Consider the following 57,117-nt stretch of genomic DNA (forward strand, 5'->3'; position numbering starts at 1 on the left):
AATGAGGTACATAACCAACTTTTTCCATATGAATTTCATTCATACATGCTACCATTGGGACTTGGTTCAACATTAAAGTTGATTTTAATATTGTATTGGTGTGATCTTTCAGATTATTGAAACAAATAGAAGTGAGGAATCTCCAAGTCATGTGCATAGGTTATATTTCCAGGGCCCAAATACATTCAGTGAACCTTGGCATCTCCCTCATTGTCCTCCAGAGCAAGTAAAAGACATTGTGTATGTCTTTGTAAAATATATTGAATCCTCGTTTAGTGTCAACAAATACAATATTTAGTTGTGTAATGTGCAGGATGTTTTAGTTCATGTTATGCATTAAAATTGATCTTTTAACTATTATGTTTATCACTTCATGTTGCAGATATGAAGATGCCTTCAATAGATTTGTGGATGAGATTAATAGTTTAGCTACTTATCAATGGTGGGAAGGGTCTATATATAGTATCCTTTGTGTCACTGCATACCCCCTTGCTTGGTCGTGGCTGCAAAGGTGTCGGAGAAAGAAATTACAGAAACTTCGAGAATTTGTTCGGTCAGAGTATGATCATGCTTGCTTGCGCTCTTGCCGTTCACGGGCCCTTTATGAAGGGTTGAAGGTACTTCAGATTTAATTTAAGGAATTTGTTCCCTTACCCTAACCAACTGCTGCTAGTAATTGGGGCATCAGACTCCTGGTTTCTCGAATAGACTTTTATAAATGTCTGGTTTAATGTTGAACTCTCTCTCTATCTCTCTCTCTCTCTCTCTCTCTCTCTCTCTCTCACACATAGTTTGATGGTATTCACTGTTATAATGACTTTATCTATCATGTCACAGGTAGCTGCAACATCTGATCTGATGCTGGCATATATGGACTTCTTTCTTGGTGGAGATGAGAAAAGATCCGATCTGCCTCCTCGTCTTCATCAAAGATTTCCCATGTCAATAATTTTTGGGGGAGATGGAAGTTACACAAGTCCTTTCTCTCTTCATAGTGATAATATTCTTACCAGCATCATGAGTCAGGTTTGCTCTGACTCAAAATTTTGCTTTTATGTTAAATGTTGACAAAGACTCCTGGATGTTTATTTTACTCACTGATTATTTTTGTTTGTTTCTTAGTCCGTTCCACCAACTATATGGTATCGATTAGTGGCTGGTCTTAATGCTCAATTACGCTTAGTTCGCCGTGGACATCTAAAAATAACTTTCGGACCTGTTATTAGCTGGCTTGATGTATATGCAAATCCTAAATTGGCTACATATGGGGTACGTGTTGATCTTGCATGGTGTCAGCCCACAGCTTCTGGATATTGCCAATTTGGACTTGTGGTACATGCTACTGAGAATGAAAACATGTCATCCTCAGGAGAAAGTTATGATGATTCAAGAGTAAACGAAAAGCAGTCGGGGTAATGCTAGTAATGCTAACTTACAGCTGTTCTGAAATTGTTGGGTTTTAGATAGAATATGGAAAAGAAAATGAATACTTGCTTATTGAGATATAATTATGGTGTGGTATGATTCAGAATAATTGGATACAAAAGACTAAGCACTAATCATTACTTATACTTATACAAGACTTGGATGCTAAATAAATAAGGAAATTGGGAAACAAAATCATGATACTGACTAAGAAATATGAAAACTACAAGATACTCATAATATCAAAGATATTGATAAATACTATATGATATTTTCATATATTCTATTTCTAGCAATTTGTTTTGTTAAATATTTTACGAATTCAAGGTTAATAATTTTTTTATACTCTTGTGTGCAGTTTTCTTAGAAGTCCCAGAAATCCAGTGCATCACTTGACAAACAATGAACAGCTACCGATGCCTAGAAGGATGTCTGGTGGATTATTGAACGGCAAGATCCTAAGAACACTTAAAGAGAAGAAAACTATATATTACCCTCTCGCTTTAATTATGTACAATACAAAACCTGTTGGTCATCAGGTATGACAATGTTTTCTTCCCTAGTTAACTTCACTACGTCTAGTACTTAGAAAATCTGGTGTGCTTCATTGATCGTTTTTCACACACTCTTTCGTATCGTTGCAGGATCTAGTTGGTCTGGTTATCTCTATATTACTCCTGGGAGATTTTATTCTAGTGTTGCTTACTTTGCTTCAAATGTACTCACTGTCGCTGGTGAACTTCTTCTTAGTTTTATTCATCCTCCCTCTTGGTGTGTTATTTCCATTTCCATCCGGAATCAGTGCTTTGTTTAGTCAAGGACCTAGGAGATCAGCTGGCCTTGCTCGTCTATATGCTTTGTGGAATATGACGTCCCTAGTCAATGTTGTAAGTTGTTAACTTGAGCTTGCTTCCAACTAATTTTTAATACTAACCAATGTTACCAATTACTGATCTATGTATTCACCTGCGTACTTCTTCTAAATCTCTCTTCATGACATATTAACTGTCCACTTTGAAATATTTGTTTGTCTCAGATTATGTTACTTCAGAATATCAAGTATTAATTACTTTTTATCAATAATACCCATATTTCAAATTTCTGGCTCAAGTGATGTCAATAAGCTCCAAGCATTTGTTTTGATATTAACAGTGAAACGGGTCTCTTTTGAAACAGGTAGTTGCGTTCGTTTGTGGATTTATTCATTACACAGTTCATTCACATGACAAGCATTCCAACGTTCAATCCTGGAGTTTTAGTATGTAAGTAGCAAATTATTGACTGTATCAGATAATGAAAATTGATACCTATTTGATGTGACTATTTAACAACTTTCTCTAAATCTTTGTGTTATGCTTTTTATCCAACCCAGGGATGAAAGTGAATGGTGGATGCTTCCTTCTGGTCTATTCCTTTGCAAAATTATTCAAGCGCGTCTTATTGATTTTCATGTGGCTAACCAGGAAATACAAGATCCTTCATTGTATAGCAGTGACACTAATGTCTTTTGGAATTCTTGAAACTTTTGAAAACTTTTCCTTTCCCTTCTGTAAAGTGGGTAGAGCTTAACTAGGTAGGAGCAGTAACATTGAGTTATATATAGGGTTGTATAAATTGTACAATTTTAGGAAAGAAAGGTTGGTTAAATTGTATGTGATGTGTGAAATGGGTTTGGTTACATGATTTTTTATTGATACATGTTACTATAGTTTACTTTTGAAATAAGATTTTTCAGGGTTTTGACCCCTTTGTAATGGTGGCCGGATATCTCAAGCATATACTGTTAAATTTCTTGGTCTTTATTGACTTCTATGCACATTTAAAAAGCCAATATTTAAAATTGTAATTATATATGCATATTATATATTTAACTCACTTTTCTTCTTTTAAGTGAACGAAGATAATTTGTTCATTTGAAACCCACGATTATATTCCAATCTAGTAGTATGTTTCATGTTAAATCCCAAGTATGACTACATTTTCAGGTGGCATTTAGGGTGGGAAGGAGGAAGATTTTCCCACCATGGGAAAGGAGATTTTGGCCATTAGATTAGATGAAGAACATAGTTATATCATAGACACTCAACACTATATATTTTTTACACTATCTCCCACCACTTATCTATTCTTCCACCACCCTTCTCTCTCCTCCGTTCCCATTCACCCACCTCCAGCAACAGCATTCCCTCCGTCCCAAATCTTCTTCCTTTGTCTATTCATTGCCATTGATTATCTTTAATTAATATGCTTGTTATTAAAATTTATCTCTGTAAAATCTTTGGAAGTTGAAGACTCAAATCTAACTTATCCTTGTGGCTTGGGCATGCTACAGTGTATTGATTCATATGCTGTTCAACAACAAGGGTCTCCACAATCAACAATTACTAAGTCAAAATACTAGATCTCCTTCCACAAACTTACTGATTCAAACCAACCACCACGGAAACTTTGTCTAACAATAGAAAAAATTAACTAAAACAAAAGTGATAAAATAAGCATCAAGTAGCCAGTGTTACGTTAATTGATAAAATTTTAATAATAAGAATTAAAATTGAAATATATTATAACATTGTTGAATCGATCATTATTTTGGTTTTTGCAATGATTCAAGCTTCTATTACAGTTTCTGGAAAAGTGCAGGGAGGTGGAAGAATAGGGTGGGTGAGGGAGGTTGTGAATCGTGATTTGGAGTATGATAACGACTGGTGGAGGCGGAGAAGTGCAGCGGTGCCGGCGATGGGAGAAGCAGCGAGGCCGGTGATGATTGGAGGAAGATGATGGATCAGCCTTGTATCAGAGAGAGAGAAAGAGAAGACAGATTTGGACATGTGGTGTTATCTTATGCACACGATTGATCAGACATACCAGACTGATTGAATTATATGATGGTCTAGTGTAGAGAGACTATGATAAGATCAATGTTCCTCATTGATCTAAGGGTCAAAATCTACTTTCCCATAGTGGGAAAATCTTCCTCCTTCCCACCCTAAATGCCACCGGCATTTAGTATACACACTACACAAATTTGTGTATCATGCACAAGTTTGAGAAAGTTAATTTTCTACCATTGGATCAAAAAAGGGTGGCATTTAGGGTGGGTGAGGGAAAGAATTCCCCACCATAGGAAAGTATTTTTTTGACCATTAGATCAAAATAAGAGCACCCTATTATCATACACTCTCAACACTAAATCACTCTTCCACCTTCCTTTCTCTCTCCTCCATCCTCCCACACTCATCCACCACCACTAGCAACAACAACTTCAGGTTACTCATTTTTCTATATCTGCGTTTTGGTGAGTTCTTTCTCCCTTCCATACTTTCCCAAACAATAAATTTGCTCCTCCTTTACATGGTTTTCCAAGATAATTCTAAATCATCAGCGAGCATTCAAGGACATTTTGAAACCATCCACTATTGAAGTCCAATTTAGCTTCCACAAAGTTATGATTTCCGTTTTGTCTAATTTCATTCCACCAACATTTTCACATCAAATCAAATGTTCAGATTGTTACCTTCATTGCACAAATCATAATTGCATAGTGAAAAAAGATGGAGAAATCAACTTGTCCTTTAAAGTTTTGATTTTTGTTTATCTTGATCTTGAAAATTATCTAAATCCAACGAGTATTAGAAAGAAAAAAAAAAGTCAGATATTTTCATGTTTTTGTTTGGTTGTGATTTTACAGATCGGTGGTGGTGGGTCTCATGAATTGATGTGATAATATTAAGGTTGAGGATGAAGTGAAGAAAAAAAAATATAGTGTAGATGGACCATAATAAAATTTATGTTCCTCTTTAATCTAATGGCCATAATCTACTTTCCTATGGTGGGAAATTCTTTCCCTCACCCACCCTAAATGCCACCACATTTTCAATCAAGAGCAAAGTTCGCTATCTTAAGTGGAAGAGTGTTTTGACAGAAGAAGAGTGTTTGTTTTAATATTATTTTATTTAAGAAATCTATTTAAAGTCTTTACCTAATTCATTATTTTTGTACTTCAAATTTGGGGATTTTAGTGGTCTTTATAAACTTTCATTTTCATACAAAGTGGGGTTTTATATTCCCGCAAGATGGTCATTACAAAATTATATATAGACATTTATAAGACTAGTTTAATCTTTTCTCCTTATAATCTTACAAATGTCTATCAACTAGGATACCATTACCCGTGCGTTGCACGGCTTTTGTCCCTATTGATTCGATTACACGAACCAACACCAATATCAAAAAAAAATTATTTAATATTTTAGTTTATTAATACAAGAATAAGAAAAAGATTATGATGCATCAAGGTTTCGGAAATAAAATAGAGGTATATATGGAAATCAATATTTAAAAAATGTTAAACTTCGAGTGATTGGACAAAAGATGAAAAAGATGCAAAGTAACTATTGAATTTAAAAAAGACGACCTCTAAAGTCTTGATTACAGAAAATTCATAAGAATAACATGGAACAGAGCGTTGATCCATCTAATGAGCAGAAGCGGATCACATAATCTAAAATGACAGATCCAAAATCAAAAATACTGAATAGATGACTAACTTATAACATTACAAGGTCAGAAACGACACCAAGGTACAGTACAAAATATTTATTTGATTGAATTATACAAAATATTGCTATGATCAAATATATTTATGTAATATTTATTTTTGTTAAACAGTCCCACATCGGATAAGAGATGGCATGACAATGTGTTTATAAGTGGGACAATCCTCACCTCAAAAGCCGATTTTGTAGATTGTGTTAGGCTCAACCACGATTTCTAAGATGATATCAAATAGAGCTTTCAAAACGGGATGGACCTACCGGGCCGGCCCGCAAAAGTCCGAAAAAATGTAGCACTTGAACGTAAAAATCTGGGGCCTTTTAAAACTGGGCCTTTTTTAGCCCCAGTTCATTGAGGCCCGGTCCCGTCGCGAGCTAGCTTGACTGGGCCGCGGGTAGCCCGTTAATTTATAATTATTTTTTGACATTATTATTTATAATTTTTTGAACAAATTTAAAGTATAATGACATTAACTGAAGAATGCTTTGCAAGAACGAAAATTGTTACCACGTGATTGACCCGAATAAAACGTAGAGCTTGGGCCTAAAAATTGTAACCCAAATTTTTGCAGGGCTTTTTAGCTCAACCTGTAAAAGCCTACAACCTGTTTGGGCTAACCCATACGGGCTACGGGCAACCCCGGCAACCCAAGTAAAGAAAATTACAGCTCTCTAGAGTGGGGTGTGTGTAGCCCAATTTCTGATTTCTCATAAGAACATCAGCTTAATCCAACAAAGCCTAAATTATTTGTGTTGTTTGTGTTGTTTGTATAAGCCTTATTATACCAACTCTTTTCTATCTTTCTATTTGGTTCTGTCGTTTTGCATTTCATTTTAAGAAGGCTTCATCTTAAAACAACATAGGAAAGGTATCATTAGATAACATAGACTAAGATGTTTTATCTGATGTCAAGCTTCAATTTCAAACATGTATCTATGTTCTTCTTTTTGTTCATGGCTTTCATTTGATTTTAAATGTTTGGATCTAACACTCAATTATTACCACAAGATGAAGGTACCCTTCATTTCTTTTTCAAATGCCTCTAAAGGTCAATAGATGCAAAGTAGCAACATTGAGGAAAAATGCACGGAAAAAAATTCGACTTCACTACTTGGTTTAAGCACAAAGAATGAGGTTTAACTTGTATGAAGAACAAAAGTTATCCTATATAAATAAGAAACTCACAATTTTTGCATTGAAATTACTCTATACAATTTAATGAAACGAATAAACCAACTTTTTAGTGTTTAAAAAAATAACAATAAGTTAGGCAGGCTGACTTGTTAGCCCGGGAGCCCGTATAGAGCCGGGCTCAGGCTCTATTCTTCCAGTCCATATTTAAATAGGGCTTTTTAGCCCCGCCCTAAAAAGCATGTTACCCGATTGGCTGGCTCGAAACGGGTCAAATAGCCTGTTTTGAAAACTCCAAGATAATTCTAAATATGCGGAACAGTTCTTCTAAAATTCCTGGCTAGTTGAGGTTCCTTGATTGTTATTTTACCAAATTATCCTTGTTAACTATATGTTTGTTTTCCACCAAAGTAAAATAAAACTTTGAGAATAGCATACGTAATATTTATTGGAGGGTATAATTGGACAGAAAAATTATTCCATCGGAAACTGAAAATGACATCTATTTTAAAACAATTTTTTTACTAAAATGACACTCATTTTAAAACGAAGGGAGCACATCGCAATTTTGGCTTGTTATGCTTCTTCTCTTTCTCAATTTTCAGTCACCTTTTTATTTCTATTTTCAACTTGAAAAAAAAAACTTGTATGCTTTATACCATCCGAGTTGCAAAAACCTCGGCTCAACGATTTTTTTTTCCAATTTTGTCCATTTGCGCCGGTTAAATAACAAACCTGATCCAATTACCAGACCGAACCGAACACCTTTCAAGTGTTCGGCTCGACCAGCTGATCCGTACCAATTTTTAAAACATTGGTATGAATACTCCAATTATTCATGTTAGATGTGGATTTCTAATCACTGAAGTCACAAATTTTGAAGAATTTTTTAATATAAGACTTGATTAAAAATATCAAAAAATTAGGAGCCACACATATTCCTTTTTCCTTCACTTGTCACGTGACTCTATGAGATCCCTTATTTGTTTCTCTTCTTCCTACATCAAACCAGATACGTTTTCTTCTCAGTCGTAGCCTTTGCATGCCGACCATTCGACCACTATTTACAGCGCACAACCTCTCAAACACTTCTTCAGGTATTCCACCTTTCCTTTCTCTATTCATTTTCTCTTTCGATCGTTCCATTTTTTCCTAATATAAACTGCATTCAATGTAAATGAATTGAATTGAATTGATCGAGTGTGAAATGATAATTATGTGTGTTTTCACAGTACTCGAGAATTTCTTCAATAAATTTATTTTTATAATGTAATGCTAGATGAATCTCAATTAATTGTACTTGCAGATTCTACTATTTCTGAGAAACAGGTTTATTGAAAACACATGGAAGTTTGAAGTTTTAAGCATAATTTTTTTTACCGGAGATCCGACCCTCTCCGGTCAGATTTCGACTCCCACCTTACACCTTTTGAAAAAAACTATCACCATAGAAATAGCCCCCTCTATCTATTCTACAAATCCCTCCAATATCGTTATCAGACCACTTTTTTTTTTTTCCTGTTATCACCAGTCAGGAAATTGTCACCACCGCGCTGACAAGGAAACTGACTCTATTAGTATTTTCCAACTGCGGAGGACGACAAACATGCTACACCTCCGAGAATTGAAATGAAATAAGCATCTAATTGGTTAAAATTCACTCAAAGTTATTGATGGGGAAAATGAGAAACGTGAATTTTTATTTAAATTTTTGTAGTTTACAATTTTTTTTATATGAATTTGGATGGATTTTGTTTCTTATTTAGAGTTAGGGTATTGACTAACATTTATATATGTTCGAGTTAGGGTTTGGGAAATCACGCTGCATCTTCCATATCTGTTGTGTTGTTAACAGTAACATTTTTTTTTTCTTGTTATGAACTTATGATTTCATGAAGGTTTTTATGTTAATGTTTTTCAGAGTTTGATTTCCAATTTAAATTTTTGTTATGTTTCTACAAAAGACGGAGCAAGGTCAAGGAGGATGACCATTGCACAAGAGGAACAACTCTGCAAGTGTACTCAAATTAAATTATTTTATTTTCTCACTCACATAAAACAATCTTTATTTTGTTTTCACCCACACTCCATTACACATTGTACTATGAAGAGCTAATAAGTTTAAGTAAAAAGCTCCAGTTTTTTTCTTCTACTTGTTGGTTCTTTCTTTGTTTCTTTTTGTACCTCTGTACATTTGGTAGCTGATTTAGCATTCTAATTAGTTACCTTTAAAGCTTCAAAAGATATTATTGAAGAAGGACAAGGAGCCTTGAAGGAGACATAGAGGATTTGAGCATTTTGCATCATGCGAAATTACTCTTTCAGGTGGGTTTCTTGAACTAAGCTTGAATTCGAATTGTTATGAATGGATTGATTGAATAGAGAAAGTGGGTATGTGAATAGATGAGAGATATAAGTTTTCTTTTTATAAATATTATTATTTGTCTGATTTTAGTAGAAGTTGGAATTAGAGAAACAACTTAGACATGAGAAATTGCATGTGCTGGAATTCTAGGAAATTCTACCCAAAATTGCTAAAGAATTCTAATTAAAAACTTTAGAGTATAAATTAGGGTATATTAGAATTATATCTCATAATTAATTTTATAGATTAGTTGAGATTCCCATATCAATTGAATTTGGATTGTTTCGAGACTTGAATAAATCCTAGAAAGATAAATAAAATATAACTGTTTAGAAAATGCTAAGATTTCTACATGTACAGAGGCTGTCCCCAAGGCTAGATGTCTTAGACGGAGGCGGTCAGCCTTATGGTTCATTCAACTTTATTTTACTAAAGAGCAATGCTAAAGCACACGACAGTTTATGCAGCACGAACCACACGACAGTATACGTGGCACTCTTCCGTTGTTTAAATAAATTTTAATTAAAATAAATGGAAAAAAAAAATCAGAAATTGTGTCTTGGTGGAAAGCAAGGTCGTGCGGGTAGCACGACAAATGCATGTCGTGTACTTTAGCAATTTTCTTTACTAAAAGGACAAAAGCTAAGAGCACTATGAAAGGGATTCGATGTCTCTATTGTTGTGGGGACAGGACCATGCAGATTATAATAAATTTAATACAAACGATTCAACACGTCTTTATTCATAACCAATGTTCCAAACTGGTGAATATTTTGTAAACTAAATTAAATTTATAATGATTTGTTTGAAGATTTAGTCTTGTTTAGAGTTAATCTGCACACTAATAAACATGAATATAATTCATTTGCAGGTTAACAGTTAAGATTACTTTTATGAGAAGAAGATTGATCATGTTTACAAAGCTTTCAAACTTTTGAAGCCTACATGTGTAGTTTGACCTTGTATTGCTTCTGAAGTATCTTTAGTAGGATCATTTGATGGCTGGTCCTTCCAGGTCTAATCTCTTTTTGAAAACTTTTATGTTATTTTTAGGAGGTCAAATTATTTTCAGTTTTCTTCCAATAAATGGTTTGGCATGTCTTCTATTTTTATTATGTGATTTGTTTGTTGCTATGATTTCATTTTTTTCTTCCCTTTTTCAGTTTTTAGAAATTTCTGAAACAAACTTTTTGAAATATAGTCTGAATTATTTTACCTTTGACTATGTGGTGGGACCCTGCTTATGCGGGAGCTTTAGTTCACCGGGTTGCCCTTTTTTTTAAACTATGTGTTTCCTTTCTCATACACTTTTAGGTGATAATGGGTATAACCTACAACATCAACATTGTATTTGGGATTCTAAATTCTTGTAATAATTTTGTAAAAACAATAGTTTTATTTGGATTTTATATAAAGAACGAATAAAACATGTTTTGAAGGCAGAGTCGAGTATTATAAGGTGGGATGTTGGGTCAAAGCTTCAGCTTGTATCTACATATAGCATAGTAATGGTAGGTTGTGATGTTTGTCAATGATGCAATCTGTTTGTTCCCTGCCAGTCTTGAGGGTGGTGTTTACGCTCAGAATCGGTGATCTTTGTATTTAGTTCAAGGATAGTTCTTTATAATAAGTATCATTGGAGTAATGTTTTAATGTAATTTTGCCTTTTAAAAAAGTATATGATATTTAGTTTCACCAAATTTATCAAGATTTGGGTACTTAGTGTATGCCTTGTTCCATGGCCATTTTACATGAAGGATAGTTTTTTTTTTTTTTTGTTTCAATTTGCTTCCGTTATTATCTATTCTTGTGGTGGCATTTAAAAGTTCTCTCCTTGGTTACTTGATAATTATTAGTCATATTAAATCATAATGCTTTATTAAGCCAGAATTTGATGTGATATTTCAGTGACGTTGTATCAAATGGACGGATGGCTATTGGCTACGATGGGCGTATATTATACATCTATGATTTCCTCTTTAGACAGGTCCGTTATCTATTTCAAGCCTAATAAATCATATGTTTGACCATATATATAGTAAACTTAGAGAATTTTGTTCATGACTAAATGTTTTAGTTATTAGTAGCCAAAATAGGATAAACGGCAATTTTTAAATAATTTTCTGATCATTCTCAATAAAGACAAGCATCAAGGAAGGGAAATTAAAATCACTTCATGGATTTACTAATCTTGGAGGTTAACCAAAGCCCTCCATTCTCCTTACTGCATATATACTTGTTTGGGAAATTTAAAGGACTCAGGTATTTGGCCTAAAGAATCCAAGACTCGGACTGTTAATATTTTAAAAAATTGCATACATCCCTCTCATTTATATCTATTAATGATTTTTTTTTTGAATAAGCTAAATTAGCCCACCTAAATTGGTATAACTATTAATCATTATTTTAGAACCATCTTGATGGAGCCATGGACAATTTTAAAATATTCATAATTTTAAAGACTTATTTGAGAGTGTCTTACAAAATTAGAGACACATTAAGAGGTTTACTCTAACATAAACTAAATACACTTCTACATCGATCCCACTAGATTTATATGCACTCAAGTGAGATTCATGTATATTTTAATCAATAAAATAATAAAGAGTTTGTTGAAAAGTGTGATAAATAACATTTGCTAATACTTTTATCTATTTAGAATTAAAAATTGATTCTGTTCTCATAATTTTATCAAACAAAACTCTTTGTTTAAACTAATACAATTTACTACAAATTATTTTCAAGGCTATGTTGTTATTTATGTTGCTATTTGAAAAGGAAATCAAATAAATAATTACAGCCAATACAATTATTTCTAAGTAGCTAAATAAATTTACTTCTTTGATTATATTATTAAGAAATATTTTTAAATCAACAAAAAAAAAGATATATTTGATTCAAATTTTAGATTAAGTATATCAACTTTTATTTTATTGAATCAAATATTTTTTATAAATAGGATCAGAGCGAATAATTATTATGACTCGAGTTTTACAAAATTTTCAATAAAATAAGGCCACATTTTTACTCATAATAATAAATAGGATGAGAGCGAATAGTTATTATGACTCGAGTTTTACAAAATTTTCAATAAAATAAGGTCACATTTTTACTCATAATAATTTTAGCTTACCCTTGTGTATTTTTTTAGGGGTAGCGATGAATTATTATTTCTCGGGTTAATAGTGCTTTACCCCCTGTATTAAAGGTCATTTCCGATTTTACACCCTGTTAAATATTTTTTTTTGATTTACCCTTGTAAAATATTTTTGTTTTGATTTTACCATTTTATTTATTTCATTGTAAAAAAGTAGCCATTTTTAAAATACCTTTTATTTATTATTGTTTTTTTAGAAGCTTCCAAATTCAAACATAAAATAAAAAGTCATAGATATGATGGAATAAAATGCTAATTAGCATAGTAGTAAGAATGTTGTAATTTGGATAACTTTTGTACCTTGTGAAGAACATAAAGTAAAAAGGTTGTAATTATAAATAAGATTTTTAATTAGGACATTCAAGTAATCATGTCCCGTATGGAATTCATCATAGGATTTATGTCCATACGGTAACATCACTTCAAAAATCTTATTTGTCTAATATGTTAATAAGATTTATGTTTTCTTTTTTATATCTAATATGTTTTTGTTTATTTGTCTGTTTGCTAGCAATGGACATGATTTTGAGTTTAGAGGGCTAGAAGAAGCAATTGTTATGCAAGGATTGAAATGATGAAACAAAAACATGTGGGTTTTCCTCTTCTATCTATTACCTCTTTTTATTTTTTTTCTTGTAAGATAAGTATAACTAACTCTTGCTAAAAAGATTTAAAAAGACAAAATGTAATAGTTTGAGTGAACATGTTCAAAGAAGGATGCCACTTCCGTGAAATTGACATATCTGGATTATTTCTCTTAAATCACTTAATACTTATCCATCAAGAAATTGACATATTTTAATAACTTAAGGAAACTTGTTGATCTTTTCAAAGTAGCTGAAGTAGATAATATGAGCATGTTGGTTCATTGTTGTTATTTCCCAGGTAAAGATACATTTTTTCTTCCATTTCAGCTATGGTGTATGGGTTACATCTCCGCTGCTTCAAGCCATTGTCAATTTATATTGCATCCATGGTACCTTTTCTTGTTTGTTTATAGAAACCATAACCCAAATTGTTTTTTTTTTTTTTAAGGAAATTATAGTATTTGGTTATGTTTGATTTAAAGAGTTAGTTATGCCAAATTGGTTATGTTTTAATTTTTGAAGTGATGTTACCGCATTAAATGATTTGGTTATGTTTACAAAATAATTGTCTTTTATTAACCGTATTAAAAAAAAAATTCACAATTTGGCAAACTGGTGTTTTTTATTAACAATGATATTCTGGTATACATAAATTGCAGGTCCACATTTTTAACACATGGCATTTAAATTTATTTGCTTTAATAATCAACCCTATTTTTCATAAATATAACTAAATACAATAACTAAGTTAATGACCTATCATTAGTAGCCATGAGAAGCTTCTTTGACTTTTTTTCACTTTCTTATGTTTCTTCACAAAATTGAATTTTGTAAGTCCTTGTCATGTGCTTACTTTATCCATTTCATGGTTTCATCCCAAAAACATTTGAATTTCTGAATGTATAATTATTGTTGATTGGGAGCATTGTGGTTCTAATTTGAAGTTGTTATAGTGAAGATTTAAGAACCTTTAGTAATATAAAATCATTAACCTTTTTCTGTTGTAGTTGTGAACGGTGTCTTAATTTCAATTCCGATCAAGGCTCATCCCTTTGGTGTGATGGTAGATGTTGTACCGTCCTCATCAGACAAAATTGCCTTCAACATCAGAGACTAACCGCAGCAGAAAAATTGCCTTCAACATTAGAGACTAACTACAGGTATTAAACTTTTTTCTTTGTGAAGGTATTAATTTAGCAATTTATGGATAAAAAAAATTAAACTTTAAACTTTTAATTTCCTGAGTTTGAATTTCAGTCTAAGTTGTGTATGATTTAGTGAAAAAAATCCAACTTTATATATGATTTACTGAATACCTTAGAATGATGTATAGCAGAAATTTGATGAATACCTTTGCATATATGAAAATAAAAGAATGTAGGGGTTAAATATTGCAGTTGGCAGTAGTGAACAATCTCTCCGATTCCTTCCCATTTGTTGTTTCCCTTTAATCACCTTTATCTTGCAATAGCTTTTCTAATAACCCCAAGTATATCAGTTGCTTTCATTATAAAGGATTTCATCAACAAAAATTAAGAGGATGTTAAAAAATAATGAAAACCACAAAAGGATTAGAAATATAAGGAATATCTTTGTATAACTAAAAGGCAAAAAAATGAAGATGTCAAACACAATGGTTTGCTGCAGTACACAATTTCTCCTACATTCCTTCATATTTGTTGTTTCTCATTCATCACCTTTCTCATGCAAAGTACAGTCATGTATGAGAATAGACTATACACTAAATCATGACTTTCAATCTAAAACATTAAATGCCTTAATCAATGGGTTAGTAGAAAGGAAAAAAGGTATTATTATTATTAGTAAGAAAAAGTAATGATGTCAAATTTTGGTTTGTTATTGACTTTATACATAACCCATTAAGGCTAAAGCTCTGTCTATTTAACTCTAAATGTCTATTTTAAAGGAGAACCATCGGATTACGCAGGTTTATTCTATCTTACGGTGAATCAACAACATCTAATTAATTTTTTCTTTCTTCATCTTCTTTCATGTACTTCTGCATCATCAAATTCATCAACACCATCATCATCTTCAACAACATATCCAGAAAAAAAAAATTCCAAAAAAAACCTTCCTCTAATCGCCAAAAATATCTACGTTTCTTTCTTCTATTCCCTTCCTCTCTTCATCCTCGATTCCACCTTCTTCAACATCAAAAACACACAACAACCCCAAATTCTTCACATTCAATAAAAAAAACACAAAGAACCTCAAATCCATAACCTTCAGACTCAAACATTCATCCAAATCCATCAACATGACAACCCCAAATCCATCAACTCTATATTTTTCAAAGCTTTTCTTCAGAAAACAACTCTTGCAAATCGATCTAATCCCCATCAACATGGATCTAAACAAAAAACGAGTTTTGAAAAGGAGAACGAGATCTAAAACAACAGATCTGATAAACATAGAAGTGGGTCTCATGTGGTAAAATGGGTAGTGAAAAAAAAAACTGAATGAGATAACAACATATGAGTTCTTTGTGTCCGTGTTGCATTGGATCTGCTTGGCGGAAGTTATTGTTTCGGTTTCTGTTGCTGTTATTTGGCAGGGTGTTGTTTGTGTCGTTCAGTGTTGGGGAGGGTTTGTGTATAGCTCAACAGTGGTGTTGTTTTTGTTCTTTCCCTTGTACTGTTCACGTTTGCTGCCTTTCCCTTTGCTATTCTGGTATATCAGTTAGCAGGGAATTTTTTTGTAATGGCTTGCCTAATTGCACGGCTTGGTGCTGTTGTTTTTGTGTTTGTTGCAAATGAAAATGAAATAGATGAATGTGATGGTGTTGATTAAGATGATTTTTGGATTTTTTTTCTTCCTAGATATGTTGATAGAGATGATGATAGTTTATATGAATGTGATGATGAAGAAGTATGGGAAAGAAGATGAAGAGAGAAAAAACTAATTAGATGTTGTTGACTCACCGTAAGATAGAATAAACCTGCGTAATCCAATGGTTCTCATTTAAAATAGGCATTTAGAGTTTAAGTTAATAGTTTGGGATTTATTTGGCAAACGGAGGAAAACTTGAGGGACCAAAATGAACGTTTTATTAATTATGGGACCAAAATGAAAACTTAAAATTATTTAGGGGACTAAGTGATCTATTAAGCCTTTTATAAATGACAAATTTTCACGTCAATCAAGGTTAGTTTAGTCAAAGACAAATTATCTTGGGCATTTGATTTAATTATGAGATATTAGTCAATTCAGCTTCTCCATGACTTTTAGTAATTTCTTAAATTTTATTCAATGTCCACTTATCCCGTGCATTTTAGTTGCCGAGGGTTCAATATTATGTACAATTGAAGTGAGGCGATATTCTAAATAGTAGAATCATTTTAACGGGAACAATTTATTTTTATTTTTTATTTTTTTTATAAATGACAACTTGTCCCGTGTATCAAACTTAGTTTAAGTGACAACCTTCTCTTGTGTATTTTAACCATGTTTGAAATTTTAGTGAATGTCAACCTCTCCAACGCTTTTCAGTCAAAAGGGTTCAATATTTTTGTAAAACTGAAACAATGCGATAGTCTAATAGTACAACATTTTAGTAGGAACAAATTTTCCCATGTATAATAGCTTTTTACATTGTTTTCCAAAAGTATAATAGTTTTTGGCCCTCCTCCGGCCGCCTCACACACTATTCCACTATCACCATTTTCATCCAAAGAAGCTTTTTTTACGTATATTGAGTAGAGTTTTTGAATATAGATAGATTTTTTAATATTATAATAAGTATTTTAAATATTTTATAGATAGATTGCTCTAAAAAAAATATTTGAGAGAAAAATATGAACATTTTGGTTTCCACTTTTTAAAAATTATTTTTTAAATTTGTTTTAAAAGATAATTATATTTTAAATATATTTAAACCCATTTTATTGTAAGCTTAACTGTACGCCACACACATATATCAATGACATTTTTTTGGTTGAAGTAGTATAACTTACGTGATGCTAGTTAGCAATCCATATTATGTTTCATGTATAAAAAAAATCTATATTTTTTCCTTCAAATTTTAAGTTCTTATATAAAGTTAAATTAAAATGAAATAAATTCTTAAATTCAATTTTATATGTGACTTTATAATGCATTGGTGACAATTTATTTTTTTAAACTTTTCTTTCAAAAAATATATTTTTCTAAATTTTAGTGTTAGTGAAAAATATTTAGCTATTTATTTTATTTTATATTCTTCACTAACAAATCAGTTAAAAACATCCCCTAATTTTTTTTCTCTATATATTTTTTATCAGTGAAATATATTGTCCCTAATTTTCATAGATTATTAAAAAAATTCAAGTGCACCAATCGAAAAATATATTTCATTTTTAAAAATTGAACAGAGTTTTTCTCAAAAAAAAAATTCAAGAAAGATTTTATTATTCATTTATTAATAGAGAAAAATGTTAACGGGCTCAAAACCCAGCCAGTAACCCAGAACCCAAAAATGCCCGACCCAGTAACCCAATAACCAACACATAAAAATATATCAGCAACACACTTCTTCTAACCCTAGCCGCCACCCCCTCTCTCTCACCCTCTCATGCGTTTTTCCTCCTTTCTCTAACAACCATCACCCTCTCTCTAATTTTGAACAAAAACCAACCACCACCTTCAAAAAATAAAGCCACCATTATTTTCCTCTCATTCTCCTCATGAAAACCCATAAATTTATCTTAATTTTTGAGGAGATAAAATTTTGAGTGTGCATATTTTCCGGCCACCGTGAGCCACATGTCCAAAAATGAAGTTCGTCATCTGCTTACTCCGTGCATCAACAACGAAATCCACAAACTTTGCCGGAGACAACAGCAACGACAATTGCCTCTGTCTTGCCATCATACATGCAACAACAACAATCAAAAGATGAGATTGGATGTGATTTTGTTGTATTTTCAAGAAATGTAAGATTTTTTTTGTAGACCAGTGAATCTGTTTTAAGCTTTTTTTGATTTGATACTAATGATATTCTCTGGTAATCCTTTTATATCTTATAAAAAAAAGTTCCTTTTCATTTTTTGGTCATGCAAAAATCATTTTAGAAAATGAAGATCTGGTACCATTAAAAAATTAAAACTTTTCTTCTTATGATATAAGAAGATTTTTTTTTACCTCTGATAATGATATTTTGTTGGCAAATCAATTTTATTTTTCCTTGCAATATTCACTGTTTGGTTGTTTGTGGTTGAGTAGGGATATTGTCCTGTTTTGATTGACATACATCCTGATTCTATTTCTCTGCTAATTTCATGATGCATAACAGGCCTCAAAATAGGAAAAATGGCCTAATATGTTTGAGGATTTTGGAGTGGAAAAAAATGGCTTAATGTTTTGTCTACGAAATTTTTTCATACGGTTCTTTCTTTGGGAGATTATTTTCTTTTTTTCCATTTAAAGGCTGCGGTTTTTTTGTATTGGCAAGCATGCTATCCTATTTTGTTCTTATTTTTGTATGGATCTTTTTTGCTTGGCTTGTGATTTTGGTGTTTGTAGCTTTGTATTATAACTAAGTTGCATCCAAATAAACTAAAGTGATCATCAACTTTGTATTCATTATTTGTTAGTTTTGAATGCGAAATTTAGAGGCTGAGAAAGTATTACTTATAATTGGGACCCAAGCAAATTATAAAAGAAAATAGAGAGCAAATTAATTAGTATAAAAAGTATCAAGTGCCTTAGGTAAGTACCAAGTATCCTGGTGAAGTCTAAATGTAAAAAATATGAAGATACTTCAAAATATAGAAATATACATATTAGTGTAAGTAAAAATATGATGCTACTTTCTTAATGCTACAACACAAGTCCTTGATCTTCTCAATAGGTTTCTAATGGCATGTTAATGAAATGAATTATCAGATTTTGTCACCTTAGCCAATTGAGTCACTTTGGTGCACTCTGCCACTATCCCAATCACTAAAACTGGTATCAACTCCGCAAGGAGTCTTGATATATATGCACTGATCTGTGTCTAGGCTTTCATATTTTTTAGTGTGTTTCCTTTGTCTTCACATTGATTTTTGTAATTTATTGTGCATTCACCCGACAGATTACATGTCTGCAGAAAATATTCAAAAGGAGTTGGAAATAATAATAAGATGATATTCTAATGACATGTTAATGAAGGTATGAGTTTTATCCTTTGAGTGTTAATTTTGTTTTCTACAACTTGCATTTGTTGTGTCCATATTGTCTTTGTTGATACTCATATCCCGATTCAATTGGAAATAATAATAAGATGATACTCTGATCTAAATCCAATTTCCCATGTTATGATGAGAGCCATTACACCTCGGCCAAATTTGATAAGAATTAAAACTTTAAGGATACACCTTATGCATTTGATTATTATGTGGAACATGCTTTCAAGTACCTTTCTTGGACTTTTGGTGTTGTAAATCAACGATTCTTGAATGGAATGCAAGCACTGCTCATAAAATGTGTTAGTTTTCTTTCTAAATGTATGTTTAGAAAAGTTGCATTTTTGGATATAACTTACTGGTGTGGGTGCTTCAAGCACTGTTTAGAATATAAATCAACAACTTGAATATAACAAGCAAGCACTGCTCAATAATAGATAAACTGCATTCTTTAATATAACATGAGAACCTTTTTGTTAAATTATATTAACACCTTGGCCTTATTGCATAAAAAATAATCATATGTGCTTCAAAAATTTAAAATAATTTGTGTTAGATTCGAACATACTTTATGGATTCTTGTATATGTTGAAAGAGAAATAACAATCTATGACACTGCACTCTAACATATTGTCTTATGTTCCTGCACTTTCTATTAACATTTTTATTTCGTGCACTGATAACTTTGTTTCTTCTTGGTTTTGGATTAGGGGGGAGATGAACCTGACATCATTGCAACTTTCAAAGTCATTGATGGTGCCTGAAACATCAACGGTCTATGAAGTTTTTCGTCGAATGGCTGTTTGCAGAGTAGATGCTCAATTTCTAACTGATTCAAATGGTAATTTATGAACTTCTTCACTATGGAATGGATTATTTAATTATGATTTGGTGATATAGTGATCATTTGAAGAAAAAACAACTTTGCTCGCTAATATCTTGGGTTTGAGTTAAAGTTTAACTTGTATGATTCAGTAAAAATCATCTTCGCATGATACAGTCATCTTGAATCATACATTTGAACACTATCATAATTATTTCATACATTCAAACAAAGCAAGTATATAATGTTAGCATCCTGAATTTAGCACCAATATCAAATAAACAAACAAACAAATGAAATCAAAAACAACCAAATTTCCCTTTGTTGTCTTTTAAATTAACAAATAACTAAAGCAATTAATGATGATTAATTCGATCAGTTTGGTAATATCTGTTGGGAATCTTTCAAGCAAAAGTTGTATTATTTCCTGCTTTATGTTCATGATAAGTTCTATTATATTGCAGTGTTGCATAACCCAATTATACTCATAGACTAATTTATGGTTGTTTAGCCTCTTAAAAGGAATGCTTACATGAAAAGAAACAAATTAAATTTAAACTTGTGAATTGAGTGTGTCTCTTATGCGTTCAACTGATTGCTCTTGTTTTTTGCAGTTAATATCCTTGAGGGTGATGAGACAACCACTTCCCTCGCCTAGATTCACATACTGTACGTTTTTTTCTCTCCATTTTAATTATGTTTCTTCGCTAATCAATTTACACTGTTTTGTATTTATAGCCCAAGCATTTCGAATAGATGTGATGGGACAAAAGGCTTATTAAGTTATTAGCATAGTAGAATGACAATTTTTGTATCATCTGGACAACACTAAAATAAAAAGTTCCTAATTTTAAATAAATTTTTTAATTAGGACGTTAAAGTAATCTTGTCCCTTATGCCAATTGTCATAGAATAAGCTATCATTTATCAAGCTTGATGCGTAGTTCTTCAATAATTAATTTCTCCTTTTACTGTTTTATTGTATCTTGCTTGTTTAATTTCATTTTTGTTTTGTTTTAATATTTAACATGTTTTGTTTCTTGTTTCTTTGTTAGTATCTGATGTGGTTTAGTTTGGGGAGCTGCTAGAAGCAACAGTTCTGCAAGGAGTCAATAGTTAGACATGATGAAAACAAAGGCATGTAAGTTTTCCTTTTTCTACCGAATTTCTAAATGAAAAACATGAAGTCCTAATGTGATTACTAATAATATGACAAATTTTGGTTTCTCGGTAAAAGTAATATGAAAAATATGACACTTTGAAAAAGCTGCAATTCAAAGTATTTACTTCAAAACCTGAATTTAATCTTTTAACTCTACATGAGATAATTCAACAAAGAAGCCTTTAACTCTAAATTACATGCACCTTTTTTGGACTCTTGGTGTGTTGTAAATCTTTAGTGATTCTTGAATATTATGCAAGCATCCCTTAGAAAATATGTTACTTTCTTTTTAAATGTGGTTAGACAGATGTCATTTTATAATAAAAATTGGAATTTAAACTTAAACAATAAACTTTTCCTGGTGTGGTTGCTTCAGGATGTTCAGAATTTAAATCATCAACTTAAATATAACATTTAAGCCCAGCTGAATACAAAAAAAACTTATAGATTGCTTCAGGATGTTGAGAATTTAAATCATCAACTTACAATTAGAGCCTTCAAAACTTTTTTGATGAACAAACATTATCTTCACAATTTCTGCCTGCAAAGTACACCTAAAAAGGATGTATATTAGAATTAACATACATTAAAATGGTCCTAATTAGAAGGATGTATATTAGAAATATAAGGAATACCCTTGTATATCTGAGAAGCAAGAAATGAAGAGGTCAACCACTATGGTTTGGAGTAGTACACAATTTCTCTCGTATTCCTTCATATTTGTTGTTGTCTCATTCATCAACTTTCTCATGTAATAGCTTTTTTAATAATTTTATCCATCTTCAAATTTTCTGCAGGGAATACAAAAGAAAAGGAAACAAATGAAAACTGATGAAGATTTCAATGACAAAGCTATATAGAGGTGGAAGGAAATGGAAATTGAAAAGGAGTGCATAACACTGCAGATCTGCAACGAAGGCATTGTGTATATAGAAAAATAAAATCAAAACTTTCAACTTGTGTAGTGTTTAAAATAATGTTTTTTTGGCCCTATAGGTGAAGCGGCTGTATTGTTTGTAATATTAAACCAATAAACCAATTAGATGTACATTTTATATTAAGATATAATCAAACCATCACTTCCTAACAGCAGAAAATGCACGTATTGGGGAGCGTGTTAATATGGAATGCAGATCACATGGTCTTAAAGAGCCAAAATCAGGAATTAAATATGTTAATAGGTGTATTTGCCTATTCTTAGCAATAATGATGGGTTATTAAGCGGGCCACTCCCTATTAAAAACTTAAAACAAGAAAATTAACTCTAAATTACCCAGAAATTGCCAAATCAGCAGAACAGTTCCCTTGAAATAGCTCCATTTATATAAGGGTTTTGATTTCAAACATCAAATAATATATGTGATGACATATTATCTTATGCTATTTCTAGTATGTTTTTGAGTCTATTAAGTCATTCTCGAGGAGTTTTATATATATACATATATATATTGTTGCTCATGGTTGACAATTTGTATTGTTTTCAATTGAGTCGTGTAATTCTGTTTCTTCCCTATAACAAACTATTTCATGTCGACTGGAGCAGGAAAATGGCCATGACCAGCCCTAGTAGCTTTAGGATGATACATTGGAAAAAAGTATGGTTGGAAGTATGAACTATCTTCTCTAAGTTTGTTCTACTTGCATGGAATTGGTAAGTTGCTCGAGAGTGGAACAGATGATGACCTGAGCACCTTATCCGAAAAGGTATGTTCTCTTAAAATTTATGCAAATTTTGATCTTGCTATTTTTGTTACTTAACGACAACCAAAATTTTAAGTTTGCGGTTGTGATGACAAATTATCTTACGTTATATTCATTATGTTTTTGAGTCAGTTTAGTATACAATCAAGTCATCATAAAGGAGTTTTAGAGAAGTTGTTCATGGTTTAAGGCACATTTTGTATTGTTTTCAATTGCATCATGCAGATATGTTTCTGCCATACACCATACAATTTCATAGGTGTTTTAAGTCTTTTATTGACAAACCATGTAATTCGGCAAGCAAGACAACTCATGAAAGTTTTAGAACACATGAAACGATGATTATCAATGTTCTATAAGGCATTGAAGACATTACAAGTTGAGGAAATTATGTCCCAAGTCCAAATAACATGTCGGAGAAGGAAAACACTCAAATAACGGTGAAAAAGAAAAAAAATCCACACCTAAGGCCCCCCTGAAATTGCACAACGTTAATCAATTTACCCCATCCGTCAAATTCTTATGTTAGTCAACATGATGTTTTGCAAATACCCCTTGAAATTTTGCACTTATGTGCAAAATGCCCCCTGAACTTGAAAATTTATATATTTTTTTCTTATCCTTGACTCAAAAGATATTAAAGGCAAACAATTAAGAATTAACTTAGGCAATTTTCATTGTTAAATGTCAAAAAGAAATATGGAACTAGAAACAACATATGGAACATCTTATTAGGCCATTTTCATTGCAATGAGAACACCTTTAAAATCCACACTCACCGACCAACCTCACAATTATTATCTTCTTCATAATCACCTTCATAGTAGATTTTACAATTTCCATAACATGTTTCACAAGGACACAAACTTTATATCACCACGCCTCACATCCACCATCACCTCCTTCAATGTCATCTAGGGGTGTTCAAAACCGAACCAACCCAATAGAAAAACCGCAAACCAAACTAATCCAAACCGAAACCGCAAAAAACCGCACTTAGTTCGGATGAATTCAGATGACTTTTGCACTGAACCGCGCGGTTTGGTTCGGTTTGCGGTTTGCATCTCAGCAACCGAACCAAACCAAACCGCAAGAATAATCAATATTACTTAAACCTGTACTAGCCCAATTACATAGCTCAAGAATAATATCTTTTGATTCGATTTTTCCATTGTTGCACCATCAGGTTCGATTCTAATTCATTTCCAGTGATGAATTTGTTTCTTTTTCTTCCCAATAATTTGTTTCATGCTTATGTTTCTTCTTAATTTTACCTATTTTGATATAAGTTTTGTTTGGTTTTAATCTGGTTAGTTTTAATCTGGTTAGAACTCCTATGTTTATTTTGTAACAAGTTGGAAATATTAGAGTTAAAGTAATATTTTTTTATCTCGCGATAAACCGCACCAACCGAACCAATCCAAACCGCATTGGTTTGGTTTGGATGACTTTTTAAAAATCAACCGAACCAAACCAAACCGCATGCTTTTTTATCTCGCGGTTTGGATGAATTTTATGCTCAAAACCGAACCAAACCGCACCGCGAACACCCCTAATGTCATCAATCTTTTCACAACAATCAAGCAATTTCTCAAGCCTCTTGTCATCATAAAGTTTCTGAATTTCCTCAACTCCACCAATGCATTTCTTTTCAAAAAACACTTTTGATAATCCTCCTTTACCATAGTACCATTCACCAAGTAACTCTTTAAGCTATTCCTTGAATCCTAAATGCATTTCTCAAGCTTTCTTGTTTGCCTTTAATATCTTTTGAGTCAAGTATAAGGAAAAAAAATATATAAATTTTTAAGTTCGAGGGGCATTTTGCACATAAGTGCAGAACTTCAGAGGGGTATTTGCAAAATGTCATGTTGACTAACAGAAGAATTTGACGGAGGGGGTAAATTGATTAACTTTGTGCAATTGCAGGGGGGGTAATTGAAGTTTTGTTAATTTCAGGGGGTAATTGACGAAACTTACAATTTCAGGGAGTAGTTGCCTATTTACTCAAAGAAAAACCATACAATCCGGTCATATTTATAAGTAATTTTTCTTTTTTTCAGATTCATTAAATGACTGGTATATTTGAATTATAATATAGTCTAAATACATTAGTTATTTAATGAATCTAAAAAAGCAAAAAATAAATATAAATGTAACCCGAGAAAATATCTTTTTTCAAAATAAAGTCATACAATTATCATTAAGAAAATTTTGAAGAAATTAACGGGCTAATCCAATAATTTCTATTTGGGCGAAAATTCAATCAATTCAAAGATTAAAATATAGTTCCGTTTCGATTACTTTAAAAAAAATTGCGATATGATTCGATTAAGTACAGTTCATAATTGATCCCCACCCACTTATAATTTTGGGTTAATGATTTAAACTTTAGGAAAAAACTAACCAAGTAATATTGGTAAAGTCTGAAAATAAAAAACACATAATAATTTGATATTCTTCTTATTTTCCACACGTAAGGACCTTTGTATTGAAAACACTATTTCAGTTGTGTGAGCGTTGGTTGCAGAAAGAGAAAGAGGAATAAAAATGGGGATCCGATTCGTGTTAATGGTGAACAAACAAGGACAGACCCGTCTTGCTCAGTATTATGAATACCTCACTGTTGAAGAACGACGAACCCTTGAAGGCGAAATTGTTCGTAAATGCCTCGCCCGTAATGAAAACCAGGTATGTTTCCATTCTTTTCTTTTATTTTCATCAGATCTTCATACCTCCTTACCTTCAATTTTACCTAATTCACATTGTCATCGTTTATTATTATTCAACCCTGGAGGTAGCAATTAGATTGAGAGCTTAATTCAAAATTTAAGACAATCTTAGTTTACAATTTGACTCAACTGAATATCAAACATAAACACTTCTGAGAATATGGAAACAGCTTACAACATGTTCATAAGTTACTTGCAGATTATTTCCATAACCTCTCCATGATAGATTATGAAATCAGCTTATAGTTATAGCTTATTCCAAAACAAATTGATTTTATTTTGTCTTTTGTTTTAGAAAAAGCATATGCATAAGTACTCATATGATAAATGTCATGTTGTAAGCGCTTAATTAATTTGTTTATCTAAATAAGACATAGATGTCTTGGAAAGTTATTATTTGAATATTTTTACTATAGACAGGAGATAATTGTTGGTTTCCTTTCACACCCAGAATTGGGGAAGAGAAAGTTGTTAGTGAGATATTGAATGCAATAGAATAGAATGCATTCCACTGTGTTATATTTTAGTTGGGAACCTTTTTTTTCTTTCCAATTTCATCACATGTTTAAATCTTAGCTTAGATTTTGTGTTATTATTAGATTATATAATCTGTGAGTGGAATGAAATTGAAATGGACCTCGTCATTCTTTATTATTCAACCCGAGGTTTTAGGCCATCTTTGGATTCAAGTTTGCTACCCGAGGTTTTAGGCCATCTTTTGACTTTCTCTTACTCATATTGATGCGTTGGTTTATACCAGAAACATAAGGGATTGACTTGTCTTATTGTTGTTTCTGCTCACCATGATTCATCTGGCTGATACATTTTTGTCATGGACAGTGTTCATTTGTTGAGCATCGCAACTACAAAATTATATATAGGCGCTATGCATCTTTGTTTTTCCTGGTTGGAGTTGATGACGGCGAGGTAATTCATTGTTTCTATATTTCTCATTCTAGTTGATTTATACAAAGGCGGTGAATAATTTGAAATGAGCATATTGTGTTAAATAGTCTGGCTTTGATCTTACTGACCAGTGGTCATCACTATGTGATCGGCTTAGCCTTGCTTGTCTAAAGAAACTGGAAGAATTATCTGTTGTAAACTCAGAAACCTGAAGTTCTTAGTCTTGTTAAACACTTCAGCTTCAGCAAAATTTTCCATGTACCACTTTCATTGAAGATAAATATGATATCATTTCAATTCTGCTTCTACTTGATTGTTCATTCTACCTTCTGTCGACAATTTTGCAGAATGAGCTTGCTATTTTGGAATTTATCCATCTCTTAGTCGAAACCATGGATCGACATTTTGGCAACGTGGTAAGTCCTGCTGTGACTAGAGTCTCTGTAGTTTTGTGTTTGTTGAAATTGAAAGTAATGTGTCTCCTCACATTACTTCCATAATTCTATTGTTTTCTTCCTTCCATCTTCTGAACTTAGCTTCAACCAAACACTGATTTTTTGTTTCTCAAATTTCTTCTTGTCTGCTTAAATTTGCAGTGTGAGCTAGATATCATGTTTCATTTAGAAAAGGTACATTTTATGTTGGAGGAAATGGTCATGAATGGTTGTATTGTGGAGACAAGCAAATCAAATATTCTGACTCCTATTCAGCTGATGGATAAAACATCATAAGAGATACAAAGGAAACAAAAGAAGAATCCATGTATTTCTATGTTACAATTACCTGTCACTGCTGCTTTATGTGTACAATCAAGTGAATATAAACTGCATCGGTTTATCTCCAATTTTCTTTATGAATAAAACAAAAGTTCGTATTTCATTTTTATAATTTCCTTTCTGCTTGACTGTATTGAATATGACTATTGATTATTTGCTTTAATTTTTTTTTCTCTTGGTATGGCCACAAATACAAAATTATATGCTTTTATATAAAAAAACATTTATATATGATGCATACAAGCATTATGATGTATACTATCTTTATATATTATTTTTCACCGACAGTAAGTGTATAATAGGATGGGTGTTCATCAAATATGATTTTGTTTAAGGTTGATTTTGACAAACTGTTAGTTTAAATTTGAGTTTTAATAAAGAAGTTTTTTATGTCCGAGTGTTTTACTTAAAAATAAGTTTAATAAGTGAATAAGTGAAATTTTCAATTGAATGAAAGAACTATATTTATTGCTTTCAGTCTTTGAAGATAAAATGAATTATGATACATAATAGTCAAGTATAGCATGCAGCCAGTCAGAATTTGGTATTCAGCTTAAAAATGAAGAATAGAAATAGAAAATATATTTGAAAGCAAACATATGCTAAATATATGAAGAAAAAAAGTTAGGAAACAGGCTCTAAGATTGACCGAGTTTGTACGCGTTTTCTAATTTCTAGAGGTAGTTTAATTTCCACACCTTAATCGTGAAAATTTCTAGAGCCAAGGTTCACTTAATAATGTAATACTCTATAGTCTCTATAGACGTGTCTACTTGCTTGGAGTCATTTTCAAGTTCAAACAATTCAATCTTTGTCCACATTGGTGTGTTTCATTTGTCTAACATCCACATTGAGCAAGTTATATACTTGAAGTTAAATCTACGACTAGGTCAGTCATGGATACGAAATTGAAACTAAAAGTCGTTTGTAGATGAATCGGAATTCTTTCAAATTCAAATGATTATCATACGGGACAAAACATAACAAAAGAATATATCTTTGCTCATGTAGAGCTGAGCTCTCCACGGACATCTTATGGATGTGGAAAGGCAAAATAATTAACTAATCATATATACTAATTTACAAGTTACCGTTACAACACAAGGTCGAGGCTAAAATGATGGTAATAACATGTACAGACATAACGATAAATACCCGCCAACTGTTTTGTTAACAAAATGGTTGTATGAACAATGCTGATCCTACAGATTAAATGAATCTTCTTCTTCTTCTTCCTTCTTCTTCTCTTCAACGGCGGTCTTAGCAATCAAAAAACTGGGCTGATTTGTTGAAGATAAAAGCCTAGCCCACATTCGATCGGTTATCACTACTGTGTTCTGTCCTTCATTGATTCTCTGCACCACAAAGCAACCAACACCCGAGAGAGTTGAGCAAGACTACAAGACCTTGCAGTCATAATGTAACGCTATATAATATCCTAATCCTATTTAGAATGACTTGTTATCTTGTCATAACTTAAAAAACTAATTTTATAACAAAATGTCAAGTTTTAACAAATAATTCCCTATGTATTTTGCAGAAGCAGAACTGACAAATATCACTCTAGGTTAACGAACTCACATTAAAGGGTATATAAGCTTGTCTTCCATGCACAAGCCCACTCGTAAAACCAGTGTAGCCTGCCATTGCTCCATGAACCGCACTTTGAGCAAGAAGCGTACAGTACACGTTGTCAGAGGCATTGCTTGGAACAGCTCTAATCATATAGGTAGGATCTGTCGATTTGAAAAAAGAAGGGCAATAGTTGATATTTCAGATGTTGTCTCTTTCAGTACACACATTATAATTCTTTAGTTTGCATCTTTACCAACCTATATATTTGAGAGTTATACCCATTGTCTTCTGTTTAGCAAAATAATCCTGCTACATCAAAGGTTAAAAATGCTTAATACAAGCAGTAGAAATTACATTCATAAACATTCTTCAATTACAAAAGAGTAGCGCATGAAAAACAAAGCACATCTTGTGATGACCTTATTTGTAAGAATTACTAACATTATGGGAAACCTGTCAACATCAACCGTGATCATGTTTCCACCACAAGCTACTTATAAAGTGATATGAGATTCTCATAAACCATGTTCAGATAGAAATGCTTCTTTAGTACAACTTTTTGTAAGGTTTCACATTGAAAATCAGAAACAAACAACATAAAACATTTAAAAACTCATCAAAATGGAAATTTCTTTCAAACATGCAAACTAGCATAGGCAGGGGAAGTAGGTGATGAACTAAACACATTAGCCGGTAATCATAGCCTAAATGGACATGAATGTAATGTAAGGATGCAAACATATCAATTTTCAATCTGTATTAAAGAAATGAAGTATGATAATAATACATTTTAAAGACCACATTGAGGTAACCGGCGCAAACAGAATAAAAAAAAATCAACACCTTCAACTTATGGGATATCCATAGTCCAACATCTTGAAGAAGTTTGTTTCCAGAAGCATCCTGCTGCTTGTGCATGGATTGGATGCTCTCAGTAACAAGTTCCTGTCCTGCTCCTTCAGCAATCACAATAACCATGTGGCCATTTTCTTTTAGCCTTCTCTCCGTATATTCAAAAAGACCGCCTGGACCTTCAAGGAAAAAGGGTGTCTCCGGAATTAAGCAACAGTCCACATCCCGATTCGCAAGGGTGGCATACATTGCAATAAATCCTGCACCATGCGCCCAAAACTTAGGCTCTGTTAATTTTGTGAAACCATATTCTATTTGCTTTCTTTAAATGAGGTGTTCCTTTTAATTTACTAGGGGATTGAAGCACGCGAAGCTGATAGGTGGAGGCATTACAAGCAATCAGGAAACTTACCACTGTATCGGCCCATCAACTTGACAACACCTATTCCGTTTTCAACACTTTCAGCTTCAACATGTGCTGCATTTATAGCTCTTTGAGCCTCCTCAACAGCTGTGTCAAAGCCGAAGGACTTGTCAATAACCTATTAAGCCAAAGACAACAGAAAACATGTACAAGTCAACCATGCTAACTGGTAGTAGGAAACAGGTTTGAACTGTTTGAGTTGGAATCCACAAATAGGAAGAGGGGAGGTAAAAATAATTACCGGAATGTCGTTATCTATCGTTTTTGGGATTCCTACAACTGCAACCTTGAGACCACGGTTTCTAATTTCCTATGAGGATAAATTGTTTTTTTGATAAAAATAATTTCATAGATAGCAAATGAATGTTGATGAAAAATTCATTTATATTCATAAGCCTAAAAGTTTAATACCTCAAAAATTCTATAAGCGCCCCTCTGAGTTCCATCTCCTCCTATTATATAAACCTGAAATTGACCCAATTTATATGTCTGGTGTCCTGCATAGTATACAATGTGATATTATCTGTTCTGATAAATAGAAGGAAATATAGACCTGATTGATTCCCCTATCTTGAATACTGTCAACTATCTTAGTGGTGTCATGTCCACCTCGCGATGAACCAAGGATAGTTCCGCCACGCTTATGTATATCATTTACGGTTTTCGGAGTTAGAGAGATTGTATTGTGAGCATAGAAACCCTTGTATCCTCCCTTCACATCACAACAGAACATCTTTATTAGTTTATGAGACTAATAAACTTACAAACACGCAAAATTGTCAGCATTTACATTAATAATTGAATTATTTTTTACATTCATTCCTATGTCCATGATTGTATGAAATCCAAACAAGAGGAGAAAATGAATTTGTTTAAAGATTCACTTACACTGATTCCTAATACTTTCTTGACGCCATACATATGGTATAAACCACATACTAACTCCCTAATAACGGTGTTGAGACCAGGACATAAACCTCCACATGTCACAATGGCAGCCTGAACTTCATCTGATTTAAAATACACCTGAATATACAATTTTATACTGTCGTAAAATAAGCACACGAAGGAACCTAAACAGATAAAATCACACATGGAACCACACCTTTTGACGAGGTCCGGCACGCCGAAAATGTATCCCTCTTGGACTATCTTTGTTGGCAATAATCTGTTAAACAAAGAGGGAAATAAATTACATATATTGAAATAATTGTGTCTAGAATTCCAGCAACTTTAACAGAACCTTTCTATCAGAAAATCGTGGACCGCTGTTTCAACTTGCATTGTCCTCAACAAAGTTATGTTGTAAGATCTTTTGAGGTGCGTAATTTCAATTGAACTAAAACTACATATCTCTTGTCTGTCATAATAACATTTTATTAATACATTTTATTTTTTGTTTCCGTCCGATAGCCGATAGGTTCCTTTTATGGAAGTTAGTTATGCACAAAGTACGGTCAAACATTAAATATGAGCACCTTTATCAGCCGAAGAACGTTGGTTTGCCACATTCATGAATACATTTTAAACGAACAAGTTCTATGATACGATTTTAAGATTATATAAGATCAGCGTAATTGGTATAAATTTGGTTTTTCACAGCATAGGTGTTGTTTTAATTGGATCAATACACTTTAATAATGTCATATACATCACTTAGAAGTTTCTGCATAAACATGGGATTGTGGAGATACGTCAGCTCAGTTAATGGCCCTGGCAATATCATGTTTTGTTTTTATGTTCAATAATTAATTACTATTCTTAATGATTAGGTAAAAGATATATACCATGTTATATACTAATGAAGGAGGAAATTATGTTTGAGATAACGTAGAGATTATTTCAGATAACCGAAAATTTACCCCAAAATAAAAGAAAATATAACCTTTTGAGGAACACTGTCATCGATATGCACGAAATATTGCCTGGCAAGAGGGAGGAAATTAAACGTGAATTAATGAAAATTACTATTAACAAAAATAAATTAGGCAAAGCAAGTTGTAAGAAGAAAATGAAAAAACTTACTTGACAACTGAATAAGCAGGATTGTCTTGCAATGGATTAGAATATGTCTGCGAAACAAAAAATAAGAACAAAAATCAAATATACAATATTTCATTTCTTTATTTCGAGTTTAATACATAAAATGAATGATACATAAGATTAGCTAGGTAGAGAAGAAACAGGTTTTAACCGGGCGTAAGAGAAAAGCATAGAGAGAAGAATTAGAACGACGACGTACTGGTAAATCTGGAATGTAATCGGTTAAATGAGGAACATCTTCGAGGATATAACCAGCGGAGCCTCTAACAATTTTAGGCTTTGAATTTGGAGAAGAACCCATATCACTACTCAGTAGCAGTAGCTAACAAAACGGAGATAGAAAGGAGTTTCTTAGTAAATTATTGAATAGATTAGTGATTCACGACGGAAAAAGGAAGGATTGCGTGAATGTATCACATTCAAAGGTATAATGGGTGGATTAGAAGAAGAGAATGAATGGTCGTATTTATAGTAAACGTGGTTGACCATTTGCTACTCAACCTAAATAAATCAAGGTCCCCAAAAACTCAGGGTTATGATTCTTTATTTATTTTTCGCGGTTGAAAACAAATAAATCTTTATAAAATACAAAAGCATACATCTATAAGCAATAGTACATGTGCCGTCTTCATATTCTCCATCTTATTTAATGTTTTTTCATCAACCAATCAAAATGGATCTTTAGTCATTCATTTTCTAATAGTTAATCAAAATGAATCATATGACTCATTTATTTTTCATCAACCAATCAAAGTTGATTATGACATATTCTTTCCTATATATATAGACAATTTGATTTTCATTGTTTTCATCTACCTCTTTCTTCCATAAAAAAATCATTGCTTTCAACCTCATTCTCTTTTAATTTATTTATTATTTATTTCTTATTTTTTATTGTTTCGTTGTTTAATTTATTTAACATTTCTTATTCTTACGTTACTTTATATTGTGATTTCTTATGTTGTTGTTTTCTTATTCATATTCTTTCTTTTCAATTTCTTTTTGTGTTTATAAGTTTTTTGTTTTTGACCGGATCTTTAGTTTGGACATGGAAGTCAATCAAGAGAAAAGAAGAAATGCATCACATATCAATCGAAAAATATATCGAGGATTTCTATATCCCTTTTGTTTTATTTTAATCTCTCAATACTCGCAACCTTTTCTATCTATTTATTTTTCTTTGTTTAACTTTTCTTATATTGCTTATATTTTTATTTTACTTTTGATAATCTGCTCTTTTATATTTTACTTTGGTGATTATATTTGATTTTTCTCTATTTTTCCTATTTTATACTTGAGATAGACAAGAAGAAATGCATCTCATTTTCACAAAACATGTTGAATTGATAACTTTGGAGTGACATCTTCCAAATGATCTTTTTTTGAGAGGAAAATGATACTTTTCTGTATATGTCAAAAAAGAAAATCGTTTTTATGACATCTTTAATTTATTTTTTTGGTAAAAAGTTCATTTTTCTTTAACTAAAAGGGAGCAAGGTGCTATCCTAAAGTTTTAAGTGCATTCTAAAAATAATAAACCTAGTAATCATTTATGTTTTATTTCTTTTCCAAATTAAATATATACATGAATTCATACAATTATTAAAATTAATATCCTAATTAAAGATTATTAAATTATTATGTTTTTTTTAGAGAAAAATATTAATTGTTTTATTCAAATCCATATTTTTGTATTCAATGCATTCATTCTATTATTAAAACTAATAATCACAAATGCTTTAAAACCGACTCCATATTTAACTCTTTCCATAATCTTCGCTTCATCCATCATTTCTACAAAAAAACAATTCTTTCACAACACATCTACAAACTTGAAAAATTAAATTTATTGATTTTGAAATTGTAATTACTATAATTTAATAAAATGAAAATCAGGTATTTTGGCTCAAGTCGTTTATTAACTCCATCAAATAAATAATTTTTTGAGAGAATCTGAATTTTAGTTACTTCGCGGTTGAAATTTGAATTAGTAAAGTTCATTTCTTCTCGGAACTGTAGGGTTAACACACACAATAAAAATATCAAGACACGTAAATACCAATTTTTTTAGGGAATAAATACTCATTATCCTTTTTCCTATAAATAATCAAACAATATAATTTCCACTAAACGTGCATTATTACTTTTTTAAGAATAATCAGATTAAATATTTCATCATATTTTACACCAATTTCTTTTTTCAAAAATGATATTGCAAAGGTATGTACTGCAAATTTGATTCTATTTAATGATGGTTTTTTGGTTCATGCTACTAACAGTTTGATTTTGTATTTTGTTTGTGTTGGATTGCAGCCTAATATCTCACTTCCTCAGTTAATTTTTTTTTTATCATGTAATATTTTAGTTTTTATTGAGAAGTTTTTTGACAGACCACAATAAGACATCTCTATTATATGCAAATGTCTTCCTAAAAATTAAAAGTATATCTCACATCTTCACATTCTAAAGAGCATTAAATACTAATACACCTCATAAAAAAGTTTACACATGTGATATATTTGACAAGACAATGTGTCTGTGTAAACATGCATTAATATTTTTATTATTTACCTTATTTATAAGCGGAAAGTTGTAAAAGTCTTATAATTGACAAAACTAAATGAATTTTTGATTACTTATTAATCATATTTCAATGGCAGCCATCAACTTATCATCATTTTTTGATTTCTCAACCAATCAAATGAAGTAAGTCAAATGTAAATTTTGTTGGTAGAACAAATATAACTTCCTAACAAGCAAAATGTTAAATGCTTTTCCTCTCAACTTTCAACAATAACATAGCATGTTGACGTGACTTTTTTTTCCTTGATCTTTAATTTCCATTTTTTTTCTTTTCTCAAATAAGAAATGTACAATTCATGTCATTGCAACGATCATTGAATATGAGTATATGTCTTTGCAAGGACCATTGAATTTCTTATAAAATTGAGTTAATTCAAATTATTTATGGTCAATTTATTTTCAAAAAAAATAACTGGATCCTAAAATTATGTCAGATTATTCATTATACAATTGATTTAATTATAATGTTATGAGTAGTCTCATTTTATTGTTTTACAAAAGATGCAAAATCATGTTAGCATTTAATTGTAATATTAATTGTCTAATTCAACGTATTTATTGGTTTTCTTTGATTGTGTTTTTTCCATGATGTTAGAGGTTGTTGGTACAAACTCGGACAAAGAAGAAAAAAATTAATTTTTTTTTATAAAAAAAAATTAATCTAACAACTAACCTCTCTATTAACAAAAGCCTTTCCATATTTCAAAAGTACACATGTCATCTTAAATTTCTAAAGAGTATTAATTATTTCTTCGTGTCATAAAAAACGTATAGCTAAAAAAAACGTATGTTTTAAAATAGAGATTACGGGTATTTTAAAAAAAATGTATGGCTAATATTTGAGTCTGATATTGAGAGGAAAACAATATCACGTGGTTGATTTCAAATCATGTAGCTAAAAAGCAATGTGAGGAAAATCATTTTAACTATTGTTTTAATTTACGAAAAAAAATCATACATAATTATTTATTTTTTTATAAGCACAGAGGTATGGAGGACATCAAGATGAATCCACAGTATCCCAACTAGATTGACACACTGCACAAACATCCATCGTCTGCCGCCTACTCCATATATATTATACATAGAGAAATTCTTACATGAACTCTCACCTAACACGTCATTCTTACACCCAACCAATTAAAATTCAACACCTCAGTAAAATAATTAAAAAAATAAATTAAAATCAGGTTTTTTTTCCTTATTATTTCTGACGTTTTCTCTTTATCCTCTCCCCACTTTCTTTAACTGCTCAGCACCACCACCCCCTAACTGATTTTAATTTATTTTTTTAATTATTTTAATGAGGTGTTGGGTTTTAATTGGTTGGGTGTAAGAATGACGTGTTATGTGTGAGTTCACTTAGGTTAACCAATCAAATTTTATTAAATCATCACCTTTTATTATTTAAACTAATTCCAATGTAAGATGTGTCATTTTTATATAATAAGTCAATCAAATGGCATGCTTTTGTATATTTGCATCATATTCTAAGTTATTACAAACATCATCACATAATTTCCTATTTTGTACATTATTGAACACGTAATTGTTTTTTTTTTAAGAATGAACACGTAAATTATTTTTCTCTACTCTTTATATAATAATCATTTTTCTTACTTCAAATCAAAAATATATGTGACATCTTCACATTCTCCATCTTATTTGATGTTTTTTTATTTGTTTAGTTTATGTAATTTATAAAATATGAAATGACTAAAAGAGAATACTACAAAAAAATCTCACTTTAATTTGACGTGATATACATGGAACTTTTGTTCAAAAAAATTGCATTTATAATCAATTATCATTGATTAAGTACTGTTAGGTGGAGAAAAATGTCTTGATCATTTTTTTCAACCAATCAAATCAAACCATATATCCTTTGTTTTAATTTGTAACTGGTCAGAGTTAAGCAAATCATCATAAGTTTTTATATGTTGAATTGTACATTACACAAGTGAACCAATAAAATTATAGCATAGTACCAATTTTTAATATGTAAATCAATTAGAGTATAACATGCGTCACTTTTTATGTTGTGAGCCAATTAAACATTTTAGAATTAACCAATTTCGCATCATATTTTTTATTTGTTTAAAATGTAACTTTCTTCCATTATTTTCCTATATATTGTATATGTTTCTTTCATCATTTTCACATGCATATTTCTTCCAAAGAATGTTGTCAAACTCCAAAAAAATGTCATTACACCAAGATCCGATAACTTCTCTGAGATCAATTCGGTCATAGAATCATGAAGCAAAGTTGTTCGAATCATTCATGCTTGGTTCGTTCATGATGTCATCTGTGACACACATCCGTTCTATCTAAATATGGTTCTTATGGATGCATCAATATGTATATTATGAATGTAATTTTATTTTCACTTTTTAAATTATTCAAATTTTTGAATTTTTATTTGAAATAATTTTTATATTTATTAAAAAAAATTAAGCAAATGGAATCAAAAAACTAACAAACCAGTTCATCATAAAGTTCAGAGTTATAAGAGAGTCTGCAATGGGTTGGATCATTATATTTGGTTAAAAGAAACCCTAAAAAATGATATTGACACCACATCTTCATCAAAAAAACTTAAGACATTAGGTATATTGGTCATCTTACTTACATGTTGCTCAATATCTACTCTTGCATCTAATATAAAAGTTTAACTCACACATGACAAATTAATATCTCTCCATTAAATGTGAGACTCTCTGTGTCTATGATATGGTGAAATAGCCGAATAAGATGTCAGTACAACATGGTAAAAAAGTAAGAAGACGAAAGAAATGATGAGGGAAGATAGTAAGTTACAAAAGATGTTTTGCTCTTTTCTTTCACGAGGGAAATAAATGACGAGGGAAGAGAAAGTAAATTACAAAAAAAGAAAGAAGACGAAAGAAATGATGAGGGAAGATAGTAAGTTACCGGTAATTTTATGAGTTTGTTGAAGAAGTTAAAAATTATTGAATAATTATGCTACCATAAAATTAGACTCATTAAGAAAATGTCACGTCAATTATAAATGTCTAATAAGCATATATTTTATCAACTCAACATAATACATATTTTATCAAATTTCATATTGACACCGCATTTTCATTTAAATTCTTAAGATCCATGTATGTGGATAATCTCACTTATATATTATTCAACATCTACTCTTTCATCTATTGTATAAGTTTTACTCAAATTTGACACATTAACATCTCACCCTCAAGTGTGTGACTCTCCGCGTCTTTAATTATGTGACATAGTCAAATAAGGTTAAACGAAGGCACAACATGGTCAAAAAGGTGATTTGATTGTAATCGAATTGAGGGAGGTTTATGTTCTTTTCTTTCGTGAAAAGAGAAAATGAAAACTAGAAAAAGAAAGAAGATGAAAAATATATTTGAGATTGAGAAATATGTCTAATGAAAAAGAAACTTTAGATTGAGTGAATTGTTGGTGATTTTATGGGTATCTTGAAGGAGTTTAAGATTTATGGGTTATTAATTTACCGAAAAATTAGACACAATTAAAAAAATGTTTGAACATTTAAAAATGTTTAATAAACGCGTATTTTGTCAACTCAGCATAGCACATCAACGTTTTTATTTGGTTAAATTCTAACAAAGATCATAATCGAAAGAATTTGAAATAATAGAAATTGGTTAAAAAATGTTGTATTAAAACGGATGGCACCAAAAAAAATAAATTGGATATAAGAATTAAACAAATGAAATATAAAAACTAACCAAACCGTTTCGTAATGTTCAGAGTTCCGAGGGAGCCTACAATGGATTGTATCATCACATTAGGTTAAGAGCAACCACACAAATGAGATTGACACCACATCGTCACCTAAAACCTTAAGACATTAGTTATATTGATCATATCATTCATACAATTCTCAACAACTACTATTGCATCCAAATAATGTCAAATAAAGTCAGACCGAGGCACAACTTGGTAAAAAAAGGTGAGTTGGTAGCGGTTTCATAGATAAATGTTTTTGTTAATTTTTTTTTGAGGGATTGTTCATTTATTTCATGAAAAGATAAAAAGTAAATTAAAAAAAAAGAAAGAAAAATAAAAAGAAATTAAAACATGAGAGGGAAATGATAAGGAAAAAAAATTAAGGAATGTTAGTTTCATTCGCGAGAGTATAGGAAATAGTTGTTGATGGTAATTTTACAGATTTGTTGAAGGAGTTGGAGATTATTGGTATTTATCCTACCAAAATAGTATACTTATTAAAGAAAAAATGCCACATCAATTCAAATTGTAAAATAAACATGTATTTTGTCAACTCAGTAGAACACATTTACACTTTTCCATCGTCAGATCCTGCCAAAGAACAAAAGTGAAACAATTTGAAATAACATAGATTAAATAATATTTTTTTGCATGGAAGCGAATGACATCCAGAAACTAAAATTTAAACAAATCCCAAAAACTAACAAAATAATTTATCATAATGTTAAGAGTTCCATTAGAGACTATTGGGTTGCATAATCATATCAGGCTAATAGCAACTACACAACTGAATCATATTAGGCTAAAAACAACTACACAATTGAGATTGACATCACATCTTCACCCAAAATTTTAAGACATTAGGTGTATGGGTCATATCATTTATATGTAGTTCAACATCTACTCCTACATACACTGGAATTTAAATCACTTGATACATTCACATCTCTTTGTTAAATGTCAGACTATATGTGTTCGTGATCCACCACAAAGATCCACGCCCGTGCACTCTCTCACAATGTTAAATTGAGATATCATACAACTGTTAGGCCTTCTGAAGGACCAATCACTGGTGTGAATCGACACATTTGAGAAAGTTCAACCACACATGTGAGAATGATACCACATTTTCATCCAAAATATTAAAACTTAAGTATGAGTTTTTTCATTTATTTGTTGTATATATTTAGCTTGAACTGCATTTGATATATCAAAATATTCTCTCTCTTAAGGATGACAAAATTCTAGCCCGTGCTTGGCACGGGTTTCCATATTAGTAAATAAATAAATGAAACTCAAACAGGTGGCGCCAAATTGTTTGTCCGTTGAAGGAGCGAGAAGTTGCAGTAGATAGATAGGAATTTTCACCACCAAATTAAAAAAATAATTATTTGAGCACAACTTCAAATAATTTTCTTTAAAAAAAACTTTCTTTTCGATAATGTTTTTCAATAACAGTTATTTTCTTCTTGTTTTTTTTTTTGGTACAAAGTTATTTTCTTCTTTGGTTAGATAGAGTCGTAATATTTGTACATTTACATTATGATAATTTTTGTGATAACTTTTTTTTTACTACTTTTAAGACAAATAATGAAGAGGGAAAAAAAATTAAAACACAATTTTTTTGGTAGATAGACGAAATGACAAAGTCATTATAAACTCACACACAAATGTAGGTGTCGGGGTTCGAACCCCGGTCATGACGTTCGACCTAACAATTTCAGCATTTTACCAGTTGAGCTAGGACTTGCAGACTAAAACACAATTTAAGTATGAAAGATAATATTATCATGGACAGATATGGATGAACTATTTCATGTGACTTGTAATACTTTACTTGACTGACTATTAAGATATGACCCAACACTGGTTTGACTGTTCAAGTCAAGCTAGCTCAGCTCGTCCTCTCTCAACACTTGTTTGACTGCTCAAGTCAGGTCAGCTCAGCTCGTCATCTCTCAACACTGGTTTGATTGTTCAAGTCAGGCCAGCCAGCTCAGCTATACCCTTCAGCACGCTCAGCTCTACCCTTCAACATGCTCAGCTCAACTCTACCTTTCAGCATGCTCAGCTTAGCTCTACTATTCAGCATGTCCAGCTCAGCTTGAGCCTTCAGCATGCCTAGCTCGGCTCTAGTCTTGCTCACGTTACTGTCCAATTGAAAGTTGTGGTCCTCATAAGAATTGTTTCATTGTGTGCCACGTGTCGTGTACGGACAAGTGACGTAAGCTGCACTTGCTCCAACTCCACGTGTCGTGTGTGGAGGAGATGCATAGAGAAGGAGTAGTCAATTCTGCTAATGTTTCACATTCTAACTTTTAATGTTTCTACTAATCTTTAAGATATAAACGCTTTTAAGGTAGCTAAATATATATTATTAGGATAATTAAATATAAAATACACTTTTTTTAAGGGGAAATCTAAAATATACTTAATTATTAAAAAAAAAATCATATTCCTTTGTCTCCGTTATAATAGTAATGCTGATATTGATGCATGGCCAAATGTAAAATAAAAAGTTGGATTTATAGGAGCGTGGTTTTTGAAAAGTTCTGCTGCATATGGATGGATTTTTGGTAACTATCTACCAAATTATGCACCCCTCGTGCTTTTTTTTTGTTAGATAACATAGTGACTAGAATTTACCTTATAAGGTGAATAAGTGGGGGTGTCTGGGGTTCAAACTTGACCCCTGCATATAATAATGTATTGTCCTATCAATTGAAATATGCTCACGGGACCACCTCGTACTTTAACTGTAGTTCTTTTAGCAATTAATAAAAACTTGCCTATTAAAATAAGGGTCATGGTATGCGACACATCTTAACATTTCCCTTAAAATAATTGTATTATATTGAAGAAAAAGTATAAAGGCATGAACCCACTCAATTTATTAGTTAGATAGATAGATAAATTCACGAAAAGAGATATAAGGTCACGTTCAATATCGACGGCGCAAAAACAATGAATCACACGGACTTGATGAAGCATCCAGAAAATGTAGACAAAGAAGCTTTTATTTACAATAGAAAACAATGTTTCAAAAAACTTAATTGAACAGGATTGTTCAATCCGCACTGTCTACGATTTTGTTATTTGAACAGTTCAATTGTAGTTTCATTTGATTCAAACTGCGCAAGACTGAGAGAGTAGAGCAAATATAGCATGAAGACAATGATGATGGCAACTCAATTGTCGTATTTCTTTATCCGTTATTATGTATTAATCAATATACTCTAATTTGCAAGTATTTGTGCATGTATATTAAGTGCAACCCACACAGAAAAAGGAGAGTAAGGAAGGAAAAAGCCAGGAAAGTCACACGGACATCGACATAGCACCAGAAACAAAGTTCAATTCGCGGAAAGGAGGTGCTACTTGTATTTGTCAAATCTTCGATGGCCCACAAAAGATAACTAGTTCAAAAATTGATCGATGAGAATAATCATATATTTCAATTTAGTGGCTCCTTCTGGAAAACGTTTCTCAAATCTATCTTTTTTTGTAAATGGCTATTTTTAAATGTTGCAAATGGTGATGACGTGTTCATCAAGTATATTTTTCAACTATAAAATAACAATAATGCTTAATGTCCGAGAAACCACTTCCCGAGAACATCCCGAGCTTTATGCCAGCTACCTCATTTTCGGAGTAGCACCCATGATTTGTGTGCAGGGGACAATCCAAAGGCTGGAATTCATTCATGATAAATTCGGGATGTTATTTGTCGGGAAAAATAGCATAGCTCATAAAATAAAGAGGACACCGATGTATCATAATCCTTGAGGACATTTTCTTCACCTTGATGAAACTTCATCTTCTTAATTCTTTGTGATATTTTTTTTAGAAATTTTATTCTTTGTGATAATGTGCGTTATAAAGAGAAGTTAATAGACGATAGATTGCAAAAACATACAAAAGACTCAAGAGAAGTTAGTTTATCAACAACGGTGGAAAAAGTAAAACATATGAGAGAGAGTTTCCAAAGAAAAAAAAATAGTACTTCATTGTTTTTAATTAAGGAGGAAGAATCAAGAGTTGTTTGTGGGTATTAATGCTTATATTTAGATTAATACAACATTTATTATTATTTTTTTCATTATTATACTCTTATTTATTGAATCTCATCCAACTTTACTACTTCAGTAACTACACTTAATAAGGGTATTTTAGTAAATGATACTAATTTTACCATCAAAATCAACACAATTAATCTTTTTCTTAATAATCGTGTATAAACCTTAAACGACTACTCCCCCATTCTTAATTATAAGCAAATTTGACTTTTTAGGTTCATTCAATTAATGATGTATGTGGTCCATGTTATTTGCTTATAAAAAGTCAAATTTTCTATTTGTGCCAAATTACCTGGGTATATAGGCCATGAATCTGGATTCAATGTGCTCGCAAAATTCCCTATTTATGGAGAAGTCCCTATGCGTACGACATTGGATCAAGATCTGACCGTAGAGATTTCAAAGTTAAAATTAATTTATTTAAAACATAAAAAAATCTACATCGTCTGATCTTGATTCAATGATCACCGACATGACAAAGCCTAGAGTTGGCAATTGGACTCGGGCTCGATGGGTATGCGTAATGTGTAGGGTAAAAAACCACCTTTATGGGTCCGGGCTTGGGTCCAAATAATTACCGGAAAATTTAAAAGAGTATAGGCACATGTAAGGTACTATACTGTCAACCCGCATATACATATTTATATAATATGCTAAATAATTTATTTATTTGTTGTGTATAATTAATTAATTTATTTAGCTATTTAAGCATAAACCTAACCATAAACCTAAAATTTACTTGATACAGTAACCGTTCCCTCCTACTCGTGTAAATTTTTTAGGATATTTTGAATGTCTTTTATTTGGTTAAATACTATGATTCGTACTATTTTATGGGTTGATTTGAAAATTTTTAGACCATGATTTTATTTCAATTGTCATGTTCTTATTGTCTTTTCATAGTCACGTATATATTTAAAAAAAGATAGAAAGCAAACAAAATTAAATAATACAGTATATATTTTTTAAAAAATTGACTTTTTAAATTCATTGTGTAATTAATGTATCTTGTCTAGAATATAGACAAAATACATTATTTATGCAATGAATCAAAAAAGTCAAATGTTTCTTATAAATAGGACGGGAGAGGAGTATAATTTTTGTGTGAGTATATCCAAATGATTGTGATCATCATATAATTATTCCTCAAAATCCGTAGATCGGTTCCTTCATCACATTCACATCCTGTTGGCATCAACCACCTACTTTTTGCTCCAAGACATACTAAAACGGGACCTACCGATATGTTTCATAATTAGGACGCTGTGATCATGATTGATTAGTTCAAATTCATAACGTTAGTTCTGTGCTTAAACCCAAACCATGAGTACATAGGCATAATTATTGGTTTAAAATAAAAAGGAAGGTATAAGCATAATTGAAAAAACAAGACCAAACAAAAGGTTCCAGCTTGCAAAGTTGGCACCAGCTTTTAGGAGTACTCCATTCACGCGTCTCACCACCCTACATTACATTCCCATTCCAATTTCCCTAACGTACCCTATGTCACACACACACATATATATATATAAACCCTCTTTTCTGATTCTAACACATCCTTCACATAGCAACAATTACATCAACATTTATCACTCACGCACATTTCTGTGTTCAATTAATTATTAATGGCGTCTTCTTGTATTCGCATGAACAATATGCTGATTGGAGCTATGATAGTTAGTTCCTTGATAGCTACATGCTCTGCAAATTTCTACCAAGATTTTGATCTAACATGGGGTGATCACCGTGCTAAGATATTCAACGGTGGTCAGCTTCTTTCACTTTCTCTCGACAAAGTCTCCGGCTCTGGCTTCCAGTCCAAGAAAGAGTACTTATTCGGTAGAATTGATATGCAACTCAAATTGGTTGCTGGAAACTCTGCTGGAACCGTCACTGCTTACTATGTACGTACCTTTTTTCCATCTCATTCATTCAAACTCATACACATTGATTCTTTCTTTTTCAAAAGCAACTTTAATCAACATACATAGCTTTTTCATGACATCAAAAGGTTTTACGAGCATTTTCCTTATGGTGCAGTTGTCATCACAAGGGCCAACTCACGATGAAATTGATTTTGAGTTCTTGGGAAACGTTAGCGGTGATCCTTACATTCTCCACACAAACGTGTTTTCTCAAGGCAAAGGAAACAGAGAACAACAATTCTACCTCTGGTTTGATCCCACCAAGAACTTCCACACTTACTCTATCATTTGGAAGCCCCAACATATTATGTAAGTAATCAAATTAAAACTAATATATTCATGTTCGAATAAACAACTTAGTTAAGTGCTTATAACACAAAACACTTCTAACTGAATTAACATGTTGATATATAAATACAGATTCTTGGTTGACAACATCCCAATAAGGATCTTCAAGAATGCTGAATCTATTGGTATTCCTTTCCCAAAGAACCAACCAATGAGAATATATTCAAGTCTCTGGAACGCCGATGATTGGGCTACCAGAGGTGGTTTGGTGAAAACTGATTGGTCCAAAGCACCATTTAGAGCTTACTACCGCAATTTCAAAGCTACTGAACTCTCATCTGTCTCTTCCACTTCATTCTCTGATTCTGCATTGCAGAGCAACGAGCTTGATGCTTATGGTAGAAGAAGATTGAGATGGGTTCAGAAGTATTTCATGATATATAATTACTGCAATGATCTTAAGCGATTTCCACAAGGTATTCCTGCTGAGTGTAGGCGTTCAAGGTTCTGAGAGATGATGAAGAACATATAATAGCCATCTTATTTTACAACAGTTCTGTCAAATGTATTTGTTTGTCGTTGTTTTAAGTTATTATGATTCTTTGATTTACTATCTTCCTCTATATTTTTTTGGTGTCTATTTTATGTAATACGTGATGAAATAAATCAAATTCTTTGTAACTATTTAAACTTTGTTCGTATCCAATGTGACTAAATTGAAATTTTTGATGCATATATAACTCAACCTTCATTACTTTATAACTGTGAACCTGAATACGTATTAGTGATGCAGGTGCGAAATGATAGGAATTGGGAATACGTGAATATGTGAGATTTTGTAAATTCAACATGATAAGAAAAAGATAAATGAGGAAAGTGTTATATGATGATTTGTGTAATTTTTCCTTTTACCAAATTATGTTCACTGCAGACCAAAAAAGGGAGAAAAAAATTGTGCGGGTGAAAACATCCCATTTCCCTTTTGTTTATAGGGGCTGAAATAAAAAATATCTATAGTTTTAAGAATAAAAAACTTATCTAACTCTTATTTAGGGTCCGTTTGATGGTTAGGATAAGATAGAAGCAAAATATGATATAAAACTGGATAGAGATAGGATATGAAAAGGACATGATAAACATTAATCCTATCATGTGTTTGATACGCATATGATAACAAACATGATGTCATTATAATTAAATGAAAAAATTGCTCTCATCATTAATTAAATATTGTAAAAATGACATGTTATTAATTATAATAGAAAATATATGCTATCATTATTTTAAAAATGACAATATTTTAAAAATGGCAGAATATCAAGATAATAAATAAAAAATGATATTCTAATCCCATCAGGATAATTTCTAACCCAGCCTATACTCAAGATAGAAATTACAAAGGAAAGTCAGGATAAGATAGGAAAGTGGTTTATTTTATTATATCCCTTTGGTGCATCAAACATGAGATTTAAGCAGGATATGATTAATGTATCATATGCTATCTCCCTATCCTGACCATCAAACGGACCCTAAGTGTCATAGTTTCTTTTAGAAAGCATCATATATATTAGACACATAAAGATTTTTATTCATTTAACCAATAGACATTTATAAAGAAACGATGTTGCTTTCAACAACAACAAGTGGTTAATTTGGTTTTGCACTAATCAAATTCAAACCACTTACACTTTTATTAATCAAATCTTGAGGAAGGATGATGATTCTTACATAATGCCCAAAACAACAATCAAACATTGACTTATTAGTGGATGAATCCATGCATAAAGGAGTACCTAGAACGATGACTATGACAAATATTATCTTGGGTATCCAATATTTCTACGATAAGCCTAGAATCCGAACCCAAGTTTAAGTTGTGGTCTGTTTCTTCTTAATGGGTTTAAAGTCAGGTTTCCATTGAAACAACCTTGAAAACCCTAGATTGTAATTCCCTTGAGACTTGAAAACACTTCGAACATCCTCCAAAGAGGATAAAGTGAATTCATAAAATCCATTGCCAAGAGAAATCATTCCCCACGTTTCGTTTGACTTCCAAAGGTTATGCAACATGGTTTGCAAAGCATCCGTCTTCAAAGAAGGACCACCATTCTTGGGGATCGCATGACCATATAGTTATTTTTGAAACTTTCTAATCCAACCAGGTATTCCTTTTCGGTATGTCGATAGTTATGTCTTTCCCTTAACACAAGGCCTAGGTAGCCAACTTAACGAAAAGTTACAAATCTTTGTCAATGTTTGCACAATGGTTTTCTTTTATTGTGGTTGCGATGAGGATGTTGAGGCGTGGTTGTTAGGGCAGATCGAGGAATATGCAACATGCTTAGGATGAAGAGGTAATCAAGGACAATAAGGATCACGAGCCTCCATTGAAGGTGAATCCATTATTCAGGTGAGCAACAATCTACATTGAAAATGGGATAACAAGGCATGCAACCTCTAACGAAAATCGTGAGACAGTTGAAACAATGTTGGTAAAGAAAACGCAGAATAAAATGAAAAATCTCTACAGTTCGGAACTCCAACCACAAAGAAAACCCATAATAAGTTGAAGAAGAAGGAACATGGAAGAGGGAGCAGCAGAAACGTTAAAATTGTAGAAAACTACAACCTCTGTGAGGGGATTGATAAAGTAACATCTTGTGCCAACTGGTTGACTAAAATTAGAGTTTATCTTGATAATGAGATTATAGTTTTTGATTTTTGCCCCCTTTTATTGGCTAATATCTGCTTAACAGATACAATAAGAGTATCTTTTATTAAACCCTATTTTTCTTTTCCGTCTTGTAATTTTTTTCCCATTGATAAAAAAAACAATCTCTATTTTTAAAATGTGGATTATTGATTAATTTATGTTAGTTAAAGTGTGGATAATGTGAACGATACTTAGGTGCCCATCGAATATAAGCACAATTATTAAAGTTGTTATTCATATCAAGGTCCAAATACATGTATTTTCCAAACCACAGGTAAAAGACGAGTATATAGTACCCCCCCCTCCCCCCCCCCCCCCCCAACACTCCCCACTCCCCATTGACATATCTGCACTAACAATATTGTTTTAAAACATGAGAAATGATATTTGTACAACCATTATGTGACAACTTTTAGAAAATTCTCTCTTTCATACTCACATTATGTTCTCACTCTCTCTTCCTTGTCCTCTATTGTTTTTGACCAATAAGAAAAAAGAAAATGAAGGTTGTCACAAAATTGTCATCAAATTGTTGTACAAATATCATTACTCTTAAAATATGGTGGGTGTTTTTGTAATAACAAGGAGGTGTATAAATCAAATCATGACGATGTGTGTATGTATTAGTCCATATCTGTTTTACAAAAAAGGTTAACAGTCTAATAGGTAGAAGAGTGCGATTATTCTTACTTCTTCTCCGCCCTAAAACGAATCAAACTCTGCTTACTCTCCTCTCTCTCGTTCGATTCATTCACCATGTACAGGAACGTTTCTTCACGCCTTAGAGCTTTCAGGGTTAGTACTTTTCAATTTCAAATACTTAGATCTCATCCTCCCCAAATATTTTCTATTTTTTTTTAATTCAGTTATCCCTATATACAAATTCATGAATCATTTTTGCTGATTACTGCTATATAGGATTCAATCTAGCTCGTTTATGCATTCGATATCATTTGATTAGCATGGAATATTGATTTAATTTCGTTTTTAGATTTAAAATTTATCATAAGGTTAATTGTCTAATAGTTGCTTCAAAAAAAAAAATTGTCTAATAGTTTTTTATTGTGGTTAATCAATGAGTTTAGGCTCGTTCGTGCAATAGGGTACCTGCCACTACCAGATTTGCAAGTTCAAGTTCTGTTGCCTCGAAACAATCCTCGTCTGCTTTAGGTGGTTTATTTGGATGGCTCACCGGATCATCCACTTCTTCTGTCCCACCTCTAGATTTCCCACTTCCTGGTGTTACACTTCCCGCTCCATTGCCTGATCATGTAGCGCCTGGGAAAACCGTTATTACTACGCTCCCAAATGGAGTTAAAGTCGCCTCTGAAACATCACCGGTATGAATTAACTGTTGGTCATTATGTATTACTCTTTCTGTTCCACGATCACTGTCGCATTTGTCAAATATATTTGTCCAAAACAGATTGTCACTTTTAGTTTCTAATTAGTTTAAAAGTATTGACACACATTATTATTGCTATTCAGTCTCCTGCTGCTTCAATAGGTCTATATGTAGACTGTGGTTCAATCTATGAGACCCCATTAACTTTTGGGGCTACACATTTGCTCGAACGGATGGCCTTCAAGACCACTGTAAACAGGAGTCATTTTCGTGTGGTTCGGGAGGTGGAGGCAATTGGTGGCAATGTGCAGGCCTCAGCTTCTAGAGAGCAAATGGGTTACACTTTTGATGCTTTGAAGACCTATGTTCCTGAAATGGTGGAGTTGCTTGTTGATATTGTGAGGAACCCTGCGTTTCTTGATTGGGAGGTCAATGAGCAGGTACCTTTCATGAATCTTTATGAGGACATCTAGAATGTTTTTACTGATTGTTTAGTGCACAACTCAGAGTATTGCTGTTGGAACTGGAAAGTGTAAGTCGTCTTGAGGTGTCGACCCCAAAATGCCAAAAGACAGTAGGCCAAACCCATTGCTTTAAGGAAAAATTGTTTAATTAGTAATCATCACATAGATAAGAGTTGAATGCAACATTGGAAGTTTGTCATGAGAAAATATTAAAAGCAGAAAGTAATCTTCCATGATTCTAAGAGATATATTAGAAAATTGATAGAGACTTTAGTTTTAGTTAGCATGAACATAAATGAAACGTAGCTATAGGAGGCCCCAAAAGAATCTACATGAATGCATGTGTGATAGTAAAACCTAATGGGGACTGGAAAGTTGAATTAAAGCGATAAAATAATTATAACTGAAAAACTAGTGAGCTTTTATGCTATCTTTTTTTATAAATAAGTGATGTTTAGCAGTGTGTTTCAGTCGAGATGAAACTGCCTTTGTCAGCCATATTTTGTCCCGGTGTTTTCTTGCTTAATTGGTCCAGCTGTTTTATATAGCCTCCTGACTACTGTCATACTACATCAAAAAGTCACAATTCCTATTTGTGTGTTTATGTGATGGTGTTGTTGGGTTTTATTTGGTCTTCAAATATATATCTCCTGTCTCAAATTACCCTTTAGTTTGATTACCCCATAGATGGGCGCCTCATGTACCGTGGTTTAAACTTTAAATGGTGATAGTTATTCTTTGGCTTGCCTTATTGAACCACGGTACCTGGAGCTAGTTCTACTGGTTTAAACATATATTGTGATTGAATTTATATGTTATAATCAACATACTATTTTGCGTTGAAAAAAAAGCTGTATGTAATAAGTCAATCAACTTAGATACTCTATAACTTTATCGGATTTATATATTTAATTTTAATTGCTTTATATAACGATGGAAAGCTGCTGTCAATATTAGTTTATTAGAATATGTTAGTAAGCAAGCATGGTTCATATGGGTGGTGTTGTATAAAAGGTTGACAGATTTATAGTGACTCTGCACCTTCCTGATGCTTAACATTTGTCACGACCTTTTGATTTTTCTGCTGTTATTAATACCACAATTTTATGTAGCTTCTGAAAGTGAAGGCTGAGATTGGTGAAGCTTCCAAAAACCCTCAAGACTTGCTATTGGAGGCAATTCATTCTGCTGGTTTTTCTGGTGCCTTGGCTAATCCTCTTTTAGCTTCAGAATCAGCAGTAAATAGACTAAATGGCACACTTCTCGAAGAATTTGTTGCTGTAAGTCGTCAATGACACAAAGTTGATGTTTATGTATAATATAGTTTTAGTTCTCTCTCAAAAATCTATTTTTTAACTGTTCTTTAATAACTTCATAATGAGACATCTAATTTTGTAAAATATCAGGAAAATTATACTGCACCTCGAATAGTACTTGCAGCTTCTGGTGTTGAGCATGAGGAATTGTTATCCATTGCCGAACCTCTTTTGTCCGATTTACCCAGTGTTCCACGTCCTGAAGAGCCAAAATCAGTATACACAGGTGGTGATTATCGTTGTCAAAGTGAAACAGGGGTATGCATTAGAAAAATATATTTTTCTTTGTATTTCTGTTTATATCTCTATTTTTTCAGTTAGGGCTCCAGCATTTGTCAAGTCTAACATTCCTTTAATTGCCAGAGGACCCATTTTGCTCTGGCATTTGAACTTCCTGGCGGCTGGCATAACTTGAAGGATGCTATGGTTTTGACCGTTCTTCAGGTCTTGATTATCTTTTATTTGTCTTCTTTTCCATTTTGTATGGTGGCTTGAAATAGGTTCAAGAATGGACTGTTCAGTTAGCTCCTAAAATATGTTTATATTTATTATAGTTTCTATTAAGTCAGCATTTGACTTTATTATCTTACATAATTCAGATGCTATTGGGAGGCGGTGGATCATTCTCAGCTGGTGGGCCTGGTAAAGGGATGTATTCGCGGCTGTGTAAGTTATCTTAATGTATTCAGTCTTTTCTGGCTCTTTAGTTGAAGCTTCGAGCATAGATTTAAACTACTAATGCCATTTTTAAAAAAAAAAATTAAGCTACTTGAGCCTAGTTAGTCAGTTACATATAAAAGTCCCGTATATGACTCCATATTATTTGTGACGGTTTGGATTTTACATAGAACTTTTGCAACTAAGAATCATATTGCCCCCTAAGAAATATAAAATATGTATTATTTTGTAAAAATTGTCACCTTAACATCCTTGTTTTTATTACTTGCAGATCTTCGTGTTCTGAACGAGTATCCACAAGTTCATTCGATATCGGCATTCAACAATATTTACAATAATACCGGCATTTTTGGTATCCAAGTCACAACAGTAAGTCCCTTTGAATCTTACCCATATTGGAGATATTGGAATTTTTATGTTGGCCAATGTTTATAGGTAATGTAACTAAGGAATAAGGAAACTTTAAGTAAACCCTTAAAGCAGACCATAACCCTGACTTCAATGTGTCTAGGAGTCCTTAGATAATTCATCAATCGCTTAAAATTCAAGTTCCCTCAAATCACAAGTATTGATGATTAACAAATATTGATGCCTTAGTGTGTATGTTGGCTTTGGTAGGTTTATGGTAATGCTTGTACATATTTGTGTTGTCTTCAGCTTATTATCCGTGGTTCATTTATTTAGATTAAGACATACTGTAAATCACTAAGATAAATATATACAATTATTCATATTTTTGTTACAATTATATAGTGTATAGGAGCTGGACCCAAGCTGTTCAGGTTATCCGCTCTCATATGAAACTTGAGGGACTCTGTTTTTCGTAGACGTAGATCAAGTCATCTTTTTTGCCTAAAAAAGTAAATAGGGACATCTGTTCTGGTGCTATTTTATCAGAGATATTACTGAAATATTTATAATGAAGTATGGAAGAAATGGTTATTTGTCTGTTTTTAATTGATATTTAATTAGTTTTGTGTTTTAAGTGTTGTTCAATTGATCACAACAGCTTGTGATCCTTCTATGAATACTGTCACAAATCTGTGTTTATTCATTGTTACAATTATTCTATTGACATTTGTCGCATGTAATGCTGCTTTCTTTGCCTTGGTTGGAATTATTTTATTTTTGCATGTATCACTAATATTTAAAGGAAAATGATAATTAAGAAATAAAAGGGCAACCCGGTGCACTAGAGCTCCTGCATATGCAGGGTCCGGGAAGGGGTCCCACCATTTGGTGTATTGTACACAGCCTTACCCTATTTTACACAAGAGGTAAAATGATAATTAAGAAATACAGGCAAATAAATCAAAATTGGAATTTTTCATTGAAAAGTGTAGCATTTAAGGTTACAATTACATTCAATGACATACCTTTCAATAAAAATTGATGTTTTTATACTTCTAAATCGGTGATCCTAGAGCACTTGTTAACATGACAAAAAATATAATGGCTTATTTTTTACTCTTTTGGTCCCTTTGATTTTGATTATGTGTGATTTTGGCACTTTGGTTTTGGTCCCAAGAGCACTACTGACTGAAAACTAAGCCTTGATTTTTCTTGTTTTTCTTTCACGTCTTATCTTATTTTTCATTTAAACATCTGGGTCTTGGTAATAGATTTGAGATATGAAATAGTTTTAAAAGATTAAAAGTACAAAACATTATTTGCAAATTTGATAAAACTTGAAAAAAATTAGGATGTGAGATTAGGGTTTAAAGAAATTTTAATTGGTGGGTTTTGAGTAAAATGTTCAAAACAATTTAATCAATCAAATTTGTGGAACTATGAGTAATTGTGAGAATTTGAGAGATGAATAAATGGAGAATGATGAAGGTATTGGGAAAAACCCAAGTCCCACATCGGATAGATAAGACTCTTGAGAAGAGTATATAAAGAGGAGGCAATCCTCACCTTACAAGCCGGTTTTGTAAGGATGAGTTAGGCCCCAAATTTCAACATGGTATCAGAGCTGCCTAAACCTATTCACGCACCAAGCCCAAAGAGTGCTGAGGGGGGGTGTATTGGGAAAAACCCAAGTCCCACATCGGATAGATAAGACTCTTGAGAAGAGAATATAAAGAGGAGGCAATCCTCACCTTACAAGCCGGTTTTGTAAGGATGAGTTAGGCCCCAAATTTCAACAGAAGGGATTGTTGTAACAATTAAAAATTTGAGGGACTAAAAATACAATTAAGTTAAGCCAAAAATATAATAGAAACTATGCACACAAGTTATGTGACAAATGAAAATGCTATGCATAAATCTTTGCATAGCCTGATATGACCAATTGAAAAAATATAGTGTGTGCACTTTTTTTAGTAGGTAAAACGTGGGAAGGTGGTCCCCGTGAGTTTATCTCAATTGGTAGGGACAATGCATTGTAATATGCATGTGCCGGGGTTTGAACCCCGTACACTCCATTTATTCACCTTTAAGAGGTGAATTTCTAGCCACTAAGCTACTTGATAAAAAAAAAAAAAGTGGGAAGGTAGAAAGTCTCCGTTGGAATTTGAGGGACCTTTTCTGTACATGAACGAGAATCTTTTCAACATAAGTTATTAATAACCATGTGAAAATTAACACTATTTATTTTTTACCTTATATTTTTATCCTGTCACCGAAGTTTTTTCTTGTCCAAAATTTGATCCTTTCTGTATGTATTAAACCGAACATATTAGACAATAGATTTCAACTAATATTCTTTTAGTGGAAACCTTCCATCATATCTGTAACTAACAAACTAACTGCTATGTTTAGTTAGGGCAATTAAGGGACTCTTCCCTTTGATCAGTGTAACAAACATGATTGTTTTTTTATTTCATGGTGAAATTGTCTGAAACCATTGAGCTTGTATATCCATCTGATGTCTGCGATCTATTCTCTAGATAATCACCGTCTGCAGAGTCTTTTATTAGCATTTATTAACTTTTTATCATCAATGACCTTATTCTCATTTATATATTAGGGTTCAGATTTTGTGTCAAAAGCCATTGATATTGCAGCTAATGAGATTCTCACAGTTGCCACTTCTGGACAAGGTACATTGTTATAGTCGTTGACTAGTATTTTTCGTCTTGATTATCACGTTTAAATTGGTAGCCTTCCAGTCACATTAAGTCTTTTGGCTTTCGTTTGCAGTTGATCAGGTACAACTAGATCGTGCCAAACAAGCTACGAAATCTGCCATTTTGATGAATTTGGAATCCAGAGTATGTAAATCCATCTCAAATGAATGTTTACTTGGAAACTATTACTGCGAAAAATTTGTTTTTCATTTAAACTCTATTTTCTTTTCTTATCGAGCTTTCATTATTATTATTGTTGTTGTTGTTGTTGTTGTTGTTGTTTTGATACTTCTTTTTATTTATTACTATCTGATTCGTACGGTACTTGATGTGTTTTCAGATGGTTGTTTCAGAAGATATAGGAAGACAAGTTTTGACATATGGTGAAAGGTACTGCTTCTAAATGTCATTTCAAAAAGTACTTGGAAGCTATTAATTTTTGTATAAATTTCAATTGTTGCATATGCTTGAAAAGTTTTATTGTTTGTAACCAAAAATTGTCCTTACTCAGGAAACCTGTGGAAGATTTTTTGAAAGCAGTGGACGAAGTAACTTTGAAGGACATTGCTTCAATTTCTCAAAAACTCATTTCGTCACCTCTCACAATGGCATCATATGGAGATGGTAATTTGATTTATTTATTTTTAAAGAAAAACTATGATTTTTTTATGTCTTGTGTTGTAACATTGTCTCTTTATGCTTTGCAGTTTTATACGTTCCAAGCTACGAATCAGTGAGCAGTAAGTTCCGTTCAAAATGAGACTGTAGACTGTTTTTTATGCATCATATCGATTCTTCTTGTACGACTAAAAAATGTATAATTAAGTCAAAATCTTATATATCCTTCTTGTTGTCAATAAATTTATGAATGTGCGCAGAAAACATCTGCGTACATTTTGTTATTTTTTGGTACACAATCATTAAATTTCATTTGGATGTTTTCTAAGCTGAGCAATGCTGCATTATATTCGGACTGAAAATTCCATGTACGACCATGTCATATTTATTGATCAATATGTTGAGTTAAATAAATATATATATGGATGAATGTATTTTGCTTACATTTTTTTTAGCCTTTATGATTCTTATTTTAGAAGAGTAGTGATATTTGTTCAACTATCTTGTAACAACTTTTAGGACAACATTCAATTTTCCTCTTCTTTTGAGACAAAAACAATAGAGAGAGAGTAAGAACACAATTAGAGTATGAGATAGTTGTCTTAAAATATTTGCATGATTATCATTTTAAAAAGGCTTAATTGCATGTTTGGTCCCTTTTGTTTATTTTAGTTTTCAAGTTGGTCCCTTATGTTTTGAAAGTTTCAAGTTGGTCTCATACGTTTATTTTAGTTTTCAAGTTGGTCCCTTACGTTTTGAAAGTTTCAAGTTAGTCCCTTATGTTTATTTTAGTTTTCAAGTTGGTCCCTTATGTTTATTTTAGTTTTCAAGTTGGTCCCTTATGTTTATTTTAGTTTTCAAGTTGGTCCCTTATGTTTTGGACCGACTTGAAAAACTAAAATAAACATAAGGGACCAACTTGAAAACTAAAATAAACATAAGGGACCAACTTGAAACTTTCAAAACGTAAGGGACCAATTTGAAAACTTTTAAAACGTAAGGGACCAACTTGAAACTTTCAAAACGTAAGGGACCAACTTGAAAACTAAAATAAACATAAGGGACCAAACATGCAATTAAGCCTTTTAAAAATAGAAGTATCAAAAGTATTTAAGTAATTAAAGTTTTAGAAATTATGAAACTCAGTCAAAATAAAGATATAAAAATAGGAAATTAAAATAAGTTTCAGTCAAAATAAAGAAAATAAAAATAGGAAATTAAAATAAGTTTTGTATGGGTTTCACCCTTGAAATGATTTTACAAATTTATCAACATTTGATTCTAAATAGAAAAGGCTTGTTTTTTTTACAAACCTTTATTTGTTAGAAAAGGTTGTTTATTTTTACAAGAATTCTGCTCTTTACCCAAATGGTTTCGCTCATTCCCAAAGTAAAAGTTGAAAATGCCCTTACGTGACTTAACATGCGCTAGTGTATTATGTACTTATGTTAAGTCACGCTACGTGACTTAACATGCGTTAGTGTATTATGAGCGTGACTTAAGTCACGCACCACTGAGCACTAGCGCGACTTAACATGCGTTAGTGGCTTAAGTCACGCACCACTGACCATTGATATTTTATATTTATTATTTTTGTTTCTTTATTTTTGTTATTTGTTGTATTTATTTTACGATTGCGTATTGAATTAATAAATTCGAATAAAGTAAATAAATGAATTTGAATAAATTCAGTGTGAATTTGAATAAAAATTGTGTATTGAATAAATTCGAATAAAGGTTACGTTACATTACATAAACAACATGTATGTCAACTATATATGTTCATAAATATGTCCTATAATTACATTACATTACATTCGAGAATGCATCTTCCAACTACAACAATTGTCTTACCTTTGAATGGGGTAAATTCAAACTAGCCAAACAACAGGACTCAAGCATTTCGCCCGGCA

The 57,117-nt window shown here is 32.0% G+C and overlaps 5 protein-coding genes and 2 long non-coding RNA genes across 13 annotated transcripts in view; 5 read left to right on the forward strand and 2 right to left on the reverse strand.

Annotated features, from left to right (window-relative positions):
- The window catches only part of LOC146934457 (uncharacterized), an 11,106-nt gene extending 7,927 nt beyond the window's left edge, over nt 1-3,179 (forward strand). The window contains exons 14-22 of the mRNA XM_085706350.1: nt 1-6; nt 113-240; nt 383-617; nt 838-1,026; nt 1,123-1,412; nt 1,784-1,964; nt 2,070-2,312; nt 2,602-2,687; nt 2,798-3,179. The exon at nt 1-6 is cut by the window's left edge and continues 266 nt beyond it. Of these exons, the coding sequence (XP_085562476.1) occupies nt 1-6; nt 113-240; nt 383-617; nt 838-1,026; nt 1,123-1,412; nt 1,784-1,964; nt 2,070-2,312; nt 2,602-2,687; nt 2,798-2,945 (1,506 nt within the window). The 3' untranslated portion in view covers nt 2,946-3,179. The remainder of the gene's footprint in view (nt 7-112; nt 241-382; nt 618-837; nt 1,027-1,122; nt 1,413-1,783; nt 1,965-2,069; nt 2,313-2,601; nt 2,688-2,797) is intronic.
- Nucleotides 3,180-7,854: 4,675 nt separating this feature from the next.
- LOC146934458 (uncharacterized) lies at nt 7,855-22,458 on the forward strand. 7 transcript variants are annotated; one of them, XR_015007765.1, is made up of 12 exons: nt 7,855-8,207; nt 9,075-9,501; nt 10,347-10,490; nt 11,384-11,462; nt 13,144-13,221; nt 13,547-13,608; nt 14,227-14,379; nt 19,311-19,372; nt 20,097-20,227; nt 20,824-20,878; nt 21,265-21,346; nt 22,169-22,458. It is a non-coding gene; the product is annotated as an uncharacterized LOC146934458 (long non-coding RNA). The 7 variants fall into 7 exon arrangements; XR_015007768.1 differs by lacking the exons at nt 11,384-11,462; nt 13,144-13,221; nt 13,547-13,608; nt 14,227-14,379; nt 19,311-19,372 and having other exon boundaries at nt 7,877-8,207; nt 9,075-9,435; XR_015007767.1 differs by lacking the exons at nt 7,855-8,207; nt 9,075-9,501; nt 10,347-10,490; ... (2 more) ...; nt 13,547-13,608; nt 14,227-14,379 and adding an exon at nt 17,756-18,153 and having other exon boundaries at nt 19,296-19,372.
- Nucleotides 18,987-22,169, reverse strand: LOC146934459 (uncharacterized). The gene is made up of 3 exons (XR_015007772.1): nt 22,007-22,169; nt 19,620-21,925; nt 18,987-19,304 (listed from the first exon to the last, which is right to left on the reverse strand). It is a non-coding gene; the product is annotated as an uncharacterized LOC146934459 (long non-coding RNA).
- Nucleotides 22,459-25,524: 3,066 nt separating the features above from the next.
- LOC146934460 (AP-4 complex subunit sigma-like) lies at nt 25,525-27,598 on the forward strand. Its single transcript, XM_085706359.1, has 4 exons — nt 25,525-25,763; nt 26,645-26,731; nt 27,058-27,126; nt 27,307-27,598. The coding sequence occupies exons 1-4, from the start codon at nt 25,623-25,625 to the stop codon at nt 27,439-27,441; spliced, it is 432 nt and encodes a 143-aa protein (XP_085562485.1). The 5' UTR covers nt 25,525-25,622; the 3' UTR covers nt 27,442-27,598.
- Nucleotides 27,599-28,410: 812 nt separating this feature from the next.
- Nucleotides 28,411-32,816, reverse strand: LOC146934461 (ATP-dependent 6-phosphofructokinase 3-like). The gene is made up of 13 exons (XM_085706357.1): nt 32,580-32,816; nt 32,363-32,409; nt 32,223-32,262; nt 31,443-31,505; nt 31,226-31,363; nt 30,891-31,049; nt 30,749-30,802; nt 30,579-30,647; nt 30,326-30,455; nt 29,905-30,173; nt 29,319-29,367; nt 29,068-29,222; nt 28,411-28,841 (listed from the first exon to the last, which is right to left on the reverse strand). Exons 1-13 carry the CDS (start codon nt 32,679-32,681, stop codon nt 28,689-28,691), a joined length of 1,428 nt encoding a protein of 475 aa, XP_085562483.1. The 5' UTR covers nt 32,682-32,816; the 3' UTR covers nt 28,411-28,688.
- Nucleotides 32,817-44,341: 11,525 nt separating this feature from the next.
- LOC146934462 (xyloglucan endotransglucosylase/hydrolase 2-like) lies at nt 44,342-45,689 on the forward strand. Its single transcript, XM_085706358.1, has 3 exons — nt 44,342-44,690; nt 44,827-45,020; nt 45,132-45,689. Exons 1-3 carry the CDS (start codon nt 44,412-44,414, stop codon nt 45,508-45,510), a joined length of 852 nt encoding a protein of 283 aa, XP_085562484.1. The 5' UTR covers nt 44,342-44,411; the 3' UTR covers nt 45,511-45,689.
- A 2,711-nt stretch (nt 45,690-48,400) lies between these two features.
- Nucleotides 48,401-55,647, forward strand: LOC146934463 (mitochondrial-processing peptidase subunit alpha-like). The gene is made up of 13 exons (XM_085706360.1): nt 48,401-48,507; nt 48,798-49,052; nt 49,201-49,497; nt 50,634-50,801; nt 50,928-51,095; nt 51,201-51,281; nt 51,437-51,503; nt 51,787-51,884; nt 54,487-54,559; nt 54,660-54,730; nt 54,927-54,976; nt 55,098-55,210; nt 55,294-55,647. Exons 1-13 carry the CDS (start codon nt 48,469-48,471, stop codon nt 55,344-55,346), a joined length of 1,533 nt encoding a protein of 510 aa, XP_085562486.1. The 5' UTR covers nt 48,401-48,468; the 3' UTR covers nt 55,347-55,647.
- The last annotated feature ends 1,470 nt before the right edge of the window (nt 55,648-57,117 follow it).

The sequence above is a fragment of the Medicago sativa genome, chromosome 4 (assembly GCF_051527215.1).
Source record: "Medicago sativa cultivar Bolivia chromosome 4, Bolivia_mono, whole genome shotgun sequence".
In the NCBI taxonomy this organism is placed as follows: domain Eukaryota; kingdom Viridiplantae; phylum Streptophyta; class Magnoliopsida; order Fabales; family Fabaceae; genus Medicago; species Medicago sativa.

Coding starts and splice junctions, on each gene's coding strand:
- LOC146934460 (XM_085706359.1), top strand. CDS start 25,623: ATGGGGATCCGATTCGTGTTAATGGTGAACAAACAAGGACAGACCCGT. Junction 25,764..26,644: donor TCGCCCGTAATGAAAACCAG/GTATGTTTCCAT, acceptor TGTCATGGACAG/TGTTCATTTGTTGAGCATCG. Junction 27,127..27,306: donor ATCGACATTTTGGCAACGTG/GTAAGTCCTGCT, acceptor TTAAATTTGCAG/TGTGAGCTAGATATCATGTT.
- LOC146934461 (XM_085706357.1), bottom strand. CDS start 32,681: ATGGGTTCTTCTCCAAATTCAAAGCCTAAAATTGTTAGAGGCTCCGCT. Junction 31,506..32,222: donor ATGACAGTGTTCCTCAAAAG/GTTATATTTTCT, acceptor TTTGTTTAACAG/ATTATTGCCAACAAAGATAG. Junction 28,842..29,067: donor AAGCTTATATACCCTTTAAT/GTGAGTTCGTTA, acceptor TTTGTGGTGCAG/AGAATCAATGAAGGACAGAA.
- LOC146934462 (XM_085706358.1), top strand. CDS start 44,412: ATGGCGTCTTCTTGTATTCGCATGAACAATATGCTGATTGGAGCTATG. Junction 44,691..44,826: donor GAACCGTCACTGCTTACTAT/GTACGTACCTTT, acceptor CTTATGGTGCAG/TTGTCATCACAAGGGCCAAC. Junction 45,021..45,131: donor TGGAAGCCCCAACATATTAT/GTAAGTAATCAA, acceptor ATATAAATACAG/ATTCTTGGTTGACAACATCC.
- LOC146934463 (XM_085706360.1), top strand. CDS start 48,469: ATGTACAGGAACGTTTCTTCACGCCTTAGAGCTTTCAGG. Junction 51,096..51,200: donor GTTGTCAAAGTGAAACAGGG/GTATGCATTAGA, acceptor TTTAATTGCCAG/AGGACCCATTTTGCTCTGGC. Junction 55,211..55,293: donor AATGGCATCATATGGAGATG/GTAATTTGATTT, acceptor TATGCTTTGCAG/TTTTATACGTTCCAAGCTAC.